This window comes from Salvelinus namaycush, chromosome 13, assembly GCF_016432855.1.
Source record: "Salvelinus namaycush isolate Seneca chromosome 13, SaNama_1.0, whole genome shotgun sequence".
NCBI lineage: Eukaryota > Metazoa > Chordata > Actinopteri > Salmoniformes > Salmonidae > Salvelinus > Salvelinus namaycush.
Genome location: NC_052319.1, coordinates 40,670,887 through 40,731,834, shown reverse-complemented (window position 1 = coordinate 40,731,834; position 60,948 = coordinate 40,670,887). Strand labels below are relative to the sequence as shown.

At 44.6% G+C, this 60,948-nt stretch overlaps 1 pseudogene; it reads left to right on the top strand.

Moving 5' to 3' along the window:
• Positions 1-801: 801 nt before the first annotated feature.
• Positions 802-49,181, top strand: LOC120058133 (annotated as a pseudogene).
• Positions 49,182-60,948: the final 11,767 nt, after the last annotated feature.

Here is a 60,948-nt window from a genome sequence, read left to right as displayed (position 1 = left end):
ATCTCCTTCCACGTCAAACTTTTCTTGTCATAAGGGATTACGTTTGAAAAGGATGCGGCTATGGTAGTTTGTCTTTTAGCAGATGTTTTGGGAATGGGGCGACTGGAATCGGCATTGTGAAGTCTCACGCATTCCTCCCATTCCACCTCGTGTTTCAGTTGCAGATGATGGAAGAGGTTGGTTGTGCTGCTGCTTTTCGTAGCAATTGTCTTTCCACACATTTTGCACAGGACATTCGTTTGCTGAACATCAGACCTCTTAAACCCGAACCACTTCTATATTACTGAAAAAACATTGCTTCCCTTTTTGGGGATGATTTCATCCTCACGAGAAGCTGAGCTGGCTTCCTCACTTTGCATGTTGGTGGAACTCTTACCGCCGCTACATTTCTCCGGCGTGGTTACAATTCGTGAAAGGCTGTCTAGGGTTGTGATTGGTGGATAACCTCTGTGCATGTGTTGTCACGCAATTGGGACATGATTTGATATTGGGCTGACAGAGAAGACCGTGAGATGCTGCATTTGTAAAACGTTACAACATTATAACAGAACCTCGATTCTTGCGATACAGGCATTTTCCATACCGCGCTAAAACATAAACTCGAATATATCGAAAACAATTGATATCGCCCAGCCCTATTTGATAGCCTTCAATAGTGGCTGTACTAGAGAATTTAAAACCTTTTTTTGTAAGAACATAGTATATGGGACTGATTTTAAGAAATTTTGCTCAATTAATTTGATTAATATTAGGGTTTTTCTATTCCAAGAAAAACGAAAAACCCTCTGGGTTTCTGCTAGGATGGAACGGAAAATATGGTACTGTACAACGTGACAATCGGGAGTACAGTACTGGGCTATTTACCTAAAGATTCCCCGTGTCGTGTGGGCACGCGGGAGACTGGGGTTCAATTCCCCGACGGGAAGGAAGGAGTAGGCTCTCCTTGTAAATAAGAATTTGTTCGTAACTGACTTTTAAATAAAGGTTAAACTAAGAGCATAACATTTCTACAGCATAATTGTAGTCTAACCAATACCCAAATGGAGAGTCAGTGAAAATAAAAATCTCATTGGTTTATCAAGACCAGTCCCCATGCTTGTCTCAGAGCAGTGTGAAACGGTGCTAAAATAGTTGTAGGCTATTGCTTCAAATCCTATTGCTTCTAACTTCAATATGCTCTTTAAATAAATAAGACCTCCAGCACTTTTAACAGCACATTACTCAACACTAGTGAGACTCACATCGCCTACGGTAGGCCTACTGTATATCGAAAAATATGACGTGACTCTCCGACAATAATTACATATAGAGGATTGGAGAATATTTCTGTAAATCAGTGATATTTATTCCCGTTGTAATTCGTTATGGATCCATAACTAAATAAACTTCGGCATTTTGAAAGACTATTTTTATCATTATTTTATTAACAAAAGCATAAATATGCCATTATTAGTTACAACAACGAGTTGGAGAACATCAACACGGTTAGCTGTCTTTTACATTTTTTTATTAAACCCTGTACCCATCCTCCTTTCTGTGGCATTTTAAATCCTTTAGCAAATGTCATTGGTTAATCTTTTTCCTGACTCGAGCATTGCAAAAGATCATTCTCGCCCTGTCTCTGCAGAAATTAAACCCGCCCACACTGTCTGTAAACAGTGAAGGATATATACCAATGCTTTCGAAATTGGATGACTGTATAGAGTATGTTTCTTCCCATGTAAGTATATTTTCAGCCCACAATGGAAAGTATGTATTCTACTGTAGAGCTGTGTCTTCATATTGGCTGATTAACTTTTTTTTCAGCCACAAACTTTAAGGATTACCCAGGATTACCCAGTGTATCTGGCCAAAGTTCCAACTGTGTCTGTCTAAAGCCATGCTCTTCATGAAGACTCAGTGTGAACGCTATGCAGAATCTCACCAGCCAGTTAACACAAAGGGTAGGAAGAAGTCCTCGGCCGCTTTTTTATTATCGATTTTGACTTGGTACTGGTACACACAAGTCTTCTGTCTTGAGTTGTCTGTCTGATTTCAAATGTATTTTTCTTTCAGGATCCATTGGACAATGCCTTCACACTGTGTCAAGTTCAGAGCAGCTGCACCCAAAGTCAGAGTGAGTATAATTATTTATTTATTCTGTTGGAATTTAACATCAAATTCGCTAAGCCATGCTTTTGGTTGCAAAACTCTGTGTTGTGTTTGTAGAGATGAATAATAGTGATTGTTCTTTCAGATGCTGATTGAACAAATGGAACAGAGGTCAGAGAGAATACTTGAGTGAGTATTGGGTTCATGTACTGTATGATCATGGCTTATCAGGATCGCCTCACCTACTGTGGTGTGTTCTGTTATCTTTATGTAATTCAAATCAACTTTTATTTGTCACATGCGCCAAATACAACAGGTGTAGACCTTTACAGTGAAATTCTTACTTACAAGCCCTTAACCAACAGAACAGTTTATAGAAAAATACCTTAAGAAATATAAGTAACAAATAAATTAAAGAGCAGCACTAAAATATCAATAGCTAGGCTATATACAGGGGGTACCAGTACAGAGTCAATGTGCGGGGGGCACCGGTTATTCGAAGTAATTGAGGTAATATGTACATGAAGGTAGAGTTATTAAAGTGACTATGCATAGATAATAAACAGAGTAGCAGCAGTGTAAGGGGGGGGGGGGGCAATGCAAATATTCTGTGTAGCCATTGCTTAGCTGTTCAGGAGTCTTATGGCTTGGGGGTAGAAGCTGTTAAGAAGCCTTTTGGACTTAGACTTGGCGCTCCGGTACCACTTCCCATGCGGTAGCAGAGAGAACAATCTATGACTAGGGTGGCTGGAGTCTTTGACAATTTTTAGGGCCTTCCTCTGACACCGCCTGGTATAGAGGTCCTAGATGGCAGGAAGCTTGGCATCAGTGATGTACTGGGCTGTACGCACTGCCCTCTGTAGTGCCTTGCGGTCGGAGGCCGAGCAGTTGCCATACCTAGCAGTGATGCAACCAGTCAGGATGCTCTCGATGGTGCAGCTGTAGAACCATTTGAGGATTTGAGGACCCATGCCAAATCTTTTCAGTCTCCTGAGGGGGAATAGGTTTTGTCATGCCCTCTTCACGACTGTCTTGGTGTGCTTGGACCATGTTAGTTTATTGGTGATGTGGACACCAAGGAACTTGAAACTCTCAACCTGCTCCACTACAGCCCTGTCGTTGAGAATGGGGGGGTGCTTGGTCCTCCTTTTCATGTAGTCCTCAATCATCTCCTTGGTCATGTTGAGGGAGAGGTTGTTGTCTTAGCACCACACGGCCAGGTCTCTGACCTCCTCCCTATAGGCTGTCTCGTCGTGGTTGGTGATCAGGCCTACCACCGTTGTGTTGTCGGCAAACTTAATGATGGTGTTAAAGTCGTGCCTGGCCATGCAGTCATGAGTGAACAGGGAGTACAGGAGGGGACTGAGCACGCATCCCTGAGGGCCCCCTGTGTTGAGGATCAGTGTGGCGGATGTGCTGTTACCTACCCTTACCACCAGGGGGCGGCCCATCAGGAAGTCCAGTATCCAGTTGCAGAGGGAGTGAGTGTTTAGTCCCAGGGTCCTCAGCTTAGTGTTGAGCTTTGAGGACACTATGGTGTTGAACACTGAGCTGTAGTCAATGAGTAGCATTCTCACATAGGTGTTCCTTTTGTCCAGGCATGAAAGGGCCGTGTGGAGTGCAATAGAGATTGCATCATCTGTGGATCTGTTGGGGCGCTATGCGAATTGGAGTGGGTCTAGGGTTTCTGGGATAATGGTGTTGTGAGCCATGACCTGCCTTTCAAAGCACTTCATGGCTACAGACGTGAGTGCTACGGGTCGGTAGTCATTTAGGCAGGTTACCTTAGTGTTCTTGGGCACAGGGCCTATGGTGGTCTACTTGAAACATGTTGGTAATACAAACTCAGACAGGGGGAGGTTGAAAATGTCAGTGAAGACACTTGCCAGTTGGTCAGTGCAAGCTTGGAGTACATGTCCTGGTAATCCATCTGGCCCAGCGGCCTTGTGAATGTTGACCTGTTTAAAGGTCTTACTCACATCTGCTACAGAGAGTGTGATCACACAATCGTCCCGGAACAGCTGGTGCTCTCATGCATGTTTCAGTGTTACTTGCCTCGAAGCAAGCATAGAAGTAATTTAGCTCATCTGGTAGGCTTGTCTCACTGGGCAGCTCGTGGCTGTTCTTCCCTTTGTAGTATGTAATAGTTTGCAAGCCCTGCCACATCCAGATTAGCCACTCATCGCCGGATCCTTACAAGGCACCCCGATCTCCTTCCGCACGGTTGGTTAAGAGCCAATAAAATGGCAGCCATCCCCTCCGGCGCCATTATTATTTACATTTATTTCCTAATTCCTACACATGTTCAGTCATCTATTTGTAATGCCTACCCGTGTTCTATCATCTATGTGTAATGCCTACCCGTGTTCTGTCATCTATTTGTAATGTCTACCCGTGTTCTGTCATCTATGTGTAATGCCGACCCGTGTGCTGTCATCTATGTCTAATGCCGACCCGTGTTCTGTCATCTATGTGTAATGCCGACTTGTGTTCTGTCATCCCCAGGTACCATCAGCTGTTGGAGGAGATCCACCACTGCTACCTGGACCAGAGAGAGCAGCTCCTCAGCCCCAGCATCACAGCCACAACTGCAGACTTGACCAGCCAAAACAATAAAGACCACTGTGCATTAGTAAGACCAGATGGCTGCCGTTTCATGGGCTCCTAATCAATTGTGCTATTATTTAGTGTGTTTTTTTGCGTTATTTGTAACGTATTTTGTACATATTATGACCGAAAAGAGCTTCTGGATATCAGAACAGCGATTACTCACCTTGAATTGGACAAAGATGTTTTTCTTTAACGAGTCGGACGCAAAGGATTTACTCCAGATACCCGACCAGGCCCAAATCTCAGATATTCGCGTGAAGAGAAGACACAGATACAGGGGACGCAGGTCAGGGTGCCTTGTGAGAATTTGTCTAAGAGTGGGTAACCCGCCTCTACCATCCATCCTATTGGCCAATGTGCAATCATTGGAGGATAAACTGGATGAACTCCTGTCAAGACTATCCTACCAACGGGACATTAAACTGTGATATCTTATGTTTCTCTGTGTTCTAGACTGAACGACGACATGGATAACAAGGGGTGGCGGTCTGTGTCTATTTGTTAATAACAGCTGGTGCGTGAAATCAAATATTAAGGAAGTCTTGAGGTTTTGTTCGCCTGAGGTAGAGTATCTCATGATAAGCTGTAGACCACCCTATTTACCAAGAGAGTTTATCTATATTTTTCGTAGCTGTCTATTTACCACCACAAACCGATGCTGGCACTAAGACCGCACTCAACGAGCTGTATAAGGCCATAAGCAAACAAGAAAATGCTCATCCAGAGGTGACGCTCCTAGTGGCCGGGGACTTTAATGCAGGGAAATTTAAATCTGTTTTACCTCATTTCTACCAGCATGTTACATGTGCAACAAGAGGAGAAAAAAAACTCGAGACCACGTTTACTCCACACAGAGACGCTTACAAAGCTCGCCCTCCATTTGGCAAATCTGACCATAATGCTCTCCTCCAGCTTACAAGCAAAAACTAAAGCAGGAAGTACCAGTGACTCACTCAATATGGAAGTGGTCAGATAACGCAGCTGCTAAGCTACAGGACTGTTCCGCTAGCACAGACTGGAATATGTTCTGGGACTCATCCAATGGCATTGAGGAGTATACCACATCAGTCACCGGCTTCATCAATAAGTGCATTGATGACGTTGTGGTAGGCCTGATCACAGACAACGATGAGACAGCCTATAGGGAGGAGGTCAGGAACCTGGAAGTGTGGTGCCAAAACAACAACTTCTCCCTCAATGTGATCAAGACAAAGGAAATGATTGTGGACTACAGGGAAAGGTGGGCAGAGTGCGACCCCATTCTCATCGACAGGGCTGTAGTGGAGCAAGTTGAGAGCTTCAAGTTCCTTGGTGTCCACATCCCCAGCAAACTATCATGGTCCAAATACACCAAGACAGTCGTGAAGAGGTCACGACAACGCCTATTCCCCCTCAGTAGACTGGAAAGATGTGTCATGGGTCCTCACATCCTCAAAAAGTTCTACAGCTACACCATCGAGAGCATCCTGACTGGTTGCATCACCGCCTGGTATGGCAACTGCTCAGCCTCCAACCGCAAGGCGCTACAAGCTTTCTGCCATCCAGGTCCTCTACCAGGCGGTGTCAGAGGAAGGCCCTAAAAATTGTCAAAGACTCCAGCCACCCTAGTCATAGAGTGTTCTCTCTGCTACCGCACGGCAAGCGGTACCAGAGCGTCAAGTCTAGGTCCAAAAGGCTTCTGAACAGCTAATTAAATGGCTATTTGCATTTATGCTGCTGCTTCTCAATGTCTGTCATCTATGCATAGTCACTTAACCCCTACCTACATGTACATATCACCTCAATTACCATGACTAACCTGTACCTCCGCACATTTACTCGGTACTGGTACCCCCTGTATATAGTCTTGTTGTTATTTTATTGTTGCTCTTATTTTTTTATTGTAGTCTTATTTATTTTTATTTATTTTATTTTTTCTTAACTGCATTGTTGGTTAAGGGCTCATAAGTAATAATTTCACTGTACGGTCTACACCGTTTTAAACAACAAGGACCGCTGTGCATTAGTAAGCTCACAGTATTTTACTAAGATCTATTCACTTGTGATTGGTTTTATTTTATTTGTCAGATACAATTGCATAGATACTGTACAAACACATTACTGAAATGATATTATCTGAGAAGCCTTCAACATGTTTTGCCAGCGCTGTCTTTTTGTCCTGTGTTCTCTTCCCAGGTGCGTAGTGGCTTTGCCTTCAGGTTTCACGTCTGTCAGGATGAGCACCAGCTCTACACTGACTTTGTTTCCAAACCCACACCTAGACTAGAGGAAGTACAGTACCAAAACCCACACCTAGACTAGAGGAAGTACAGTACCCAAACCCACACCTAGACTAGAGGAAGTACTGTCTCCAAACCCACACCTAGACTAGAGGAAGTACTGTCTCCAAACCCACACCTAGACTAGAGGAAGTACTGTCTACAAACCCACACCTAGACTAGAGGAAGTACTGTCTCCAAACCCACACCTAGACTAGAGGAAGTACTGTCTCCAAACCCACACCTAGACTAGAGGAAGTACTGTCTCCAAACCCACACCTAGACTAGAGGAAGTACTGTCTCCAAACCCACACCTAGACTAGAGGAAGTACTGTCTCCAAACCCACACCTAGACTAGAGGAAGTACTGTCTCCAAACCCACACCTAGACTAGAGGAAGTACTGTCTCCAAACCCACACCTAGACTAGAGGAAGTACTGTCTCCAAACCCACACCTAGACTTTTTTTTTTTTGTAGCACCATCCCGTAATGCACCATCCCGTAATGCTAATGCTCACTGAAGCTCAGAGCTCTGTACAGTATATGTTTGTCTTGACGTAAAGGCTCACATGAATGGATATTTCCTTGTTAGTATTCTCCTTTCTTTTTCTTTAATTTATTTTCTTTCTTTTCTGTCTGTCCTGTCTGTCTTGTCTTTTTACACCTGATGGCTTTACTCTTGAATTAACAACTGGCAGCTGTAACATTCTACACAGTGAATGTTACACACAACATGTATCTAAACATTCCACACAAAACATGTATCTAAACTGATCAGATACTAGCTAGTGTTTCTCTCATGTAGAAGAAATGCATTTTCAACATACTGTCATTTCCCAGAGGACAACTCAAATGTGACCTTTTAAAATGCAGTGAGTGAACTCACTACAGAGCCTTTTGCTCACTGGTGGGAAAGTGAAGGAGTTTACCCCCCCCCTCTCCAGTGAACTGCTGGAGAAGCTGTGTCTGTCGCTGTATGACGTCCTGCGATCGCTCATCATCCACGGTATCCACCTGGAGACCCTGTCAGAACTCTGTGGAATCCTAAATAATGAGATGCTAGAAGACCACGTCCACAAGAACCGTACTGTCACTCGCAATACAAAGGACCTCCTCTGGTTACTCTTACCATCAAGCTATAGTATGTTACATATTTACCATAACATATTTTCAGAGAGCAGTGTAATTAGGCCTACACGTCAACAGATAAAACATGTCCTAGGACATGGTATTTCTTTCTAAAAGCGAGGGTGTGTAACCAGGCTGAGTAGAAGTGTATGACATCATGGTGTGTGTAGCTGGTCAGCTGGGGGTGTTTGAGGCGGTGGTGAAACATGCTGGAGGATGTCCAGGAGAGTCTGGTCTACAGGACACACATCTACATCCAGACTGACGTCCCCGGGGACCTGACCTATCCTGAGAAACTGGAGATGATGGAGGTGTGTTTGACTGACTGCTGTCTTCAGTCAGTAGGAGGAAGTTGCCCCTATATACTAATCTAAGGTCTGTTTCCCTTGTAATGGGAATATTTAACATTTCAGGGTTTTTTTTACCTTAATTTAACTAGGCAAGTCAGTTAAGAACCAATTCTTTTTTATAATGACGGCCCTCACTGGGCCAATTGTGCGCCGCCCTATGGGACTCCCAATCATGGCCGTTTGTGATACAGCCTGGAATCGAACCAGGGTGTCTGTAGTGACGCCTCAAGCCCTGAGATGCAGTGCCTTAGACTGCTGTGCCACTCGGGAGCCAAGTTAAGAGTGATTAACACAATGTTCCCTTTCTGTAATATTTCCAGTGTTCTGGTGATAGTGATTGACACTGATTCATTATTGATTCTGTGAAACACTGATTCTGTAGCAGCTGACAGTCACTGCCCTTTGTTTTGACTTCTACAAGGTCTTGGCCTGGCGTTTTACAGTACAGATGTTGACAGTACACTTGGTGCTGTCTGAGTAGAATAGAAAGAGCCTGTCTCCAAGAGGCCTGTTAGATGTTTTCTGTGCTGGAGGCGTCTTCCTGTTCAACTTGTAATAAACTACGGCCGGGCATGAGTAATCGAACAGACGTCAAAGCTCGATCTTTAACCAGAGATTTAAAAAAATGAATTGAATACAGTAAAACTATTTGGTGGCTGCCCGAACGGGCAAGTGACATTTTGTCTTAAAGACAATGTTAATATGCTTTGACTCTAGTGTTCCATGTGTACATGTGCATTTGCAGGGCACAACAAAAAATAAGCCAAGCCAAGCATCACGCCCTTCTCCCTAAATTCCCTTTCCCCTCCGTGTCTCATTCATTCAATTGCGTTTCGACCTCTCCATATACACACACAGACACACGTCCTGAGTGTGCACACTAACTCCTGTTAGGCCTACAGAAATAAATGCCTATAGAAACGTATCTAACCGATGGGATACACAAGCTGCAGTCCTTGCCAAGTGATCATAGTTTTTAGCACAAATTTAAAAATCTGAAAATATTGTGTTGATGCTGTCCACCATGTTGTCCCTGTGTTGATGCTGTCCACCATGTTGTCCCTGTGTTGATGCTGTCCACCATGTTGTCCCTGTGTTGATGCTGTCCACCATGTTGTCCCTGTGTTGATGTTGTCCACCATGTTGTCCCTGTGTTGATGCTGTCCACCATGTTGTCCCTGTGTTGATGCTGTCCACCATGTTGTCCCTGTGTTGATGCTGTCTACCATGTTGTCCCTGTGTTGATGCTGTCCACCATGTTGTCCCTGTGTTGATGTTGTGTTGATGCTGTCCACCATGTTGTCCCTGTGTTGTTGCTGTGTTGATGTTGTCCCTATGTTGATGCTGTCCACCATGTTGTCCCTGTGTTGATGCTGTCCACCATGTTGTCCCTGTGTTGTTGCTGTGTTGATGCTGTCCACCATGTTGTCCCTGTGTTGATGCTGTCCACCATGTTGTCCCTGTGTTGTTGCTGTGTTGATGCTGTCCACCATGTTGTCCCTGTGTTGATGCTGTCCACCATGTTGTCCCTGTGTTGATGCTGTCCACCATGTTGTCCCTGTGTTGATGTTGTCCACCATGTTGTCCCTGTGTTGATGCTGTCCACCATGTTGTCCCTATGTTGATGCTGTCCACCATGTTGTCCCTGTGTTGATGCTGTCCACCATGTTGTCCCTGTGTTGTTGCTGTGTTGATGCTGTCTACCATGTTGTCCCTGTGTTGATGCTGTCCACCATGTTGTCCCTGTGTTGATGCTGTCTACCATGTTGTCCCTGTGTTGATGCTGTCCACCATGTTGTCCCTGTGTTGATGCTGCCCACCATGTTGTCCCTGTGTTGATGCTGTCCACCATGTTGTCCCTGTGTTGATGCTGTCCACCATGTTGTCCCTGTGTTGATGCTGTCCACCATGTTGTCCCTGTGTTGATGCTGTCCACCATCATGTTGTCCCTGTGTTGATGCTGTCTACCATGTTGTCCCTGTGTTGATGCTGTCCACCATGTTGTCCCTGTGTTGATGCTGTCCACCATGATGTCCCTGTGTTGATGTTGTGTTGATGCTGTCCACCATGTTGTCCCTGTGTTGTTGCTGTCCACCATGTTGTCCCTATGTTGATGCTGTCCACCATGTTGTCCCTGTGTTGATGCTGTCCACCATGTTGTCCCTGTGTTGTTGCTGTGTTGATGCTGTCCACCATGTTGTCCCTGTGTTGATGCTGTCCACCATGTTGTCCCTGTGTTGTTGCTGTGTTGATGCTGTCCACCATGTTGTCCCTGTGTTGATGCTGTCCACCATGTTGTCCCTGTGTTGATGCTGTCCACCATGTTGTCCCTGTGTTGATGTTGTCCACCATGTTGTCCCTATGTTGATGCTGTCCACCATGTTGTCCCTGTGTTGTTGCTGTGTTGATGCTGCCCACCATGTTGTCCCTGTGTTGATGCTGTCCACCATGTTGTCCCTGTGTTGATGCTGTCCACCATGTTGTCCCTGTGTTGATGCTGTCCACCATGTTGTCCCTGTGTTGATGCTGTCCCTGTGTTGATGCTGTCCACCATGTTGTCCCTGTGTTGATGCTGTCCACCATGCTGTCCCTGTGTTGATGCTGTCTACCATGTTGTCCCTGTGTTGATGCTGTCCACCATGTTGTCCCTGTGTTGATGCTGTCCACCATGTTGTCCCTGTGTTGATGCTGTCCACCATGTTGTCCCTGTGTTGATGCTGTCTACCATGTTGTCCCTGTGTTGATGCTGTCCACCATGTTGTCCCTGTGTTGATGCTGTCCACCATGTTGTCCCTGTGTTGATGTTGTCCACCATGTTGTCCCTGTGTTGATGCTGTCCACCATGTTGTCCCTGTGTTGATGCTGTCTACCATGTTGTCCCTGTGTTGATGCTGTCCACCATGTTGTCCCTGTGTTGATGTTGTGTTGATGCTGTCCACCATGTTGTCCCTGTGTTGTTGCTGTGTTGATGCTGTCCACCATGTTGTCCCTATGTTGATGCTGTCCACCATGTTGTCCCTGTGTTGATGCTGTCCACCATGTTGTCCCTGTGTTGTTGCTGTGTTGATGCTGTCCACCATGTTGTCCCTGTGTTGATGCTGTCCACCATGTTGTCCCTGTGTTGTTGTTGTGTTGATGCTGTCCACCATGGTGTCCCTGTGTTGATGCTGTCCACCATGTTGTCCCTGTGTTGATGCTGTCCACCATGTTGTCCCTGTGTTGATGCTGTCCACCATGTTGTCCCTGTGTTGTTGCTGTGTTGATGCTGTCCACCATGTTGTCCCTGTGTTGATGCTGTCCACCATGTTGTCCCTGTGTTGTTGTTGTGTTGATGCTGTCCACCATGTTGTCCCTGTGTTGATGCTGTCCACCATGTTGTCCCTGTGTTGATGTTGTCCACCATGTTGTCCCTGTGTTGATGCTGTCCACCATGTTGTCCCTGTGTTGATGCTGTCCACCATGTTGTCCCTGTGTTGATGCTGTCCACCATGTTGTCCCTGTGTTGATGCTGTCCACCATGTTGTCCCTGTGTTGATGCTGTCCACCATGTTGTCCCTGTGTTGATGCTGTCCACCATGTTGTCCCTGTGTTGATGTTGTCCACCATGTTGCCCCTGTGTTGATGCTGTCCACCATGTTGTCCCTGTGTTGATGCTGTCCGCCATGTTGTCCCTGTGTTGATGCTGTCCGCCATGTTGTCCCTGTGTTGATGCTGTCCACCATGTTGTCCATGTGTTGATGCTGTCCACCATGTTGCCCCTGTGTTGATGCTGTCCACCATGTTGTCCCTGTGTTGATGCTGTCCGCCATGTTGTCCCTGTGTTGATGCTGTCCGCCATGTTGTCCCTGTGTTGATGCTGTGTTGATGCTGTCCACCATGTTGTCCCTGTGTTGATGCTGTCCACCATGTTGTCCCTGTGTTGATGCTGTCCACCATGTTGATGCATGGGATTTGTTGGCCCTCCAGAGAGCAGTCTTCCAGGGTTTATCTCAAGAGGCCTTATCTGCTTGCATCCAGTCCCTGCTCAAAGCCTCTGATGTCGTCCTCAAGAACAAGGTGGGTGCAGATTTATTTTAGGCACAAGGACAATGCGATGCACGTAATGTGTTACGTTATACATTCAGTGGCCAGTTTATTAGGTACACCAAAATGGTTCTCTCCGACAGACAGTGAGTCACGTGGCCATAGCTTGCTATGTAAAGCAGGCAGACGGGCATTCAGTTACTACTGTTCGATTGAACGTTTGAATGGGCAAAACGAGTGACCTAAGCGGCTGAACAGCTAATTAAATGGCTATTTGCATTTATGCTGCTGCTTCTCAATGTCTGTCATCTATGCATAGTCACTTAACCCCTACCTACATGTACATATCACCTCAATTACCATGACTAACCTGTACCTCCGCACATTTACTCGGTACTGGTACCCCCTGTATATAGTCTTGTTGTTATTTTATTGTTGCTCTTATTTTTTTATTGTAGTCTTATTTATTTTTATTTATTTTATTTTTTCTTAACTGCATTGTTGGTTAAGGGCTCATAAGTAATCATTTCACTGTACGGTCTACACCGTTTTAAACAACAAGGACCGCTGTGCATTAGTAAGCTCACAGTATTTTACTAAGATCTATTCACTTGTGATTGGTTTTATTTTATTTGTCAGATACAATTGCATAGATACTGTACAAACACATTACTGAAATGATATTATCTGAGAAGCCTTCAACATGTTTTGCCAGCGCTGTCTTTTTGTCCTGTGTTCTCTTCCCAGGTGCGTAGTGGCTTTGCCTTCAGGTTTCACGTCTGTCAGGATGAGCACCAGCTCTACACTGACTTTGTTTCCAAACCCACACCTAGACTAGAGGAAGTACAGTACCAAAACCCACACCTAGACTAGAGGAAGTACAGTACCCAAACCCACACCTAGACTAGAGGAAGTACTGTCTCCAAACCCACACCTAGACTAGAGGAAGTACTGTCTCCAAACCCACACCTAGACTAGAGGAAGTACTGTCTACAAACCCACACCTAGACTAGAGGAAGTACTGTCTCCAAACCCACACCTAGACTAGAGGAAGTACTGTCTCCAAACCCACACCTAGACTAGAGGAAGTACTGTCTCCAAACCCACACCTAGACTAGAGGAAGTACTGTCTCCAAACCCACACCTAGACTAGAGGAAGTACTGTCTCCAAACCCACACCTAGACTAGAGGAAGTACTGTCTCCAAACCCACACCTAGACTAGAGGAAGTACTGTCTCCAAACCCACACCTAGACTAGAGGAAGTACTGTCTCCAAACCCACACCTAGACTAGAGGAAGTACTGTCTCCAAACCCACACCTAGACTTTTTTTTTTTTGTAGCACCATCCCGTAATGCACCATCCCGTAATGCTAATGCTCACTGAAGCTCAGAGCTCTGTACAGTATATGTTTGTCTTGACGTAAAGGCTCACATGAATGGATATTTCCTTGTTAGTATTCTCCTTTCTTTTTCTTTAATTTATTTTCTTTATTTTCTGTCTGTCCTGTCTGTCTTGTCTTTTTACACCTGATGGCTTTACTCTTGAATTAACAACTGGCAGCTGTAACATTCTACACAGTGAATGTTACACACAACATGTATCTAAACATTCCACACAAAACATGTATCTAAACTGATCAGATACTAGCTAGTGTTTCTCTCATGTAGAAGAAATGCATTTTCAACATACTGTCATTTCCCAGAGGACAACTCAAATGTGACCTTTTAAAATGCAGTGAGTGAACTCACTACAGAGCCTTTTGCTTACTGGTGGGAAAGTGAAGGAGTTTACCCCCCCCCTCTCCAGTGAACTGCTGGAGAAGCTGTGTCTGTCGCTGTATGACGTCCTGCGATCGCTCATCATCCACGGTATCCACCTGGAGACCCTGTCAGAACTCTGTGGAATCCTAAATAATGAGATGCTAGAAGACCACGTCCACAAGAACCGTACTGTCACTCGCAATACAAAGGACCTCCTCTGGTTACTCTTACCATCAAGCTATAGTATGTTACATATTTACCATAACATATTTTCAGAGAGCAGTGTAATTAGGCCTACACGTCAACAGATAAAACATGTCCTAGGACATGGTATTTCTTTCTAAAAGCGAGGGTGTGTAACCAGGCTGAGTAGAAGTGTATGACATCATGGTGTGTGTAGCTGGTCAGCTGGGGGTGTTTGAGGCGGTGGTGAAACATGCTGGAGGATGTCCAGGAGAGTCTGGTCTACAGGACACACATCTACATCCAGACTGACGTCCCCGGGGACCTGACCTATCCTGAGAAACTGGAGATGATGGAGGTGTGTTTGACTGACTGCTGTCTTCAGTCAGTAGGAGGAAGTTGCCCCTATATACTAATCTAAGGTCTGTTTCCCTTGTAATGGGAATATTTAACATTTCAGTTTTTTTTTTACCTTAATTTAACTAGGCAAGTCAGTTAAGAACAAATTCTTTTTTATAATGACGGCCCTCACTGGGCCAATTGTGCGCCGCCCTATGGGACTCCCAATCATGGCCGTTTGTGATACAGCCTGGAATCGAACCAGGGTGTCTGTAGTGACGCCTCAAGCCCTGAGATGCAGTGCCTTAGACTGCTGTGCCACTCGGGAGCCAAGTTAAGAGTGATTAACACAATGTTCCCTTTCTGTAATATTTCCAGTGTTCTGGTGATAGTGATTGACACTGATTCATTATTGATTCTGTGAAACACTGATTCTGTAGCAGCTGACAGTCACTGCCCTTTGTTTTGACTTCTACAAGGTCTTGGCCTGGCGTTTTACAGTACAGATGTTGACAGTACACTTGGTGCTGTCTGAGTAGAATAGAAAGAGCCTGTCTCCAAGAGGCCTGTTAGATGTTTTCTGTGCTGGAGGCGTCTCCCTGTTCAACTTGTAATAAACTACGGCCGGGCATGAGTAATCGAACAGACGTCAAAGCTCGATCTTTAACCAGAGATTTAAAAAAAATGAATTGAATACAGTAAAACTATTTGGTGGCTGCCCGAACGGGCAAGTGACATTTTGTCTTAAAGACAATGTTAATATGCTTTGACTCTAGTGTTCCATGTGTACATGTGCATTTGCAGGGCACAACAAAAAATAAGCCAAGCCAAGCATCACGCCCTTCTCCCTAAATTCCCTTTCCCCTCCGTGTCTCATTCATTCAATTGCGTTTCGACCTCTCCATATACACACACAGACACACGTCCTGAGTGTGCACACTAACTCCTGTTAGGCCTACAGAAATAAATGCCTATAGAAACGTATCTAACCGATGGGATACACAAGCTGCAGTCCTTGCCAAGTGATCATAGTTTTTAGCACAAATTTAAAAAATCTGAAAATATTGTGTTGATGCTGTCCACCATGTTGTCCCTGTGTTGATGCTGTCCACCATGTTGTCCCTGTGTTGATGCTGTCCACCATGTTGTCCCTGTGTTGATGCTGTCCACCATGTTGTCCCTGTGTTGATGTTGTCCACCATGTTGTCCCTGTGTTGATGCTGTCCACCATGTTGTCCCTGTGTTGATGCTGTCCACCATGTTGTCCCTGTGTTGATGCTGTCTACCATGTTGTCCCTGTGTTGATGCTGTCCACCATGTTGTCCCTGTGTTGATGCTGTCCACCATGTTGTCCCTGTGTTGATGTTGTGTTGATGCTGTCCACCATGTTGTCCCTGTGTTGTTGCTGTGTTGATGTTGTCCCTATGTTGATGCTGTCCACCATGTTGTCCCTGTGTTGATGCTGTCCACCATGTTGTCCCTGTGTTGTTGCTGTGTTGATGCTGTCCACCATGTTGTCCCTGTGTTGATGCTGTCCACCATGTTGTCCCTGTGTTGTTGCTGTGTTGATGCTGTCCACCATGTTGTCCCTGTGTTGATGCTGTCCACCATGTTGTCCCTGTGTTGATGCTGTCCACCATGTTGTCCCTGTGTTGATGTTGTCCACCATGTTGTCCCTGTGTTGATGCTGTCCACCATGTTGTCCCTATGTTGATGCTGTCCACCATGTTGTCCCTGTGTTGATGCTGTCCACCATGTTGTCCCTGTGTTGTTGCTGTGTTGATGCTGTCTACCATGTTGTCCCTGTGTTGATGCTGTCCACCATGTTGTCCCTGTGTTGATGCTGTCTACCATGTTGTCCCTGTGTTGATGCTGTCCACCATGTTGTCCCTGTGTTGATGCTGCCCACCATGTTGTCCCTGTGTTGATGCTGTCCACCATGTTGTCCCTGTGTTGATGCTGTCCACCATGTTGTCCCTGTGTTGATGCTGTCCACCATGTTGTCCCTGTGTTGATGCTGTCCACCATCATGTTGTCCCTGTGTTGATGCTGTCTACCATGTTGTCCCTGTGTTGATGCTGTCCACCATGTTGTCCCTGTGTTGATGCTGTCCACCATGTTGTCCCTGTGTTGATGTTGTGTTGATGCTGTCCACCATGTTGTCCCTGTGTTGTTGCTGTCCACCATGTTGTCCCTATGTTGATGCTGTCCACCATGTTGTCCCTGTGTTGATGCTGTCCACCATGTTGTCCCTGTGTTGTTGCTGTGTTGATGCTGTCCACCATGTTGTCCCTGTGTTGATGCTGTCCACCATGTTGTCCCTGTGTTGTTGCTGTGTTGATGCTGTCCACCATGTTGTCCCTGTGTTGATGCTGTCCACCATGTTGTCCCTGTGTTGATGCTGTCCACCATGTTGTCCCTGTGTTGATGTTGTCCACCATGTTGTCCCTATGTTGATGCTGTCCACCATGTTGTCCCTGTGTTGTTGCTGTGTTGATGCTGCCCACCATGTTGTCCCTGTGTTGATGCTGTCCACCATGTTGTCCCTGTGTTGATGCTGTCCACCATGCTGTCCCTGTGTTGATGCTGTCCACCATGTTGTCCCTGTGTTGATGCTGTCCACCATGTTGTCCCTGTGTTGATGCTGTCTACCATGTTGTCCCTGTGTTGATGCTGTCCACCATGTTGTCCCTGTGTTGATGCTGTCCACCATGTTGTCCCTGTGTTGATGTTGTCCACCATGTTGTCCCTATGTTGATGCTGTCCACCATGTTGTCCCTGTGTTGTTGCTGTGTTGATGCTGCCCACCATGTTGTCCCTGTGTTGATGCTGTCCACCATGTTGTCCCTGTGTTGATGCTGTCCACCATGTTGTCCCTGTGTTGATGCTGTCCACCATGTTGTCCCTGTGTTGATGCTGTCCACCATGTTGTCCCTGTGTTGATGCTGTCTACCATGTTGTCCCTGTGTTGATGCTGTCCACCATGTTGTCCCTGTGTTGATGCTGTCCACCATGTTGTCCCTGTGTTGATGTTGTCCACCATGTTGTCCCTGTGTTGATGCTGTCCACCATGTTGTCCCTGTGTTGATGCTGTCTACCATGTTGTCCCTGTGTTGATGCTGTCCACCATGTTGTCCCTGTGTTGATGTTGTGTTGATGCTGTCCACCATGTTGTCCCTGTGTTGTTGCTGTGTTGATGCTGTCCACCATGTTGTCCCTATGTTGATGCTGTCCACCATGTTGTCCCTGTGTTGTTGCTGTGTTGATGCTGTCCACCATGTTGTCCCTGTGTTGTTGTTGTGTTGATGCTGTCCACCATGGTGTCCCTGTGTTGATGCTGTCCACCATGTTGTCCCTGTGTTGATGCTGTCCACCATGTTGTCCCTGTGTTGATGCTGTCCACCATGTTGTCCCTGTGTTGTTGCTGTGTTGATGCTGTCCACCATGTTGTCCCTGTGTTGATGCTGTCCACCATGTTGTCCCTGTGTTGTTGTTGTGTTGATGCTGTCCACCATGTTGTCCCTGTGTTGATGCTGTCCACCATGTTGTCCCTGTGTTGATGTTGTCCACCATGTTGTCCCTGTGTTGATGCTGTCCACCATGTTGTCCCTGTGTTGATGCTGTCCACCATGTTATCCCTGTGTTGATGCTGTCCACCATGTTGTCCCTGTGTTGATGCTGTCCACCATGTTGTCCCTGTGTTGATGCTGTCCACCATGTTGTCCCTGTGTTGATGCTGTCCACCATGTTGTCCCTGTGTTGATGCTGTCCGCCATGTTGTCCCTGTGTTGATGCTGTGTTGATGCTGTCCACCATGTTGTCCCTGTGTTGATGCTGTCCACCATGTTGTCCATGTGTTGATGCTGTCCACCATGTTGCCCCTGTGTTGATGCTGTCCACCATGTTGTCCCTGTGTTGATGCTGTCCGCCATGTTGTCCCTGTGTTGATGCTGTGTTGATGCTGTCCACCATGTTGTCCCTGTGTTGATGCTGTCCACCATGTTGTCCCTGTGTTGATGCTGTCCACCATGTTGATGCATGGGATTTGTTGGCCCTCCAGAGAGCAGTCTTCCAGGGTTTATCTCAAGAGGCCTTATCTGCTTGCATCCAGTCCCTGCTCAAAGCCTCTGATGTCGTCCTCAAGAACAAGGTGGGTGCAGATTTATTTTAGGCACAAGGACAATGCGATGCACGTAATGTGTTACGTTATACATTCAGTGGCCAGTTTATTAGGTACACCAAAATGGTTCTCTCCGACAGACAGTGAGTCACGTGGCCATAGCTTGCTATGTAAAGCAGGCAGACGGGCATTCAGTTACTACTGTTCGATTGAACGTTTGAATGGGCAAAACGAGTGACCTAAGCGGCTGAACAGCTAATTAAATGGCTATTTGCATTTATGCTGCTGCTTCTCAATGTCTGTCATCTATGCATAGTCACTTAACCCCTACCTACATGTACATATCACCTCAATTACCATGACTAACCTGTACCTCCGCACATTTACTCGGTACTGGTACCCCCTGTATATAGTCTTGTTGTTATTTTATTGTTGCTCTTATTTTTTTATTGTAGTCTTATTTATTTTTATTTATTTTATTTTTTCTTAACTGCATTGTTGGTTAAGGGCTCATAAGTAATAATTTCACTGTACGGTCTACACCGTTTTAAACAACAAGGACCGCTGTGCATTAGTAAGCTCACAGTATTTTACTAAGATCTATTCACTTGTGATTGGTTTTATTTTATTTGTCAGATACAATTGCATAGATACTGTACAAACACATTACTGAAATGATATTATCTGAGAAGCCTTCAACATGTTTTGCCAGCGCTGTCTTTTTGTCCTGTGTTCTCTTCCCAGGTGCGTAGTGGCTTTGCCTTCAGGTTTCACGTCTGTCAGGATGAGCACCAGCTCTACACTGACTTTGTTTCCAAACCCACACCTAGACTAGAGGAAGTACAGTACCAAAACCCACACCTAGACTAGAGGAAGTACAGTACCCAAACCCACACCTAGACTAGAGGAAGTACTGTCTCCAAACCCACACCTAGACTAGAGGAAGTACTGTCTCCAAACCCACACCTAGACTAGAGGAAGTACTGTCTACAAACCCACACCTAGACTAGAGGAAGTACTGTCTCCAAACCCACACCTAGACTAGAGGAAGTACTGTCTCCAAACCCACACCTAGACTAGAGGAAGTACTGTCTCCAAACCCACACCTAGACTAGAGGAAGTACTGTCTCCAAACCCACACCTAGACTAGAGGAAGTACTGTCTCCAAACCCACACCTAGACTAGAGGAAGTACTGTCTCCAAACCCACACCTAGACTAGAGGAAGTACTGTCTCCAAACCCACACCTAGACTAGAGGAAGTACTGTCTCCAAACCCACACCTAGACTAGAGGAAGTACTGTCTCCAAACCCACACCTAGACTTTTTTTTTTTGTAGCACCATCCCGTAATGCACCATCCCGTAATGCTAATGCTCACTGAAGCTCAGAGCTCTGTACAGTATATGTTTGTCTTGACGTAAAGGCTCACATGAATGGATATTTCCTTGTTAGTATTCTCCTTTCTTTTTCTTTAATTTATTTTCTTTCTTTTCTGTCTGTCCTGTCTGTCTTGTCTTTTTACACCTGATGGCTTTACTCTTGAATTAACAACTGGCAGCTGTAACATTCTACACAGTGAATGTTACACACAACATGTATCTAAACATTCCACACAAAACATGTATCTAAACTGATCAGATACTAGCTAGTGTTTCTCTCATGTAGAAGAAATGCATTTTCAACATACTGTCATTTCCCAGAGGACAACTCAAATGTGACCTTTTAAAATGCAGTGAGTGAACTCACTACAGAGCCTTTTGCTCACTGGTGGGAAAGTGAAGGAGTTTACCCCCCCCCTCTCCAGTGAACTGCTGGAGAAGCTGTGTCTGTCGCTGTATGACGTCCTGCGATCGCTCATCATCCACGGTATCCACCTGGAGACCCTGTCAGAACTCTGTGGAATCCTAAATAATGAGATGCTAGAAGACCACGTCCACAAGAACCGTACTGTCACTCGCAATACAAAGGACCTCCTCTGGTTACTCTTACCATCAAGCTATAGTATGTTACATATTTACCATAACATATTTTCAGAGAGCAGTGTAATTAGGCCTACACGTCAACAGATAAAACATGTCCTAGGACATGGTATTTCTTTCTAAAAGCGAGGGTGTGTAACCAGGCTGAGTAGAAGTGTATGACATCATGGTGTGTGTAGCTGGTCAGCTGGGGGTGTTTGAGGCGGTGGTGAAACATGCTGGAGGATGTCCAGGAGAGTCTGGTCTACAGGACACACATCTACATCCAGACTGACGTCCCCGGGGACCTGACCTATCCTGAGAAACTGGAGATGATGGAGGTGTGTTTGACTGACTGCTGTCTTCAGTCAGTAGGAGGAAGTTGCCCCTATATACTAATCTAAGGTCTGTTTCCCTTGTAATGGGAATATTTAACATTTCAGGGTTTTTTTTACCTTAATTTAACTAGGCAAGTCAGTTAAGAACCAATTCTTTTTTATAATGACGGCCCTCACTGGGCCAATTGTGCGCCGCCCTATGGGACTCCCAATCATGGCCGTTTGTGATACAGCCTGGAATCGAACCAGGGTGTCTGTAGTGACGCCTCAAGCCCTGAGATGCAGTGCCTTAGACTGCTGTGCCACTCGGGAGCCAAGTTAAGAGTGATTAACACAATGTTCCCTTTCTGTAATATTTCCAGTGTTCTGGTGATAGTGATTGACACTGATTCATTATTGATTCTGTGAAACACTGATTCTGTAGCAGCTGACAGTCACTGCCCTTTGTTTTGACTTCTACAAGGTCTTGGCCTGGCGTTTTACAGTACAGATGTTGACAGTACACTTGGTGCTGTCTGAGTAGAATAGAAAGAGCCTGTCTCCAAGAGGCCTGTTAGATGTTTTCTGTGCTGGAGGCGTCTCCCTGTTCAACTTGTAATAAACTACGGCCGGGCATGAGTAATCGAACAGACGTCAAAGCTCGATCTTTAACCAGAGATTTAAAAAAATGAATTGAATACAGTAAAACTATTTGGTGGCTGCCCGAACGGGCAAGTGACATTTTGTCTTAAAGACAATGTTAATATGCTTTGACTCTAGTGTTCCATGTGTACATGTGCATTTGCAGGGCACAACAAAAAATAAGCCAAGCCAAGCATCACGCCCTTCTCCCTAAATTCCCTTTCCCCTCCGTGTCTCATTCATTCAATTGCGTTTCGACCTCTCCATATACACACACAGACACACGTCCTGAGTGTGCACACTAACTCCTGTTAGGCCTACAGAAATAAATGCCTATAGAAACGTATCTAACCGATGGGATACACAAGCTGCAGTCCTTGCCAAGTGATCATAGTTTTTAGCACAAATTTAAAAATCTGAAAATATTGTGTTGATGCTGTCCACCATGTTGTCCCCGTGTTGATGCTGTCCACCATGTTGTCCCTGTGTTGATGCTGTCCACCATGTTGTCCCTGTGTTGATGCTGTCCACCATGTTGTCCCTGTGTTGATGTTGTCCACCATGTTGTCCCTGTGTTGATGCTGTCCACCATGTTGTCCCTGTGTTGATGCTGTCCACCATGTTGTCCCTGTGTTGATGCTGTCTACCATGTTGTCCCTGTGTTGATGCTGTCCACCATGTTGTCCCTGTGTTGATGCTGTCCACCATGTTGTCCCTGTGTTGATGTTGTGTTGATGCTGTCCACCATGTTGTCCCTGTGTTGTTGCTGTGTTGATGTTGTCCCTATGTTGATGCTGTCCACCATGTTGTCCCTGTGTTGATGCTGTCCACCATGTTGTCCCTGTGTTGTTGCTGTGTTGATGCTGTCCACCATGTTGTCCCTGTGTTGATGCTGTCCACCATGTTGTCCCTGTGTTGTTGCTGTGTTGATGCTGTCCACCATGTTGTCCCTGTGTTGATGCTGTCCACCATGTTGTCCCTGTGTTGATGCTGTCCACCATGTTGTCCCTGTGTTGATGTTGTCCACCATGTTGTCCCTGTGTTGATGCTGTCCACCATGTTGTCCCTATGTTGATGCTGTCCACCATGTTGTCCCTGTGTTGATGCTGTCCACCATGTTGTCCCTGTGTTGTTGCTGTGTTGATGCTGTCTACCATGTTGTCCCTGTGTTGATGCTGTCCACCATGTTGTCCCTGTGTTGATGCTGTCTACCATGTTGTCCCTGTGTTGATGCTGTCCACCATGTTGTCCCTGTGTTGATGCTGCCCACCATGTTGTCCCTGTGTTGATGCTGTCCACCATGTTGTCCCTGTGTTGATGCTGTCCACCATGTTGTCCCTGTGTTGATGCTGTCCACCATGTTGTCCCTGTGTTGATGCTGTCCACCATCATGTTGTCCCTGTGTTGATGCTGTCCACCATGTTGTCCCTGTGTTGATGCTGTCCACCATGTTGTCCCTGTGTTGATGCTGTCCACCATGTTGTCCCTGTGTTGATGTTGTGTTGATGCTGTCCACCATGTTGTCCCTGTGTTGTTGCTGTCCACCATGTTGTCCCTATGTTGATGCTGTCCACCATGTTGTCCCTGTGTTGATGCTGTCCACCATGTTGTCCCTGTGTTGTTGCTGTGTTGATGCTGTCCACCATGTTGTCCCTGTGTTGATGCTGTCCACCATGTTGTCCCTGTGTTGTTGCTGTGTTGATGCTGTCCACCATGTTGTCCCTGTGTTGATGCTGTCCACCATGTTGTCCCTGTGTTGATGCTGTCCACCATGTTGTCCCTGTGTTGATGTTGTCCACCATGTTGTCCCTATGTTGATGCTGTCCACCATGTTGTCCCTGTGTTGTTGCTGTGTTGATGCTGCCCACCATGTTGTCCCTGTGTTGATGCTGTCCACCATGTTGTCCCTGTGTTGATGCTGTCCACCATGTTGTCCCTGTGTTGATGCTGTCCACCATGTTGTCCCTGTGTTGATGCTGTCCACCATGTTGTCCCTGTGTTGATGCTGTCCACCATGTTGTCCCTGTGTTGATGCTGTCCACCATGCTGTCCCTGTGTTGATGCTGTCTACCATGTTGTCCCTGTGTTGATGCTGTCCACCATGTTGTCCCTGTGTTGATGCTGTCCACCATGTTGTCCCTGTGTTGATGCTGTCCACCATGTTGTCCCTGTGTTGATGCTGTCTACCATGTTGTCCCTGTGTTGATGCTGTCCACCATGTTGTCCCTGTGTTGATGCTGTCCACCATGTTGTCCCTGTGTTGATGTTGTCCACCATGTTGTCCCTGTGTTGATGCTGTCCACCATGTTGTCCCTGTGTTGATGCTGTCTACCATGTTGTCCCTGTGTTGATGCTGTCCACCATGTTGTCCCTGTGTTGATGTTGTGTTGATGCTGTCCACCATGTTGTCCCTGTGTTGTTGCTGTGTTGATGCTGTCCACCATGTTGTCCCTATGTTGATGCTGTCCACCATGTTGTCCCTGTGTTGATGCTGTCCACCATGTTGTCCCTGTGTTGTTGCTGTGTTGATGCTGTCCACCATGTTGTCCCTGTGTTGATGCTGTCCACCATGTTGTCCCTGTGTTGTTGTTGTGTTGATGCTGTCCACCATGGTGTCCCTGTGTTGATGCTGTCCACCATGTTGTCCCTGTGTTGATGCTGTCCACCATGTTGTCCCTGTGTTGATGCTGTCCACCATGTTGTCCCTGTGTTGTTGCTGTGTTGATGCTGTCCACCATGTTGTCCCTGTGTTGATGCTGTCCACCATGTTGTCCCTGTGTTGTTGTTGTGTTGATGCTGTCCACCATGTTGTCCCTGTGTTGATGCTGTCCACCATGTTGTCCCTGTGTTGATGTTGTCCACCATGTTGTCCCTGTGTTGATGCTGTCCACCATGTTGTCCCTGTGTTGATGCTGTCCACCATGTTGTCCCTGTGTTGATGCTGTCCACCATGTTGTCCCTGTGTTGATGCTGTCCACCATGTTGTCCCTGTGTTGATGCTGTCCACCATGTTGTCCCTGTGTTGATGCTGTCCGCCATGTTGTCCCTGTGTTGATGCTGTGTTGATGCTGTCCACCATGTTGTCCCTGTGTTGATGCTGTCCACCATGTTGTCCATGTGTTGATGCTGTCCACCATGTTGCCCCTGTGTTGATGCTGTCCACCATGTTGTCCCTGTGTTGATGCTGTCCGCCATGTTGTCCCTGTGTTGATGCTGTGTTGATGCTGTCCACCATGTTGTCCCTGTGTTGATGCTGTCCACCATGTTGTCCCTGTGTTGATGCTGTCCACCATGTTGATGCATGGGATTTGTTGGCCCTCCAGAGAGCAGTCTTCCAGGGTTTATCTCAAGAGGCCTTATCTGCTTGCATCCAGTCCCTGCTCAAAGCCTCTGATGTCGTCCTCAAGAACAAGGTGGGTGCAGATTTATTTTAGGCACAAGGACAATGCGATGCACGTAATGTGTTACGTTATACATTCAGTGGCCAGTTTATTAGGTACACCAAAATGGTTCTCTCCGACAGACAGTGAGTCACGTGGCCATGGCTTGCTATGTAAAGCAGGCAGACGGGCATTCAGTTACTACTGTTCGATTGAACGTTTGAATGGGCAAAACGAGTGACCTAAGCGGCTTTGAGCGTGGTATTGTCGTTGGTGCCAGGCGCGCCAGTTCCAGTAACTCAGAAATGGCCTCCTAGGGTTTACAGAGAATGGTGCGACAAACAACAAAACATGTGGTCAGTGGCAGTCCTGTGGGCAAAAACTGCTCGTTGATGAGAGAGATCGAAGGAGAATGGCAAGAATCGTGCAAGCTAACAGACGGGCCACAAACAGACAAATAACAGCGCAGTACAACAGTGGCGTGCAGAACGACATCTCAGCTAAAAACAAGAAGCACGAACACTGAACAATTGAGAAGTGGAAAAACATTGCCTGGTCCATCGAATACCGGTTCCTGCTGCGTCATGTTGATGGCAGAGTCAGGATTTGGTGTAAGCAGTATGAGTCCATGGCCCCATTCGGCCTGGTGTCAACAGTACAGGCTGGTGGCGGTGGTGTGATGGTGTGGGGAGTGTTTTCCTGGCACATGTTAGGTCCCTTGATGCCAATTGAGCAATGTTTCCATACCCCAAATAATTCAGACTGTTCTGGAGGCAAAGGGCGGTCTGACCCGGTACTAAATAGTTATACCTAATAAACTGGCCACTGAGTGTACATTTCTGATTGTAAAGGGTGTCATACCAAAACAACTGTAGCCCTTCACCTGTTCACCTTTATTCTTCTGTAAAAATGGGTCAATACTGGTTTTCTTTTTGGGGAAAAGGTTAACATTTTAAATATTCTGATGTTAAAGTTACTGGTATGGTTTCATCTTGTACGGACACAAGTAGACGGTCAGCTGTTTCTGATCAAACACCTGTTCATCATGAGGGAACAGATGGTCCCATCCCACACAGACCTTGCCATCAAGGAGATCTCTCTGGACCTGAAGAGAACCAGAGGTGAGATGGTGAGGAAGGGAGAGAAGAGGTTCCTTAAAACCTGTCATCAGGTTTAGCATAATCAGTCGTGGATGACTGTTGTGTCCAAATGCACATATGACTATTATAACTTGAGTTACTGTATAGCCTTCTGTATCTGTCGGTAGAATTGCTCCTGTTCTGGTACTTCCAAGGGCGGATTTAATTTGTAACACTAGAGAGCACTCTAATCCTTCTTCAGCAAGATCCATCTTTTCTTTTTCCTTTTTTTAAATCAGATGCTGCCTTCAAAATGAACCCCAAATCTGTACCTAGTTTCTTCAGACTGAACAGCAACAATGCCATCCTATAAGTTATTTTAGATGTAAAGCTTTAGATTTAGTTTAAATACATCATACACATATAGGACCAGGGCTTTCAATGTCAGGAAAACATCATGGCCCTATATGTTATCTGAGAGGTCCCTCATCTACAATACCAGTTACTAGTAACTCATTTAACCTCTCTCTGGACCTCCTCTATAGTAGTAGTAACTAACTAATCTCTCTCTGGACCCAATCTACAGTACTATGTACTACTAACTAACTAACCTCTCTCAGGACCTAATCTACAGTACTATGTACTAGTAACTAACCTTTCTCTGGACCTAATCTACAGTACTATGTACTAGTAACTAACTAATCTCTCTCTGGACCTCATCTACAGTACTATGAACTAGTAACTAACCTTTCTCTGGACCTAATCTATAGTACTATGCACTAGTAACTAACCTTTCTCTGGACCTAATCTACAGTACTATGTACTAGTAACTAACCTTTCTCTGGACCTAATCTACAGTACTATGTACTAGTAACTAACCTTTCTCTGGACCTAATCTACAGTACTATGCACTAGTAACTAACCTTTCTCTGGACCTAATCTATAGTACTATGTACTAGTAACTAACTAACCTCTCTCTGGACCTAATCTACAGTACTATGTACTAGTAACTAACTAACCTCTCTCTGGACCTAATCTACAGTAGTAGTAACTAACTAATCTCTCACTGGACCCAATCTACAGTACTATGTACTAGTAACTAACTAATCTCTCACTGGACCTAATCTACAGTACTATGTACTAGTAACTAACTAATCTCTCTCTGGACCTAATCTACAGTACTATGTACTAGTAACTAACTAACCTCTCTCAGGACCTAATCTACAGTATTATGCACTAGTAACTAACCTTTCTCTGGACCTAATCTATAGTACTATGTACTAGTAACTAACTAACCTCTCTCTGGACCTAATCTACAGTACTATGTACTAGTAACTAACTAACCTCTCTCTGGACCTAATCTACAGTAGTAGTAACTAACTAATCTCTCTCTGGACCTAATCTACAGTACTATGTACTAGTAACTAACTAATCTCTCTCTGGACCTAATCTACAGTACTATGTACTAGTAACTAACTAATCTCTCTCTGGACCTAATCTACAGTATTATGCACTAGTAACTAACCTCTCTCTGTTGGACCTAATCTACAGTACTATGTACTAGTAACTAACTAATCTCTCTCTGGACCTCATCTACAGTACTATGTACTAGTAACTAACTAACCTCTCTCAGGACCTAATCTACAGTATTATGTACTAGTAACTAACTAACCTCTCTCTGGACCTCATCTACAGTACTATGTACTAGTAACTAACCTCTCTCTGGACCTAATCTACAGTACTATGTACTAGTAACTAACTAACCTCTCTCTGGACCTAATCTACAGTACTATGTACTAGTAACTAACTAACCTCTCTTTGGACCTCATCTACAGTACTATGTACTAGTAACTAACTAACCTCTCTCAGGACCTAATCTACAGTATTATGCACTAGTAACTAACCTCTCTCTGGACCTAATCTACAGTACTATGTACTAGTAACTAACTAACCTCTCTCTGGACCTAATCTACAGTACTATGTACTAGTAACTAACTAACCTCTCTCAGGACCTAATCTACAGTACTATGTACTAGTAACTAACCTCTCTCTGGACCTAATCTACAGTACTATGTACTAGTAACTAACTAACCTCTCTCAGGACCTAATCTACAGTACTATGTACTAGTAACTAACCTCTCTCAGGACCTAATCTACAGTACTATGTACTAGTAACTAACTAATCTCTCTCTGGACCTCATCTACAGTACTATGTACTAGTAACTAACTAACCTCTCTCTGTTGGACCTGATCTACAGTACCATGTACTAGTAACTAACTAACCTCTCTTTGGACCTGATCTACAGTACTATGTACTAGTAACTAACTAACCTCTCTCTGTTGGACCTGATCTACAGTACCATGTACTAGTAACTAACTAACCTCTCTTTGGACCTCATCTACAGTACTATGTACTAGTAACTAACTAACCTCTCTTTGGACCTCATCTACAGTATTATGCACTAGTAACTAACCTCTCTCTGGACCTCATCTACAGTACTATGTACTAGTAACTAACTAACCTCTCTTTGGACCTGATCTACAGTACCATGTACTAGTAACTAACTAACCTCTCTTTGGACCTCATCTACAGTACTATGTACTAGTAACTAACTAACCTCTCTCTGGACCTGATCTACAGTACCATGTACTAGTAACTAACTAACCTCTCTTTGGACCTCATCTACAGTACTATGTACTAGTAACTAACTAACCTCTCTCTGTTGGACCTGATCTACAGTACCATGTACTAGTAACTAACTAACCTCTCTTTGGACCTCATCTACAGTACTATGTACTAGTAACTAACTAACCTCTCTCTGTTGGACCTGATCTACAGTACCATGTACTAGTAACTAACTAACCTCTCTCTGGACCTGATCTACAGTACTATGTACTAGTAACTAACTAACCTCTCTCTGTTGGACCTGATCTACAGTACCATGTACTAGTAACTAGAGGTCGACCGATTATGATTTTTCAACGCCGATACCGATTATTGGAGGGCCAAAAAAAGCTGATACCGATTATTCGGCCGAGTTTTCTATATATATATTTGTAATAATGACAGTTACAACAACACTGAATTAACACTTTTATTTTAACTTAATACATAAATAAAAATCTATTTAGTCTCAAATAAATAATGAAACATGTTCAATTTGGTTTAAATAATGTAAAAACACAGTGTTGGAGAACAAAGTAAAAGTGCAATATGTGCCATGTAAGAAAGCTAACGTTTAAGTTCCTTGCTCAGAACATGAGAGCATTTGAAAGCTGGTGGTTCCCTTTAACATGCGTCTTCAATATTCCCAGTTGTAGTTATTATAGGAATAATAGGACTATTTCTCTCTGTACCATTTATATTTCATATACCTTTGACTATGGGATGTTCTTATAGGCACTATAGTATTGCCAGCCTAATCTCGGGAGTTGATAGGCTTGAAGTCATAAACAGAGCAATGCTTCAAGCATTGCTAAGATCTGCTGGAAAACGCAGGAAAGTGCTGTTTGAATGAATGCTTACGAGCCTGCTGGTGCCTACCACTGCTCAGTCAGACTGCTCTATCAAATATCAAATCATAGACTTAATTATAATATAATAACACACAGAAATACAAGCCTTAGGTCATTAGTATGGTCAAATCCGAAAACTATCATTTTGAAAACAAAACGTTTATTCTTTCAGTGAAATACGGAACCGTTCCGTATTTTATCGAGCAGGTGGCATCCATAAGTCTAAATATTGCTGTTACATTGCACAACCTTCAATGTTATGTCATAATTATGTAAAATTCTGGCAAATTAAGTACGGTCTTTGTTAGGAAGAAATGGTCTTTACATAGTTTGCAACAAGCCAGGCGGCCCAAACTGCTGCATATACCCTGACTCTGCTTGCACAGAACGCAAGAGAAGTGACACAATTTCTCTATTGCCTGCTAACATGAATTTCTTTTAACTAAATATGCAGGTTTAAAAAATATACTTCTGTATTGATTTTAAGAAAGGCATTGATGTTTATGGTTAGGTACATTGGTGTAACGACAGTGCTTTCTTTGCGAATGCGCTTTTATTAAATCATCACCCGTTTGGCGAAGGAGGCTGTGATTCGATGATAAATTAACAGGCACCACAGTGATTATTTGCAACGCAGGACAAGCTAGTTAAACTAGTAATATCATCAACCATGTGTAGTTTGATTGTTTTTTATGAGATAAGTTTAATGCTAGCTAGCACCTTATCTTGGCTCCTTGCTGCACTCGAGTAACAGGTGGTCAGCCTGTCACGCAGTCTCCTCGTGGAGTGCAATGTAATCGGCCATAATCGGCGGCCAAAAATGCCGATTACCGATTATGAAAACTTGACATCGGCCCCAATTAATCGGCCATGCCGATTTAATCGATCGCCCTCTACTAGTAACTAACCTCTCTCTCTGTCGCTCTGTCTCTGTTGGACCTTAGGGATCAGCTGAGATAAAAGAACACTACATCGACTGGAAGAAGGACGCCACCTGAAGTTCAGCTGTGAGCAGTTCATCCAGCAACGGACTCACCTCTCTGTGGGGAATCGGGAGGAGTTCCTCACCAAGGTAACGTGTAAGTCGGACCGAGGAGAGGACAGGCAGACGTAGCCTGGGGCTCTGACTGCACAACATGATGCTGCCACCCCTGTGATTCACGGTTGGGATGGTGTTATTCGGCTTGCAGGCCTCCCCCTTTTTCCTTCAAACATAACGATGGTCATTATGGCCAAACAGTTCTATTTTTGTTTCATCAGACCAGAGGACATTTCTCCATAAAGTACAATCTTTGTCCCCATGTGCAGTTGCAAACCGTAGTCTGGCTTTTTATGGCAGTTTTGGAGCAGTGGCTTCTTCTTTGCTGAGCGGCCTTTCAGGTAATGTCGATATAGGACTCGTTTTACTGTGGATATAAATACTTGTGTACCTGTTTCCTCCAGCATCTTCACAAGGTCCTTTGCTGTTGTTCTGGGATTGATTTGCACTTTTCGCACCAAAGTACGTTCATCTCTAGGAGACAGAGGGCGTCTCCTTCCAGAGCGGTATGAAGGCTGCGTGGTTCCATGATGTTTATACTTGCGTACTATTGTTTGTACAGATGAATGTGGTACCTTCAGGCGTTGAACCAGACTTGTGGAGGTCTACACATTTTTTTCCCTGGGGTCTTGGCTGATTTCTTTTGATTTTCCCATGATGTCAAGCAAAGAGCACTGAGCTTGAAGGTAGGCCTTGAAATACATCCACAGGTACACCTCCAATTGACTCAAATGATGTCAGTTAGCATATCAGAAGCTTCTAAAGCCATGACAACATTTTCTGGAATTTTCCAAGCTGTTTAAAGGCACAGTCAACTTAGTGTATGTAAACTTCTGACCCACTAGAATTGTGATACAGTGAATTATAAGTTAAATAATCAGTCTGTTAACAATTGTTGGAAAAATGACTTGTGTTATGCACAAAGTAGATGTCCTAACCGACTTGCCAAAACTATAGTTTGTTAACAAGAAATGTGTGGAGTGGTTGAAAACGAGTTTTAATGACTCCAACCTAAGTGTATGTAAACTTCTGACCTCAACTGTGTGTGTGTATATATCTCTCTAGTCCAGGGGAGGGTTATGTAACTGATGATTTCTATAATTGTCATTGTTTTAGAATGTGTTGCTTATTAGGCTATACACTGACTATACCAAACATTAGGAACACCTTCCTGATATTGAGTTGCACTCCCTTTTGCCCTCAGAACAGCCTCAATTCATCAGGGCATGGACTCTCCAAGGTGTCGAAAGCGTTCCACAGGGATGCTGGCCCATATTGATTCCAATGCTTCCCACAGTTGTGTCAAGTTGGCTGGATGGTGGTGGACCATTCTTGATACACACAGGAAACTGTTAAGCTTGAAACCCAGCAGTGTTGCAGTTTTCGACACAAACCAGTGTACCTGGCACCTACCATACCCTGTTCAAAGGCACTTCAATATTTTGTTTTGTCCATTCACCCTCTGAATGGCACACATACAATACATGTCTAAATTGTCTCGAGGCTTAAAAATCCTTATTTTAACCTGTCTCCTCCCCTTCATCTACACTGATTTGAAGTGGATTTAACAAGTGACATCAATAAGGGATCATAGCTTTCACCTGGATTCACCTGGTCAGTCTATGTCATGGAAAGCGCAGTTGTGCTCCCGAGTGGCGCAGCGGTCTAAGGCATTGCAACTCAGTGCAAGAGGCGTCTCCCTGGTTCAAATCCAGGCTCTATCACATCCGGCCATGATTGGGAGTCCCATAGGGTGGCGCACAATTGGCCCAGCGTCGTCCGGGGTAGGCCGTCATTGTAAATATTAATTTGTTGTTAACTGACCTGCCTAGTTAAGTAAAGGTTACATTTTTAAAAATCTATAATAATAATTGTACACTCAGTGTATATCGAATCATCTCTGATTCTCCGCTGGGCAAGAAATATGAAGTGCGTCTTTTGGCTATTTAGTGTGGTCTCAATCAAATGATTTATAGGCTATAGGCTACGAAGCGCGTGATTGGAGAAGCACAGAGCAAAGTTATATTTCTAAGATGGATGGTGTAAATTAAACTAGTCTGCATTACACACTGCAATGGATATTCCATCCTGAGCGCCGGCCTGCTCTGCTCTTGCTGATCAAACACGTTGTGTGCTGCCTAACCAATGGCTGTGCTGTGTAGGGCTACTGTACGTTGGCAGTTCAGGAGTCAAAGAAAACATGTATTAGGTCTATTCCCCCAAATTCTCTGTCTTCTGCACAGACTAGCCTATAGCCTATGTTCTGTCCAGTTTGAGAAAGGAGGGGCGCAAAGATGAGAAGGAGGACTGGAGGTCAACTTTGATAGCTTGCTATGATTTGATTTTAATACAAACAATATGTTTCTTTCCCATGATGTATTTATCAGAGTTATTGACCTCACAATAAGCCAGAGTCTAGTAATTTACTTGAAGCAGCAGCCGGGGCACAATCAATCAGAGATGGACAGTACATGGTGCTGAAAGTTGGCAAATTCGAGTAGACCGTCTTCATTTTAATTACACTTTACTAACAACAAAAGGGGCTTTGTGTTGGAGCCTATTTCTGTTTGACTGATGAAATTAAGCTATAGACTGCTATATCCATAGATTTGTCGGTCAATTCCTCCTCCCACCATGCACTCTTTAAATAGCTTCCCTCCTTGTCAGTGAGGGGCTGTTATGTTAAAACCAAGACTCGAATTGAGGGAGTGTGAGAGAGTATGCCTTAGGCCTTCATTTTATTAAAGAAAATGTCAAAAATCGCAGGTCTACCCTTTTGTTAGCGTAAGATTTTGAAGAAAATAAAACCGATTTGAAGGATATCAAGTAATTTATAACAGCATTTTGATCGGTGATGCTTTATGCTACAAACCAGCTATATCCACTGTGATTTATTATTTCACCCTGTTGGTCATCTATGAACGTTTGAACATCTTGAAGAACTATCTGGCCTTAATGGCCAAGTACTCTTATAATCTCCACCCGACACAGCCAGAAGAGGACTGGCCACCCCTCAGAGTCTGGTTCCTCTCTAGGTTTCTTCCTAGGTTCTGGCCTTTCTAGGGAGTTTTTCCCAGCCACCGTGCTTCTACACCTGCATTGGTTTGCTGTTTGGGGTTTTAGGCTGGGTTTCTGTACAGCACTTTGTGACATCAGCTGATGTAAGAAGGGCTTTATAAATACATTTGATTTGTTAGCTTACGGATCCGATTATATAAAGTGATTTATAATAGCGTTTCGGTCTGTGATGCTTTATGCTAGAAACAAGCTGTAAAATACCTGGGAAAGATGTGACTGATGCATTTTGAGAATATCATTGTTTTATTTTCTTTGACATTAAGAGGCGGAGCTACAACCTTCTATAGCCAAGGTAGACCAAAAAATGTCCTTTGCGTGGAAATCGAATTCTGTCACTGTCAATTGGTATAAGCTATTCACTTTCTGTACAATAGAAGATGTTTAAAGCCAAACAGCTTTTAGGGAAACCTGTTGACCTTCTCTCGTTGGGTTAAGCCACGGAAGAAGAGTAGCCAGCAGTTAAAGCTTACATTTGCCTGTGTCAGTAGGCCTACTGTGTCTGGGGAGGGAAAGAAGGCCTAACTTTTGAAAGTGCCATGCTCCGATTCCTAACTATTAAATTATTTGCAAACAAGATGCACTGATTTGGCATTGGAGAAATAGGATAAGATGACAACATAAGCCTATCTCTCTGTCCATTCTTAGCCTGGAATGTGTGTGGTATTATTAAAAAAGATTCTACTAATGTGTAAAATTACAAAGAATTGCATGACATTTTTATAAAAGGCCCTCTTTTTTTCCCGACCTGCAAATATGATGATAGATTCATGCAATGCTTTTACTATAAACATCTTTCCATCCCTACTCTTGTCCACAGGGGTCTGTGAACCCACAACCTTCTGGCCCGCAGCCCTGTGCTCTATAAACATTCCTGCGTTGCCATATAATGCTTACAGGATGAAGAACAGTTTATAAAACTGCATATCTCAGGCTCTGTTCTGTCCAGGAAGTGAGGGTAAACGGTATATCTCAGGATCTGTTCTGTCCACGAAGTGAGGGTAAACGGTATATCTCAGGCTTTGTTCTGTCCAGGAAGTGAGGGTAAACGGTATATCTCAGGCTCTGTTCTGTCCAGGAAGTGAGAGTAAACGGTATATCTCAGGCTCTGTTCTGTCCAGGAAGTGAGGGTAAACGGTATATCTCAGGCTCTGTTCTGTCCAGGAAGTGAGGGTAAACGGTATATCTCAGGCTCTGTTCTGTCCAGGAAGTGAGGGTAAACGGTATATCTCAGGCTCTGTTCTGTCCAGGAAGTGAGGGTAAACGGTATATCTCAGGCTCTGTTCTGTCCAGGAAGTGAGTGTAAACGGTATATCTCAGGCTCTGTTCTGTCCAGGAAGTGAGGGTAAACGGTATATCTCAGGCTCTGTTCTGTCCAGGAAGTGAGGGTAAACGGTATATCAGGCTCTGTTCTGTCCAGGAAGTGAGGGTAAACGGTATATCTCAGGCTCTGTTCTGTCCAGGAAGTGAGGGTAAACGGTATATCTCAGGCTCTGTTCTGTCCAGGAAGTGAGGGTAAACGGTATATCTCAGGCTCTGTTCTGTCCAGGAAGTGAGGGTAAACGGTATATCTCAGGCTCTGTTCTGTCCAGGAAGTGAGGGTAAACGGTATATCAGGCTCTGTTCTGTCCAGGAAGTGAGGGTAAACGGTATATCTCAGGCTCTGTTCTGTCCAGGAAGTGAGGGTAAACGGTATATCTCAGGCTCTGTTCTGTCCAGGAAGTGAGGGTAAACGGTATATCTCAGGCTCTGTTCTGTCCAGGAAGTGAGGGTAAACGGTATATCTCAGGCTCTGTTCTGTCCAGGAAGTGAGTGTAAACGGTATATCTCAGGCTCTGTTCTGTCCAGGAAGTGAGGGTAAACGGTATATCTCAGGCTCTGTTCTGTCCAGGAAGTGAGGGTAAACGGTATATCTCAGGCTCTGTTCTGTCCAGGAAGTGAGGGTAAACGGTATATCTCAGGCTCTGTTCTGTCCAGGAAGTGAGGGTAAACGGTATATCTCAGGCTCTGTTCTGTCCAGGAAGTGAGGGTAAACGGTATATCTCAGGCTCTGTTCTGTCCAGGAAGTGAGTGTAAACGGTATATCTCAGGCTCTGTTCTGTCCAGGAAGTGAGGGTAAACGGTATATCTCAGGCTCTGTTCTGTCCAGGAAGTGAGGGTAAACGGTATATCTCAGGCTCTGTTCTGTCCAGGAAGTGAGGGTAAACGGTATATCTCAGGCTCTGTTCTGTCCAGGAAGTGAGGGTAAACGGTATATCTCAGGCTCTGTTCTGTCCAGGAAGTGAGGGTAAACAGTATATCTCAGGCTCTGTTCTGTCCAGGAAGTGAGGGTAAACGGTATATCTCAGGCTCTGTTCTGTCCAGGAAGTGAGGGTAAACGGTATATCTCAGGCTCTGTTCTGTCCAGGAAGTGAGGGTAAACGGTATATCTCAGGCTCTGTTCTGTCCAGGAAGTGAGGGTAAACTGCATATCTCAGGATCTGTTCTGTCCACGAAGTGAGGGTAAACGGTATATCTCAGGCTCTGTTCTGTCCAGGAAGTGAGGGTAAACGGTATATCTCAGGCTCTGTTCTGTCCAGGAAGTGAGGGTAAACGGTATATCTCAGGCTCTGTTCTGTCCAGGAAGTGAGGGTAAACGGTATATCTCAGGCTCTGTTCTGTCCAGGAAGTGAGGGTAAACGGTATATCTCAGGCTCTGTTCTGTCCAGGAAGTGAGGGTAAACTGCATATCTCAGGATCTGTTCTGTCCACGAAGTGAGGGTAAACGGTATATCAGGCTCTGTTCTGTCCAGGAAGTGAGGGTAACGGTATATCTCAGGCTCTGTTCTGTCCACGAAGTGAGGGTAAACGGTATATCTCAGGCTCTGTTCTGTCCAGGAAGTGAGAGTAAACGGTATATCTCAGGCTCTGTTCTGTCCAGGAAGTGAGGGTAAACGGTATATCTCAGGCTCTGTTCTGTCCAGAAAGTGAGGGTAAACGGTATATCTCAGGCTCTGTTCTGTCCAGGAAGTGAGGGTAAACTGTATATCTCAGGCTCTGTTCTGTCCAGGAAGTGAGGGTAAACTGTATATCTCAGGCTCTGTTCTGTCCACGAAGTGAGGGTAAACGGTATATCTCAGGCTCTGTTCTGTCCAGGAAGTGAGGGTAAATGGTAGACATGTTCTCTGCCATCCACTTCTGTTTTAATTATTATTTTGGGTGTAGGGGAGGGTCACTGGTTAGCTAGCTTGGAGGAAGTATTTATTGTTGTGTGCATTGCGTTTGTGCACTTAGCTAGCTACCATTGCATATGAAGTGTGACTTGCTCATCCGCGGATGTACGGAGAAAATGCCCTCATTTATTTTATTTTTTTGCCTCTCACACGGGAGAGTTCGTACTCTCTGATTGGCTCAAAGTCAAGTTGTTGGCCAATGATGAGCATTGCGATTCTACAAGTAGAATCGGTAGGTTCGTCGCTACCGGGTTGGTACTCAGCAGGTACCACTTTTTGTTCAAGCAAGAGAAGGAACGGCCTGTGATGAGTACCAGTCTATCGCTGTGATGAGTACCAGTCTATCGCTGTGATGAGTACCAGTCTATCGCTGTGATGAGTACCAGTCTATCGCTGTGATGAGTACCAGTCTATCAGCTGTGATGAGTACCAGTCTATCAGCTGTGATGAGTACCAGTCTATCGCTGTGATGAGTACCAGTCTATCGCTGTGATGAGTACCAGTCTATCGCTGTGATGAGTACCAGTCTATCGCTGTGATGAGTACCAGTCTATCAGCAGTGATGAGTACCAGTCTATCGCTGTGATGAGTACCAGTCTATCGCTGTGATGAGTACCAGTCTATCGCTGTGATGAGTACCAGTCTATCGCTGTGATGAGTACCAGTCTATCGCTGTGATGAGTACCAGTCTATCGCTGTGATGAGTACCAGTCTATCGCTGTGATGAGTACCAGTCTATCGCTGTGATGAGTACCAGTCTATCAGCAGTGATGAGTACCAGTCTATCGCTGTGATGAGTACCAGTCTATCGCTGTGATGAGTACCAGTCTATCGCTGTGATGAGTACCAGTCTATCGCTGTGATGAGTACCAGTCTATCGCTGTGATGAGTACCAGTCTATCGCTGTGATGAGTACCAGTCTATCGCTGTGATGAGTACCAGTCTATCAGCAGTGATGAGTACCAGTCTATCAGCAGTGATGAGTACCAGTCTATCGCTGTGATGAGTACCAGTCTATCAGCAGTGATGAGTACCAGTCTATCGCTGTGATGAGTACCAGTCTATCAGCAGTGAGATTCTCTGTGTGTTTCATGCTTTAGACTGTTAAAAGATTAGTAGGACTATGTTAATTAATCACTTCTTGATCTGTCCTCTTGAAAGAAAGTGCCTTCATAAAGTATTCACACAGCTTGGATTTAAAATGTATTACATTTAGATTTTGTGTCACTTGCCTACACACAATACCCCATGATGTCAAAGTGGAATTATGTTTTTAGAAGTTAATAAAAAATGAAAAGCTGAAATGTCTTGAGTCAAGTATTCAACCCCTCTGTTATGGCCTAAATAACTTCAGCAGTAAGAATGTGCTTAACACGTCAGATCATTTGCATGGACTAACTCTGTTTGAAATAATAGTGTTGAACATGATTGTTGAATGACTACCCCACACATACAATTGTCTGTTAGGTCCCTGATTCAAGCAGTGAATTTCAAGCACATATTCAATGACAAAGACCAGGGATGTTTTCCAATGCCTCGCAAAGAAGGGCAACTATTGGTAGATGAAAAATATATATATATCCCTTTGAGCATGGTGAAATTATTATTTACAGTGCATTCGGAAAGTATTCAGACTCCTTGACTTCTTCCACATTTTGTTACGTTAAAGCCTTATTCTAAAATAGATGAAATTGTTATTTTCCCTCATCAATCTACACACAATAGCCCATAATGACAAAGCAAAAACAGGTTTTTAGAATGTTTTGCTAATTTATAAAAATATATCACATTTACATAAGTATTCAGACCCTTTACTCAGTACGTTGTTGAAGCTTTACAGCCTCAAGTCTTCTTGGGTATGACACTACAAGCTTGGCACTTGTATTTGGGGAGTTTCTCCTATTCTTCTCTGCAGATTCTCTCAAGCTCTGTCAGGTATTTTTTCAGGTCTCTCCAGAGATGTTCGATTGGGTTCAAATCCGGACTCTGGCTGGGCCACTCAAGGACATTCAGAGACTTGTTCCGAAGCCACTCCTGCGTTGTCTTGGATGTGTGCTTAAGATCATTGTCATGTTGGAAGGTGAACCTTCGCTCTGGAGCAGGTTTTCATCAAGGATCTCTGTACTTTGCTCCATTCATCTTGCCTCGATCCTGACTAGTCTCCCAGTCCCTGCCGCTGAAAAACATCCCCACAGCATGATGCTGCCACCACCATGCTTCACCATAGGGATGGTGCCAGGTTTCCTCCAGACGTGACGCTTGGCATTCAAGCTAAAGAGTTCAATCTTGGTTTCAGCAGACCAGAGAATCTTGTTTCTCATGGTCTGAGAGTCATTAGCTGCCTTTTGGCAAATTCGAAGTGGGCTGTCATATGCCTTTTACTGAGGAGCTGCTTCCGTCTGGCCACTCTACCATACAGGCCTGATTGGTGGAGTGCTGCAGAGATGGTTGTCCTTCTGGAAGGCTATCCCATCTCCAGAGGAACTATGGAGTGCTGTCAGTGACCATCAAGTTTTTGATAACCTCACTGACCAAGGGCCATCTCCCCCAATTGCTCAGTTTGGCCGGGCAGCCAGCTCTAGGAAGAGTCTTGGTGGTTCCAAACTTCTTCCATTTAAGAATGATGGAGGCCACTGTGTTCTTGGGGACCTTCAATGCTGCAGAAATGTTTTGGTACCCTTCCCCAGATCTGTGCCTCGACACAATCCTGTCTTGTTGGTCTACGGACAATTCCTTCAACCTCATGGCTTGGTTTTTGCTCTGACATGCACTGTCAACTGTAGGACCTTATATAGACTGGTGTGTGCCTTTCCAAATCATGTCATCAATTGAATTTACCACAGGTGGACTCCAATGAAGTTGTAGAAACATCTCAAGGATGATCAATGGAAACAGGATGCACCTGCGCTCAATTTCGAGTTTCATAGCAATTGGTCTGAATATTTATGTAAATACGGTATTTCTGTTTTTTTTAAATGTATACATTTGCTAAAATTTCTAAACCTGTTCTCACTTTGTCATTATGGGGTATTGTGTGTAGATTGAGGATTGTTTTTATTTAATACATTTTAGAATAAGGCTGTAACGTAATACAATTTGGTAATAATCAAGGGGTCTGAATACTTTCCGAATGCACTGTACACGTTGGATGGTGTATCAATACACCCAGTCACTACAAAGATACAGGCATCCTCCTAACTCAGTTGCCGGAGAGGAAGGAAACTGCTTGTGGATTTCAGCATGAGGCCAGTGGTGACTTTAAAACACTTAGTTAAAGCTGCAATATGTCACAATTTGGGCGACCCGACCAAATCCACATAGAAATGTAGATTGTCATTCCCGTTGAAAGCAAGTCTAAGAAGCAATAGGTCTGTTCTACGTGCGCAATTTCTATGCTTCCCGGCCTTAAGTTTCATTTTTGCGTCTTTTACTTTCGTGTTTTGTACACCAGCTGAAAATACAATATTTTGGGTTATGGATTTCTGCATAGTGCATCTTTTTAAATGGCTGTGAATAGAGAAACCTGAGGTTAGATCAACTACATTGTAAACTCAGCAAAAAAATAAACGTCCTCTCACATGTGTAAATATGTGTATGAACATAAGATTCAACAACTGAGACAAACTGAACAAGTTCCAGAGACATGTGACTAACAGAAATGGAATAATGTGTCCCTGAACAAAGGGGGGTTCAAAATCAAAAGTAACAGTCAATATCTGGTGTGGCCACCAGCTGCATTAAGTACTGCAGTGCATCTCCTCCTCATGGACTGCACCAGATTTGCCAGTTCTTGCTGTGAGATGTTACCCCACTCTTCCACCAAGGCATCTGCAAGTTCCCGGACATTTCTGGGGGGGGATGGCCCTAGCCCTCACCCTCCGATCCAACAGGTCCCAGACAGGCTCAATGGGATTGAGATCCGGGCTCTTCGCTGGCTATGGCAGAACACTGACATTCCTGTCTTGCAGGAAATCACACACAGAATGAGCAGTATGGCTGGTGGTATTGTCATGCTGGAGGGTCATGTCAGGATGAGCCTGCAGGAAGGGTACCACATGAGGGAGGAGGATATCTTCCCTGTAACGCACAGCTTTGAGATTGCCTGCAATGACAACAAGGTCAGTCCGATGATGCTGTGACACACCATGACGGACCCTCCACCTCCAAATCGATCCCGCTCCAGAGTACAGGCCTCGGTGTAACGCTCATTCCTTAGAAGAAAAACGTGAATCCGACCCACGAATCCGACTCACCGCTGGTGAGACAAAACCGCGACTCGTCAGTGAAGAGCACTTTTTGCCAGTCCTGTCATGTCCTGCTACGGTGGGTTTGTGCCCATAGGCGACGTTGTTGCCGGTGTTGTCTGGTGAGGACCTGCCTTACAACAGGCCTGCCTTACAACAGACCTACAAGCCCTCAGTCCAGTCTCTCTCAGCCTATTGCGGACAGTCTGAGCACTGATGGAGGGATTGTGTGTTCCTGGTGTAACTCAGGCAGTTGTTGTTGCCATCCTGTACCTGTCCCGCAGGTGTGAAGTTCGGATGTACCGATCCTGTGCAGGTGTTGTTACACGTGGTCTGCCACTGTGAGGACGATCAGCTGTGCAATTTATTGCCCTGGCCACATCTGCAGTCCTCATGCCTCCTTGCAGCATGCATAAGGCACGTTCACGCAGATGAGCTGGGCATCTTTTTTTTTTGTGTTTTTCAGAGTCAGTGTAAAGGCCTCGTTAGTGTCCTAAGTTTTCATAACTGTGACCTTAATTGCCTACCGTCTGTAAGCTGTTAGTGTCTTAACGACCGTTCCACAGGTGCATGTTCATTAATTGTTTATGGTTCATTGAACAAGCATGGGAAACAGTGTTTAAAGTCTTTACAACGAAGATCTGTGAAGTTATTTGGATTTTTACGAATTATATTTGAAAGAGGGTCCTGTAAAAGGGACGTTTTCTTTTTTTGCTGAGTTTAGTTACTCCACAATAATAACCTAAATGACTGAGTAAAAAGAAGGAAGCCTTTACATAATAAAAATATTCCAAAACATGCATCCTATTTGATATTAGGCACTAAAGTAAAACTGCAAAAGAATGTGGCTAAGAAAGTAACTTTATGTCCTGAATACAAAGCATTATGTTTTAGGCAAATCCAACACAGCTCATCACTGAGTACCACTCTTCATGTTTTCAAGCATGGTGGTGGCTGCATCATGTTATGGGTATGCTTTTCATCGTCAAGGACTAGGGAGTTTTTTTAGGATAAAAATAAATTGAATAGAGGTAAGCACAGGCAAAATCCTAGAGGAAGACCTGGTTCAATCTGCTTTCTAACAGACACCGGGAGACAAATCCACCTTTCAGCAGGACAATAACCTAAAACGCAATAACCTAAATCGTCTTGTAACTCTATAGCAAGACTTGAAAATGCCTGTCTAGCAATGATCAACTTGACAGAGCTTTGAGAATTCTTAAAAGAATAATGGGCTAATATTGTACAATCCAGGTTTGCATGGCTCTTAGAGACATACCCAGAAAGACTCACATCTGTAATTCTAACATGTATTAACTCAGGTGGTTGAATACTAATTTAATCAAAAGATATGTTTTATTTTCCATGAATACATTTTTTGTTGTTGAATGTTTTCTTCCACTTTGACATTCAAGTATTTTGTGTAGCTTGTTCACATACATGACAATTAAATACATTTTAATTCCACTTTGTGAAGCAACAAAATGTGGAAAAAGTCAAGTCAAGGGATGTATGTACGTTCTGAAGGCAACGTAGCTGTACTGTGTGTTAACATTAGGCTGCTCATGCTGTCATAAGGCAGTTGACCAATGAAAACAAGGCATGTTGAATGATTGGTAGCCCAGTAGTCAGACCTAGCTTGATGGATGAGGTGAGGGTGATCTGATACAAGCTCATATAGGCCTAGTTCAGTTGTTTCATATTCCAAATAGCCTACAGTAAACTAGACTACTATATGACTAAGACAGTTTACATTTTCCCTAGACTATCCACATTAAGACACCTATTAATTACAATAATCATTACCCCCCCCCCCCCTTAAATTTCACCTAGAAAAATGTCAAAGTGTCATTGAGATACCCTCTATTTTATTAACGATCAAACACCTGGCTTCTGTGTTGGCTACTTTGTTTGATATAATTTAAGACTCTGCAGTAGGTTTCAGGAAACAGCAGTTATAGGTTTTTAAAATCAAATAGTTAAATTCTGAGGGGGAAGTTGGCTGACCCCCTCCAGACCTCCCCCCTACTCAACCTTAGGTCTACATCAGAACCACCTTGTTAGAAAATCCTAAGGAGAGCCCTGATTGTACATTTAAACATATTTCTAGTTAGCTAATGAAGAGCAGCCAATTACCAAATACTCCTAACAGTCTATAGCCTACCATTCCTACACAGGCAGCCTTCTGCCAACATCCTTATTAGGCAACAAAAGGTGCATTTCCCTATGATTTGAGCAGTGTGGGGGGCCTGGGGTTCCACCGCCGCACTGAAGTGGTACTCATACAAATTCTTCAAGGTTGGCAGGTGTGAGATTACTCATGTTGTCCTTGAGTGAGGGTGATGGACTTGTGTTGTTTCAGATGTCTGCTCTGAAAACCATGGTGATCCAAGGAGGTCTCACCGCAACCTCTCTCAACAACCTTGGGCAACAGTCAGGTAAGAAACAGTAGCATCATATTTCAGTGGAACCTCTAAATCATGTGGTGGAAGGAAGGCATGGAACTGGAAAATGACTTTCTGTGCCTCCCCTTTTAGCCAAGATCAACGACATAGTGATGTCTACCTACCGGGTGATGAAGAGCAAGCTGCCAAGCACGTTACAAAGCATGTCCTTGTACCTGGCCAACGGAGACACAGAGTTTATCCTCTTCAAGCCTGTTCGGGTGGGTGTCTGTTAGACGCTGGAGGAATTGAAACTCTCATTCTCCTTTTTCCAACCCTGTACTAGCCTGGTCCCAAATCTGTTTGCGCTTTCCTGACAAAAATGACAATACAGCACAAACAGATCTGGAGCCAGGCTAACCGTGTTCGGGATCTCATGAGGGTTTTGCTACACACCTACAAAACAAATAGATGTTTTCAGCAGGTGCTGAGGCTGAGCAATGCGCAGTTACCATTTTCAGCCTCATTTCTGCTTGTTAAAGAGAAATCATTGTTCAGTAATTATTGTGGCTCTTTGTGTACGGCTAAGTGCTAATCTAAGTGCTAATCTAAGTGCTAATCTAAGTGCTAATCTAAGTGCTAATCTAAGTGAATCTAAGTGCTAATCTAAGTGAATCTAAGTGCACAACAACGGCGTTGACATGGCAACTAGGATACAAAGGGGGCCGGTGAGGGTGTACTTTCTCTCCAGCAGCTCTCTGGCTAGCATGCTGTTTTCTCCAAAAGAATAACATCCAGCAGGTGTTTCAGAGCCTGCACACCGTGATTCAGGAGGAATACAGCAGAGAGGACCTTCAGATCATCGCTTGCCCTTCTATGGAACAGGCAAGTCTTGTACTGGCTACACTACAAAATCAAAACCAAGGGCATGGTATTACAAGGTTCATCACTCTCACACTGGGGATGGCTGTTGGATCTCAAGGTCTTTTTACAAGTGTATTTAATAAACTTTGTTTTATTCAGGTTATCCAATTGGGATCACAATATATTTTTCACTGTGTGTAGTGGCGTCTGGAGTGACATTGAGTCATGCTGGATATTGTTAGCTCTGTGTTTCTGTTCTTTCTCTCTCTCTCTCTCTCTCTTTCTCTCTCTCTCTCTCTCTCCAGATTAACCTGCTGTTGACTGTGAATAAGTAGCCTGAAGGGCTGGTCAGTAGAAGATGACGAGCTCTGTCTGACCTGACAGTAGTGTTACTCCAGCCCTGACCAGACAGTAGTGTTACTCCAGCCCTGACCAGACAGTAGTGTTACTCCAGCCCTGACCTGACCTGACAGCAGTGTTACTCCAGCCCTGACCAGACAGTAATGTTACTCCAGCCCTGACCTGACCAGACAGTAGTGTTACTCCAGCCCTGACCAGACAGTAGTGTTACTCCAGCCCTGACCTGACCTGACAGCAGTGTTACTCCAGCCCTGACCAGACAGTAATGTTACTCCAGCCCTGACCTGATCTGACAGTAGTGTTACTCCAGCCCTGACCTGACAGTAGTGTTACTCCAGCCCTGACCTGACAGTAGTGTTACTCCAGCACTGACCTGACCAGGCAGTAGTGTACTCCAGCCCTGACCAGACAGTAGTGTTACTCCATCCCAGCCCAGCCCTGACCTGACCAGACAGTAGTGTTACTCCAGCCCTGACCAGACAGTAGTGTTACTCCAGCCCTGACCAGACAGTAGTGTTACTCCATCCCAGCCCAGCCCTGACCTGACCAGACAGTAGTGTTACTCCAGCCCTGACCAGACAGTAGTGTTACTCCAGCCCTGACCAGACATTAGTGTTACTCCATCCCAGCCCAGCCCTGACCTGACCAGACAGTAGTGTTACTCCAGCCCTGACCAGACAGTAGTGTTACTCCAGCCCTGACCAGACAGTAGTGTTACTCCATCCCAGCCCAGCCCTGACCTGACCAGACAGTAGTGTTACTCCAGCCCTGACCAGACAGTAGTGTTACTCCAGCCCTGACCTGACAGTAGTGTTACTCCAGCCCTGACCTGACAGTAGTGTTACTCCAGCCCTGACCAGACAGCAGTGTTACTCCAGCCCTGACCTGACCTGACCAGACAGTAGTGTCTAGAAAAAGTACCACCGGACAGGACTGTGCTAGTCTTTGGTACTCGGGGACCAGCCTAAGAAGACGGGAGGTGCACAAAACGCCTACACAAGGCCAAAGATACCCTGACACAACTGCTCTGAGCATGTCAAGGTCCAGTTATCAATTCAGTCAGTCACTCAGTTGGTAGGTAGGTAGGTTCGTCAGTCACTCAGTTGGTAGGTAGGTAGGATCGTCAGTCACTCAGTTGGTAGGTAGGTAGGTAGGATCGTCAGTCACTCAGTTGGTAGGTAGGTAGGTAGGTAGGATCGTCTGTCACTCAGTTGGTAGGTAGGTAGGATCGTCAGTCACTCAGTTGGTAGGTAGGTAGGATCGTCAAGCACTCGGTAGGTAGAATCGTCAGTCACTCGGTAGGTAGAATCGTCAGTCACTCGGTAGGTAGGTAGGTAGGTAGGTAGGTAGGTAGGTAGGTAGAATCGTCAGTCACTCAGTTGGTACAGTGGTTCTTCCTTTAAAAGTTACGAATTTATGCTGCGGCCGTTAGTGGTAGATGGTGATGTCATTGCACCACACTATCACACGTGGAAGTTAGAACGCTGATCTATCGGTAGTCTAAACTACGGCAATTAATGGAGGCGTTTTCAGTCTGAGTCTCTCCTGCATCAGGCAACAACAACAAAAACTATCGGTGGTCCTGGAGTTAAGAGAGAACTTGGGTAAATACAATGGGAGAATTTCACTTGACATGTGGACTGATGATTTTCCAAGAAATAGGCACGGTGGGCTTTTTCTTTCTCTCTAAAAACAGAAATAAATCATTCTAAATAACAAACTGGCTTTATCTACAAATTAGTAAGAATGTCTCACCCCATGTTCAAGAATGGCCTTTTTCCAATATTTCAGATTACAATCGCTCACTTTTGGTTATTTGAAACGAAATCATCTCCACAATAGAGTTATTTTTTAAAACAGCGATGTATTATTATTAACCCTGCATTATAATTATATAAAAGCCCCTTAGATATTCTCACAGACCAGATTTGCCCTAACGGAAAATGGCCCTTAGATATTCATTTAGAATCCTCTAAATGTAATTATTTTTTGATATACTGTAGGCCTACCGTAGGCGGCATGAGTCTCACTAGTGTTGAGTAATGTGCTGATTACACAGGCTGCTTTATATAATTAACATTATATTATTTATTTATTTTTCCATATTTTCTCATTGTTTCTGTGATCCCCCAAAAAAGTATTAACATTTCAATTAAATTCTTTGAGTCCTGTTTAAGTAGTATTTTAGTAATTTGATACTTTGTGGAAGGCAATTGATAAGCATTAAAAACTTTGAATGGGGCCTCCCGAGTGGCGCAGCGGTCTAAGACACTGCGTTTCTACAGATGCTGGTTTGATACCCGTGCCGGCCACGACCGGGAAACCCATTTAGCCCAGCGCCGTCCGGGTTAGGGGAGGGTTTGGCCGGGCGGGCGGTGGGCTTTTGGTTTGTCTTCCTCTAAAAACAGGGAGAGAAAACAAGTGTAGCAGGCTGTGAATTAGGTAACAACGTTTCTAGGATGGCTGTTAGCAGGACAATAGACTCTTCAACCTTTACAAAGGATAGTCTAGTAGCTCGGCTACTGTAGGTGTGAAACCCCCAACTTGCAATGTATTAAGTACTCTAAAGTTTTACATTTCTAACTTCATGCAATTGCAAAATGTCGGATCAAGCATATACTGTACATAAATGTATGCTTTCCTTAATAAAATGATAAAAATACTCTTTCAAAATGCAGATGTTTATTTAAACTATCAGCAGAACAATAGGGAATAAATATCACTGAATGACAGAGCATGGGGACTGGTCTTGATAAATCAATCAGATTTTTATTGTTTTAAGTACTCTAAAACCAGATTTGCCCCAACAAAAAATGCATCAACCCCTATAAAATATATAATTGTAATGCAGGTGTTTATTTCGTTATGGATCCATAACTAATTACTATGGGAATAAATATCACTGAATGACATGTGGTCAACTATTTCAGCACCGTTTCGCGCTGCTCTGAGACAAGCATGGGGACTGGTATTGATAAATCAATTAGATTTTTATTTTCAGTGAATCTCCGTTTGGGTATTGGTTAGCCTACAATTAGGGTGTGGAAATGTTAGGATTATTTTGCTCTTAGTACAGTAGCCTACTCCCGACCAGTCACGTTGTACAGCGCCATATTTTCCTAACGGTTTAGTTTGTATTGGAATTAAAACACCATAATATTAATCTAATTAATTAAGCAACATTTCTTAATCAATCCCATGTTCTTACAAAGAAAAGTTTTAAATTCTCTAGTACAGGAAATATTAAAGTCAAATGCTTCTCAAAGATGCCCTCTAGTGGCCAAACTAGCACTAACTAGCATTAATGGCTGACAAAAATAACGTGCCATAGAATTCTGCGGCAGCCCGCAAGGTGTGCTGCAGTATGACGCAACTTTTAAAGGAAGAACCACTGTAGGTAGGATCGTCAGTCACTCAGTTGGTAGGTAGGATCGTCAGTCACTCAGTTGGTAGGTAGGATCGTCAGTCACTCAGTTGGTAGGTAGGATCGTCAGTCACTCAGTTGGTAGGTAGGATCGTCAGTCACTCAGTTGTTAGGTAGGATCGTCAGTCACTCAGTTGGTAGGTAGGATCGTCAGTCACTCAGTTGGTAGGTAGGATCGTCAGTCACTCAGTTGTTAGGTAGGATCGTCAGTCACTCAGTTGGTAGGTAGGATCGTCAGTCACTCAGTTGGTAGGTAGGATCGTCAGTCACTCAGTTGGTAGGTAGGATCGTCAGTCACTCAGTTGGTAGGTAGGATCGTCAGTCACTCAGTTGGTAGGTAGGATCGTCAGTCACTCAGTTGGTAGGTAGGATCGTCAGTCACTCAGTTGGTAGGTAGGATCGTCAGTCACTCAGTTGGTAGGTAGGATCGTCAGTCACTCAGTTGGTAGGTAGGATCGTCAGTCACTCAGTTGGTAGGTAGGATCGTCAGTCACTCAGTTGGTAGGTAGGATCGTCAGTCACTCAGTTGGTAGGTAGGATCGTCAGTCACTCGGTAGGTAGGATCGTCAGTCACTCGGTAGGTAGGATCGTCAGTCACTCAGTTGGTAGGTAGGATCGTCAGTCACTCAGTTGGTAGGTAGGATCGTGGGAAATTAAGACCCTTTATGGTACTGATCTTGAATCAGTACCATAATGGACTAGGGCAGTGGTCACCAACCAGGTGATCGACTGGTCTGTGCCCCCTTTTCTCAGCGGAGGGAGAGAGGAAGGACGGTGAGTCGGGTCAGAGGCAGCCTCACCGCTGCTCCCTCCACTCAAACTGACCATCAGATGCAGGCCATCAGTCCAGTTCAAAAAATTCAAAAGCTATTTATTATGCTCACTCAGCTGTGCCTTACAAGTAATACAACAAATGATCTATTACCAGTGTGATCGTATACCTACGTTTTGTTAATAATATTACTTCAAAGTGGTCTGAGAAGAACAACATTGGCAGGGCAATTCAAGCATAGCCAATATGCAATTATAATGTATTGGGCCTATAGCCTACTGCACAAACCTCATCGATCTCAGCTTGCATTTTGACTCAGAAAGGGTTGATGACCACTGGACCAGGGTTATTAGCTATGTCAACTGCATTTCTCTACACATTAACATGTTCTAATTCAAGAGTTAAGTCTGCACACCTAGTGAGTGTATCAAACCAGGGTGAATGTTGGCGGGCAGGAAGGAGGATGTTCTAACCAGGCGAGGAGAGAAAGGTTTATTCATTAGTCAGGTAGCAAATGAGGGACAAGCAGCTGCCATATTTATGCTACATTTGGTTTCCTTAATGGATTGAGAGACGTAGTGAAAATAATTCTGTACAGTATCTAATGTCTCTACGCCTTCCTTTCTCTATGGACATGGAGATCTCTGGTCTATGGGTCTATATTCCTTCCTTTCTCTATGGACATGGAGATCTCTGGTCTATGGGTCTATATTCCTTCCTTTCTCTATGGACATGGAGATCTCTGGGTCTATACTCCTTCCTTTCTCTATGGACATGGAGGTCTCTGGTCTATGGGTCTATACTCCTTCCTTTCTCTATGGACATGGAGGTCTCTGGTCTCTGGGTCTCTACACCTTCCTTTCTCTATGGACATGGAGATCTCTGGTCTATACTCCTTCCTTTCTCTATGGACATGGAGGTCTCTGGTCTATGGGTCTCTACTCCTTCCTTTCTCTATGGACATGGAGGTCTCTGGTCTATGATGGCCTGTGCTGCGAGGCTCTCAGGTTTTAACGAGTCCTTTGGTCTGTTTTTAAATAAAAGAAACCCTTCTAACCGTTGTCTTGTATGTCAGTGGTTTCCAATGGATACTTCCACCTGTTCTCTCTGTGACTGTTTTTGTGAAATTGTTGCATATATGTAAAAAGTACCCTGAGAACTTGTACAAAAAAAACTATTTTTTTTTATTTTGTATATGGGATGCTTTTAACTTCTCTATGGCCTGGTGATGTTAAGGAATGGATAAGTCATTCGTCTACTCAGTAATTGAATATACTATGGTTATATTTGCCTAATACAATTCACACAAATTCAATCAATTACAAGGTGAATATAAACTGCAGCCTCCTTTGTATAGAATTAACTACTGTGTTTATCTATGAACATTCTGATAAAAAAAAAAGGATTACAAATTGGAATATCTGCTGTCCTTGTCTCATTGTCCACCACTATCCAAAAGTACTAATGTCTCATTGTGCAATTTTCATTGCAAAAAACTAACAAAAGCAGCTGTATCCAATAAAGTATAGCCTTTAATAGAAAAAGAAAACACACAGGCATACGAGTGTTGAATGATATGGCTTAGGTAGCTGAACAGTGCTTATCCAGAGGTGTCTTCAGTCTCCATCTGCGACACCAGGTTTTACCAGGGGGGTGGACTGGCGGCCTGTTGCTAGGTGATCTGGCTCTGGATCCTCTGCAGCAGGTTGTAGATCGCTTCATGTGGAGGTGTCAATGGCCCGTCGTATGCTCCAACTGCGGAAAAGCAGAGTAATAAACTCAACAACAACAAAAAAGTATATTTTTCAGGACCGAGTCTTTCTGAGATAATTTGTAAAAATCCAAATAACTTCACAGATCTTCATTGTAAAGGGATTAAACACTGTTTCCCCATGCTTGTTTAATGAACCATAAACAATTAATGAACATGCACCTGTGGAATGGTCATTTAGACACTAACACCTTACAGACGGTAGACAATTAAGGTCACAGTTATGAAAACTTAGGACACTAAAGAGGCCTTTCTACTGACTCTGAAAAACACCAACAGAAAGATGCTCAGAAAGGTTGAAAGTTCGAATCCCCGAGCTGACAAGGTACAAATCTGACCCAGCATCCCAGCTGGGTCAGTTAACCCACTGTTCCTAGGCTGTCATTGAAAATAAGAATTTGTTCTTAACTGACTTGCCTAGTTAAATAAAGGTAAAAAAATATATATGTATGTATGGGTGGGTTTTGCTATAGTGATGAGTTGCGGTTTTGTCATGGTCGGATTTGCATTTATCGTCGAAGGAATGGGCGGTATCGATTTGGAGGTGGAGGGTCCGTCATGGTCTGGGGCGGTGTGTCACAGCATCATCGGACTGACCTCGTTGTCATTGCAGGCAATCTCAACGCTGTCCGTTACAGGGAAGACATCCTCCCTTATGTGGTACCCTTCCTGCAGGCTCATCCTGACATGCCCCTGCAGCATGACAATGCCACCAGCCATACTGCTCGTTCTGTGTGTGATTTCCTGCAAGACAGGAATGTCAGTGTTCTGCCATGGCCAGCTCAACCCCGGATCTCAACCCCATTGAGAGCGTCTGGGACCTATTGGATCGGAGGGTGAGGGCTAGGGCCATTTCCCCAGAAATGTCCGGGAACTTGCAGGTGCCTTAGTGGAGGAGTGGGGTAACATCTCACAGCAAGAACTGGCAAATCTGTTGCAGTCCACGAGGAGGAGATGCACTGCAGTACTTAATGCAGCTGGTGGCCACACCAGATACTGACTGTTACTTTTGATTTTGACCCCCCTTTGTTCAGGGACACATTATTCCATTTCTGTTAGTCACATGTCTGTGGAACTTGTTCAGTTTATGTCTCAGTTGTTGAATCTTATGTTCATACAAATATTTACACATGTTAAGTTTGCTGAAAATAAACAGTTGACAGTGAGGACGTTTCTTTTTTTGCTGAGTTTATATAATATAAATGCCATTTACCAGATGCTTTTATACAAAGTGACTTTGTCACACGTGCACACATTTTACGTATGGGTGGTCCAGGGAATCAAACCCACTCTCATAGCATTGCAAGTGCCATGCTCAACCAACTGAGCTACAGAGGACTTCAGATCAGTCTTGATATGAGTGGGTGTTAGGAGAGAATTGCAGATTTTTTGGGGGGGGAAACTGAGTCACTTCCGTGCCCATTATAAATCACCGTTTGCTCATTCTGTGCTTCTAACATGATTAGAGTACTGCATGATTATCACATTTTGTATTGGTTGGGGTTAATTCAATTCCAGTCAGGGAGGGGCACGAAAGTGAGGCTTGTGGTCCAGCCAATTCCCGGTGTCACTGCAGCAGAAGCATCCCAGCTGGGTCAAGTTCATCCTGCCAACCAGGCAAAACACACAGACATACCCAACATGCAGAACAGCAAGATCACAGATACATTTGTAAACTTGACATTAAAGTAAGCCAACACAGGCCCCAATGAAGCTGAAAAGATGTAGGTGAAAAAAATGTTTTATTTCAAGCAAGCGCACACTGTCAGAAAGTCCCACCCAACATGTCACCTTGGAGAACAGCAGCTTCCCAAATGCACACAGAACTCATGAAGTCAAAAAGGCACTGCATTTCTTCATCAATGCCATTATATGATATGAATGTAAAGACAATCTGGATTTCTGGTAGGAGATCTTTGTCCTCTAGTATCACAGAAGATATGACACCGGCGAGCGAGCCTCCCTGATGGATGGCTTGCACACCATTCGGGTAAACGATCCCACCATCCTGCTTACTCTCAAATCATCAATACTTTTGAAAAAGTTATAATGAAAATACAGGAACTTAGTAATTGTATTTTTATAAATGTCATTACTGTATTTTGTATACATTCTCTGAGTAATCTCTACAAAAGGATGCAAAACCTGTCCTGTTCCATCTGGCAATATGATGACAAATGATTGCCTGTTCTTAGAGCTTGTAAAGCGTGGGCTTTCTCTGTAAAATCAAACCCGTGGTCATGAATTGACTGTATAGTAACATAGCCCTAGCCATTGGCCTCTACTCTAGTATATTGAGTGAGCTAATCTATTTGTTAGCATCACCGGCGCTGCAAATCACCATTAAGAGTTCAGTTTGTATACCTTCTGTCCTTGTTCTTCTCCATAAAAGGGGCAGTTTCTGGAGAATCAATGATTTCCATTTCGGCGAATGGTTCTTCTCGGCAGTTCAGACCTCATTTGAAAGTCGATAGCAAATGGTTACGCAGGTTAACCCCCAGTGTTGATACTTTTAACAGAACCTATGAGGTTGAATGTCAATGGAGTCCAGCAGCCTAAGATGTCCGTTTGTATTAATAAAAGGTTTTCACTTTTATCAGTGGATACGAAATAACTTTCAGCACCTTAAATGATATACTACATTTCATGTAACAAAGGGGTGGTGACCTTGTGAGTAGACTTATCTTGTTAAGTTGAAAATTGGTTATTCTGAGGACAAAAAAAACTCTGAATTTAGAGTCGTGGGAACAGTACCATTAGGATTTCAGTGATGATTTAAAGTAGTGCTGAGTGATATCATATCAAAAGTACAGGCAATTAGAGTTGCTTGTATTAGTACCCCATCTATCATAGATAGACTGGTCCTGACCTTTGCTCCGCCCGCTCCTTCGCAGCCTTTTTGAAGGGCAGGTGAGGGCCCACATCCTGGATCACAGAGAACACAGGCTCCTCCTCCAGAAAGTCAGCCATCCTCCAGGCCACTTCGTAACAAAAACAACTGACAAACATTTCAAACGCAGCAGAGGAATACACACACATATATATATATATGTGTGTCAAAATAACAAAATGTCTATAGTTTTCCTCCCCAATTGTTTGTTGTGCTTGTTTGCAAGATATATATACACTGCTCAAAAAAATAAAGGGAACACTTAAACAACACAATGTAACTCCAAGTCAATCACACTTCTGTGAAATCAAACTGTCCACTTAGGAAGCAACACTGATTGACAATAAATTGCACATGCTGTTGTGCCAATGGAATAGACAAAAGGTGGAAATTATAGGCAATTAGCAAGACACCCCAAATAAAGGAATGGTTCTGCAGGTGGTGACCACAGACCACTTCTCAGTTCCTATGCTTCCTGGCTGATGTTTTGGTCACTTTTGAATGCTGGCGGTGCTTTCACTCTAGTGGTAGCATGAGACGGAGTCTACAACCCACACAAGTGGCTCAGGTAGTGCAGTTCATCCAGGATGGCACATCAATGCGAGCTGTGGCAAAAAGGTTTGCTGTGTCTGTCAGCGTAGTGTCCAGAGCATGGAGGCGCTACCAGGAGACAGGCCAGTACATCAGGAGACGTGGAGGAGGCCGTAGGAGGGCAACAACCCAGCAGCAGGACCGCTACCTCCGCCTTTGTGCAAGGAGGAGCACTGCCAGAGCCCTGCAAAATGACCTCCAGCAGGCCACAAATGTGCATGTGTCTGCTCAAACGGTCAGAAACAGACTCCATGAGGGCCCGACGTCCACAGGTGGGGGTTGTGCTTACAGCCCAACACCGTGCAGGACGTTTGGCATTTGCCAGAGAACACCAAGATTGGCAAATTCGCCACTGGCGTCCTGTGCTCTTCACAGATGAAAGCAGGTTCACACTGAGCACATGTGACAGACGTGACAGAGTCTGGAGACGCCGTGGAGAACGTTCTGCTGCCTGCAACATCCTCCAGCATGACCGGTTTGGCGGTGGGTCAGTCATGGTGTGGGGTGGCATTTCTTTGTGGGGCCGCACAGCCCTCCATGTGCTCGCCAGAGGTAGCCTGACTGCCATTAGGTACCGAGATGAGATCCTCAGACCCCTTGTGAGACCATATGCTGACATGCACATTTGTGGCCTGCTGGAGGTCATTTTGCAGGGCTCTGGCAGTGCTCCTCCTTGCACAAAGGCGGAGGTAGCGGTCCTGCTGCTGGGTTGTTGCCCTCCTACGGCCTCCTCCACGTCTCCTGATGTACTGGCCTGTCTCCTGGTAGCGCCTCCATGCTCTGGACACTACGCTGACAGACACAGCAAACCTTTTTGCCACAGCTCGCATTGATGTGCCATCCTGGATGAACTGCACTACCTGAGCCACTTGTGTGGGTTGTAGACTCCGTCTCATGCTACCACTAGAGTGAAAGCACCGCCAGCATTCAAAAGTGACCAAAACATCAGCCAGGAAGCATAGGAACTGAGAAGTGGTCTGTGGTCACCACCTGCAGAACCACTCCTTTATTTGGGGTGTCTTGCTAATTGCCTATAATTTCCACCTTTTGTCTATTCCATTTGCACAACAGCATGTGAAATGTATTGTCAATCAGTGTTGCTTCCTAAGTGGACAGTTTGATTTCACAGAAGTGTGATTGACTTGGAGTTACATTGTGTTGTTTAAGTGTTCCCTTTATTTTTTTGAGCAGTGTATATACACACACACACACACTTTATCTACACCATATATACAAAAGTACTTGAACACCCCTTCAAAATTTGTGGATCCGGGGCCTCCCGGGTGGCGCAGTGGTCTAGGGCACTGCATCGCAGTGCTAGCTGCGCCACCAGAGTCCCTGGGTTCGCGCCCAGGCTCTGTCGCAGCCGGCCGCGACCGGGAGGTCCGTGGGGCAACGCACAATTAGCATAGCGTCGTCCGGGTTAGGGAGGGTTTGGCCGGTAGGGATATCCTTGTCTCATCGCGCTCCAGCGACTCCTGTGGCGGGCCGGGCGCAGTGCGCGCTAACCAAGGGGGCCAGGTGCACGGTGTTTCCTCCGACACATTGGTGCGGCTGGCTTCCGGGTTGGAGGCGCGCTGTGTTAAGAAGCAGTGCGGCTTGGTTGGGTTGTGCTTCGGAGGACGCATGGCTTTCGACCTTCGTCTCTCCCGAGCCCGTACGGGAGTTGTAGCGATGAGACAAGATAGTAATTACTAGCGATTGGATACCACGAAAATTGGGGAGAAAATGGGATAAAAATTTTAAAAAATTAAATTAAAAAAAATTAAAAATTGTGGATTCGGCTATTTCAGCCACACCCGTTGCTGACAGGTGTATAAAATCGAGCACACAGCCATGCAATCTCCATAGACAAACATAGTAGAATGGCCTTACTGAAGAGCTCAGTGACTTCCAAAAAGGCACCGTCATAGGATGCCACCTTTCCAACAAGTCAGATCGTCAAATTTCTGCCCTGCTAGAGTTGCCCCGGTCAACGTAAACGCTGTTATTGTGAAGTGGAAACTTCTAGGAGCAACAACGTCTCAGCCGCGAAGTGGTAGGCCGCACAAGCTCACAGAACGAAACCACCGAGTGCTGAAGCACGTAGTGTGTAAAAATCTGTTCCCGGTTGCAACACTCACTACCGAGTTCCAAACTGCCTTTGGAAGCAACGTCAGCACAAGCACTGTTCGTCTGGAGCTTCATGAAATGGGTTTCCATGGCCGAGCAGCCACACACAAGCCTAAGATCACCATGTGGAATGCCAAGCGTCTGCTGGAGTGGTGCAAAGCCCACTGCCATTGGACTCTGGAGCAGTGAAAACGCATTCTCTGGAATGATGAATCACGCTTCACCAGCTGGGAGTCCGATGGACGAATCTGGGTTTGGCAGATGCCAGGAGAACGCTACCTGCCCGAAGGCATAGTGCCAAATGTAAAGTTTGGTGGAGGAGGAATAATGGTCTGGGGCTGTTTTTCATGGTTTGGGCTAGGTCCCTTCGTTCCAGTGAAGGGAAATCTTAACGCTACAGCATATAATGACATTCTAGACCATTCTGTGCTTCCAACTCTGTGGGAAAAGTTTTGGGAAGGCCCTTTCCTGTTTCAGCATGACAATGCTGAAACAAAGCAAGGTCCATGTGGAAATGTTTTGTTGAGATCAGTGTGGAAGAACTTGACTGGCCTGCACAGATCCCTGACCTCAACCCCATCGAACACCTTGATGAATTGGAGGGCCGACTGCGAGCCAGGACTAATCACCCAACATCAGTGCCCGACCTCACTAATGCTCTTGTGGCTGAATGGAAGCAAATCACTGCAGCAATGTTCCAACATCTAGAGGAAAGCCTTCCCAGCAGATTTGTTTTATTTAACAAGTCAGTAAAGAATAAATTCTTATTTACAATGACGGCCTACACCGGCCAAACCCGGACGACGCTGTGCCAATTGTGTGCCGCCCTATGGGACTCCCAATCATGGCCGGTTGTGATACAGCCTGGTATTCGAACCAGGGTGTCTGTAGTGACGACTCTAGCACTGAGATGCCGACTGCTGCGCCACTCGGGAGCCAGAGTGGCGGCTGTTATAGCAGCAAAGGGGGGACCATCTCCATATTAATGCCCATGATTTTGGAATGAATGTTCGACAAGCAGATGTCCACATACTTTTGGTCACATAGTCTGGTTGGAATTAAGATCCAATTTGTTGAAATGCCATTTAATTAGAATAAAATCTGTACAATATAAATACACAAAGTCATCACAAAAACAAAATACTATTCATTGTATAATCTTGATTTTGACATCTAAAATTGCGTACAAGTAATTTTTTCAGCAATCTAAGTGGCAGGTGAACCTAACAAAGGGCTCTGCCTCTAATGGGAGATTTCAAACTATCAAACCAGGGATATTACATCCAGAGGGACAAATGTTACTGAAGGTTCTTTGCAGGTTGGAATGAATTTCAGTTTCACAAAAAAAAGGTCTGTGCTTATTGGCTGAGTTAGATGTGTGTTAGAGTTGTGTATGTGGTTTGTGAAGGCCTCATCTCCTCTGGGTCTGTATTGTTGACTAGCTGGTCTCTGGGGGCTTCCTGTGCTTCTGGCAGTACTCACAGGTAATAGAGTCCAGCTCACTTTCCAGGAGCTCCCCTGACGAGTCCGAGCAGGATGCCCTTGTGCTGTAAAAGGAAACCAAGCATTCAGCTCTGCTGACAACATCCAGCACGGTGTCAAGCCTGTCCTTTTTAGCCATGTCCGTAAAGCCAGTCACATGTAGTGGCCTATGTACCAGCAATACACTATTTTCACCCCACCCCAAAAAAATTATACAAGAAAATATTGTATGCGTAATACAATTGGTGTATTACTGTGCCGTGGCAGTGTTCAGTGGAATCAGCTAAGCCATAATGTGCTTAGAAAAAACACAGCATGAAGAAAGTTTTCTAAAACAATCCAACAGTGATAATAACAAACATTACCATGTGTCAAAATGTGTTGGTGACTGTTTAGTTTCTACTTGGCAAGCTGTGGCAGTTTGGAGATCCTTGCTGAGTACAGCCAACACTTCATTATCTAGGGATGTATCCATCCCCGGGTCCTCGTTTTTAGGAAGATTCTAAAGAGAGACAACAAAGGCAGTTCATCATTTATTCAACAGAAGTGCCCACATTGCTCATCATTAATAAGTGAAAATGGAGAAACTCCAGATTTCAGGATTCTGTATCTACAGTAACGCTAACATGTCATGCTGTCTGATGTCTGTTAGATTGGTAACAATAAAAATACCCCCAGATGAAGATGTAGACTTTTCCCCTCAACACAAATCGCACTCTTGGAGCACTTCAGGGACTTCTCAGAGACAGGAAATAGACATTTATTGGAATTGATTTGAAGTGATTTACTATATTTTTCATAGTGAGGGCCTACTTCTAAAACATCGGTGTTTCGCCTAGCTACCTCGGAGTCAAGACGTGTATCCACACATTCCAAGGGGATCCCTGATTCCTCTACAGGATTTATAGTCCCTTCTTCTGACTGAATGTTGACTGCAAAGGAATAATTTGTCAGGAGAAAGGGAAGTAGTTGGGCTAAGAAAACAACACGCTTTGAGGATCAGCATAATTCTGAAGTCTGACCTTTAACAATCACCACTCATCTATCTCATTGTAATTACTTTTCTCTTACCTCGGCTACTGTCCTCATGTCTCCTCTGGTCCACCCAGTCGGTCTGTGACCTCCACACATTCCCATAGCTGTGGTCCAGGCATTCAGATAAGTCAACATTATGCCACTGACATGAAAACTCATTGCACTGTATTTTTTGTCCCTTCTACTTAGCAAAAAAAAATCTGGAAAAATATGATATGCCAACTCTTAAATTAACTCACAAGATTTATTTTTACTTAAATTATGTAAATGCCGTGGGCATAACATTGCAGATACAGCTCCTCTGAAGAGACTGTTCAGAAATGTCATGGTCAATCATTTGACCTTCAGGCTACTGTACAGATGAGTAATTAAGGTTCTGTCTACCATGGCCTATTTCTATTGAAGATTCAGAGTTGATTAGCTATGATACCTGCACCGGGTCAGTATAAAACTAGCAGTCGAAACATTATTATCCTGTTTGCAGATTTCCTGGATTCTCCCGGGCTCCGAGTCCATTCGGCTGCATTACTCAACATCCTTCAAGTTGCCTGGCTGCTCTACAGCCAACCAGCACCATTAAACGGCTGCTGTAACCTATGCACGGGTTGTTGGGTTCAAGGGTTGTTGGGACCTGAACTGAATCTTCTAGGCCTACTTGTGATTAAAGAATGAGGTGCCTCATTCGTAATTTTCCTTAGACCGCTGACTAATTTCCTAATTTGCACAATGGGTCAACCATTACATCTATTCAAAATGTATCTGACAAGAAACATGACCTGTCTTTTCTAACATTTTAGCATAGCTACACATGGCTACTGTATTTATTTCTAATTAGAATAAATGCTAAATGCCTTGGTTTCATAGCAACGAGATGTATTCTAGAACACAGGCTTTGAGTTGTCAGTTGTTATAAGTCCTTAGGGGCCATGAGAGCTTTGGTATTTTTGGGCGAGCTCTGTTTTTCCATCTGTCTCTTGAGTCTCTGCATCTGGGCAACGAGGCTGTACTGGGGCTTAATGTTGTGGGGATTGGCCGAGTGCTGGTAGGCCATGCAGGTCTGCATCCGGTCCAGCAGAGTGTAAATCTCCAGGCTTTTCATTTGGAGATGTTGCTGCAGGATGTCTGGCCCCGGCATCACTAGGCCTTCTGGATGGGTTAGCTAGGAGAGAAAAACAACAGAAAACAGTCCAAACACATGGGATAGAGCGTGTCCATGAGATTAGCAGCTTATCAGCTATGTATGTTTCATGTGCATTACTGTACTTATCCTTGAAAATCCGTCAATGTTGAACGACGGAGAAGTTCATCAATATGTGCTCACTTGAGACAGTCCTGTGACGACTCACCTTGAGTTTGGAGCCCACGTTGAAACGCACTCTGCTTTGGTGAGAGGAGAACGTGAGGTAGATGCGTTCCTGGGACTGGATGCGGAGGCTGATGTGGCTACCCAGGACCAGACAGATGGGCTGGAAGGGAGGGGTTTGGATGTGAGGCTCAAGGTCCAGCCAGTTCCAGCGTCGTCTCAGAGCCCCGGTGTCACTGCAGCAGGAGCCTCCAAGCTGGGTCAGGTTCACCCTTCACACACACACCCCCCGAAGCTTAGGTCCAGTTTCCACACACAAGTAGGCCACAGTTACAGTATAGACATGCAGTAACAGCAGAACACTGCCACAGTTTATCTGTGTATGTGATTTTCAGGGCAAGTATTAATGGTACACACCATATAAGTCCATTGGGGTGGTAGCACGTAGACTGGCCTCTGGTTGTAAACATGGCCTCAAGGTTTGGCTCTAAGTCCTTGTCCTCCATGATTATATAGGTGAAGTCAGCAGCCTCCACAGAGGAGATTATGATAGCAACATTCCCAGATGGATAGCTTTGTTTTCACTAAGGAACTTATTGCTAAACTGTTGTACAATTGCCTGGTGCCCGAGTCCC